This window comes from Humulus lupulus, chromosome 7, assembly GCF_963169125.1.
Source record: "Humulus lupulus chromosome 7, drHumLupu1.1, whole genome shotgun sequence".
NCBI lineage: Eukaryota > Viridiplantae > Streptophyta > Magnoliopsida > Rosales > Cannabaceae > Humulus > Humulus lupulus.
The window spans coordinates 135,065,670-135,137,758 of record NC_084799.1 but is presented as its reverse complement, the minus strand read 5'-3'; the positions used below and the strand labels follow the sequence as shown (position 1 = coordinate 135,137,758).

The window sequence follows — 72,089 nt, the reverse complement described above, 5'->3', positions numbered from 1 at the left end:
CGTTTTATGTTCAAATATACGTCATTTAATTAACTGTGTGATTCTTGGTTTGCAAAAATTAAGGATTCACTAGTAGACTTGAAGTGATTCTTTTAAGATTTTATGTGAAGTTATTCAATGTTTGTAGTATGGTGTAACTTGTGCCATGTGTGCATGGGCACACTACAAGAAAAAAGTTTTTAGCTACAAAGAAATTGGTAGCAAATGATATATATTTAGTAGCTAACACATTTTTAGCTACCAAATTTTCTTGGTAGCAACTTCATAGCTAAAACCCCGTCGCTAAAAGTATTTTGCTAATAACAATTTTTGTAGCTAATAGTTCTTATTTGCTACTAAATTTTTAGTAGCAAAATAAATTAAATTTAGTAACAAAATAATTACTTTTTGAGACTATTAAAATTGTTTTGCTACTATAATTTGGTAGCAAATTTCTCTTAAATTGGTAGCCAAAGCAATTGTCATTAAAATTTTAAAATCCAACAAAATGATTTTGCTACCAAATTTTGGTAGCAAGTAATTGTTAAACTAGTAGCAAAAAAATCTTAAATAATTTTAAAATATAGTAATTTTGCTACTAAAATTTGGCGGCAAAATTAATATACATTAAATTTATGATTTTTAATCTAATATATAATTATTTTTAATTTTTTTGTTATTTTATTATTATAGCATTTCTAATTATTTGTTTATTATATATAAAAAAACATTATTAAAATACCCAAACTAATTTTTATAAAATTAATGAGATATATTATATACAATTTAAGTGTTTACAATACAAAATCCAAAATATTATACAAACTAATCACATAAACAAGTATGCACACTACATCAAAACTTCATGTTACTACAGTGAAGGAACGTGCTTTTCTAGTAACCTGCAGTGAAGGAACGTAGAATGTAAGGGTTGGGACTGTTTTGTTTCTTTCATAATATATATATAAACATATATTTGCCATTTACAAAAAAAAAAAAAAAAAGCCTTTACAGCAATATCTGGTCGTTCATTCATATGCTCCACAATTTTATGGCTCTTGCTGTTTATGAATTACACAGTATGCTCCAGTTCTTCCTATACGTGCACTACAGTGAAAACAAAGTTGAAGTCAATTGGGAAGAAGAAGAATTGAAATTTAGAAACTATACTTGAAGTATCACTATGGATGAGAATGAGAGATACAATTAATCTTGCAAAGTGGGAAACGTGTGAAACAAAATTGATTAATATGTATTGGACAATAATACAAATATCTTTGACAAAAATTTTAAAAACTAACCTGCTATATATATGCATATTCTATATTTTTAATAACAAAAAACTACTAAACTTAACTATAACCACACATTAAGGAAATAACAACCATTAATTATAAAATAATAAATTTAGTTTTAATTTATCATAAAAGTGTAAAGAAGCAAATAATAAACATTAATTATTTAAATGCAATTTAATATTTTAAAATTTGTATTTCATAAAAAATACATATCTATATACATATAATTAAGCACAAATGTAGGAAATAAAAGTATTAATTAAAAAAATAGAAATAACTAATTTAAATTTCTGAAAATTAATATATATATATACAATATTTTTGTTTCAAATTGCTTTAAAATAATAAATAATATTCAATTACGGTAATTAAGGAATTGGAAATCTACAGGTTAATTTTTTTATTAAAACTTTCAAACTTACTTTAACCTTGATGTTGGAAATGAGGATAAATTTTCCAGTTCAAGAATCTCAGATGAATCTTGGTAAACCAGAGATGAATCTAAGAACACAAATCAGTAAGACTAATTATCAAACAATTAGAAAACAAAAAATATGAAAGCATAAGTTAACACAAGTATATATACTGGTTCAGAACAAGATCAATGTGATCTTGAACCTAATCCAGTTTTAGGAACCACTATCTCTTCTTTATTCAATCAACGAAATGAGTACAAGACTTCAATGGAGCTTCTTTGAACAATCTTGGATCAAACTCTCTAAACACTCAATCACACAGGTATTTTCCTCTCAATCCTTGAGCAAGCACTTTCCCAACAGTTGTGCTTCTCATTACAGTTCCCCAAACCAGCTCTCACAACCTTTCTCAATACTTAATCTTGATTTCCACACTTGAGCTCTCTCTTCTAATCTGGCTTTTCTGTTGTTTCATCTGAATTTTCTCTCGTTTCGTCTGTGTATTGCTCTTCACTGTATTCTTCTCTTTTCGTTTTTCTTTTCTCTATTTTGTGTCTTCTAACAAGTGAATCCAACAAGTCTTTTTATAGACCAAGGACTGAAAGTTAATGAGGTTGTTATAATAGTTGTGAACCAAACAACCCATTAACAGAATTAGTTGGGATTTGGAGAAACTACTCCCACAAATTCCACCTAGATTCTTGAAATCACAACCTAAATAGAATTCCACTTGTAGAGATAGTGATCCTAGAGTTCCAGCATTAGTTACCAAGGTTGAGCAAGTTTAAGCAATGCATAAACTTGTTCATAGGTAGCACCTTAGTTCCTATATCAGCTGAATTATCCTCAGTACCAATCTTGTCCAATGATATCACATCTTCCTCTATCTTTTCTCTTATCCAAAACAAATGAATGTCAATGTGTTTGCTCTTTTCGTGGTATACTGGATTTTTACAGAGGTGAATTGAAGATTGACTATCTGAGTATATCTTAGCTTTACCTTTCATCATCTTCAGCTCTTGTAGCACTCCTTGTAACTATATTGCCTCTTTGAATGCTTCGGTGGTGGCCATGAACTCAGCTTCAGTGGTTGATAGTGACACCACTGACTGTAGTTGGGACTTCCAACATATGCAATCTCCATTTGTTATGAATACATATGATGTAGTTGACCTCCTTGTATCCTTATTTTCTACATAGTCTGAATCTACAAAACCTTCAAGTGTAACTTTCTGATCCATCTGCTTGTATCTCAGTCCCATCTCAGTAGTTCCCTTTAGATATCTAAGTAGCCACTTAAGAGCATTCCAACGCTCTAATCCGAGGTTGGACATAAACCTGCTAAGAATGCTTAGAGCATGTGCTATGTCTGGTCTAGTGCTGACCATGATGTACATTAAACACCCTAGAGCCATAGCATAAGAGACTTTTGCCATTTCCTTTGTCTCCTCGATAGTCTTTGGACTTTGATCTTTTGAAAGTACAAATTGTCCTCCTAGAGGTACTGAAACACTCTTTGAATCCTGCATGTTGAATCTCTAAAGTACCCTCTGAATATAACTTGCTTGTTCAAGATTCAGAATCCCATCTTTTCTGTTCCTTGTCACTTCTATCCCAAGTATCTTTTGGACTCGACCGAGCTCCTTCATTTCAAATTCATCTTTCAACTTGTCTTTGATGCCTTTTATCACTGTCTTGTCCTTCCCCATAATAAGCATATCATCTACATATAGTAAGAGAAAAACTGATGTAGATTGCTCAAGATTTTTGTAGTATAAGCAATGATCAAACTTTGATCTAACAAATCCAATATCTTGAACATAGGTGTCAAATCTCTTATTCCATTGTGATGGTGACTGTTTAAGCCCATACAGTGACCTTCTAAGCTTGCACACCATCTCTTTGTTGCTTGATTCCACCTAAAAAACCAGGTGGTTGATGCATATAAATGTCCGCCTCTATAAAACCATTTAAGAAGGCAGTCTTGACATCAAGCTGTTCTACTTCTAAATTTTGTTGTGCTGTAAGAGATAGCATCAATCTTATAGTCTTATACTTTACTAGAGGTGAGAACACTTCATTGAAATCGATTCCTTCCACTTGTGTAAACCCCTTTGTGACAAGTCTTGCTTTGAACCTCAAAGGCTCATCTTTACTCAAACCTTCCTTCACCTTGAAAATCCATTTACATGAAATCACTTTCTGACCTTTTGGTTTGGCAACTAAATCCCATGTTCTGTTTTTGCTCAATGAATCCATTTCTTCTTTAATTGCTTGACTCCATTCAGCCTTGTTCTTCCCTGAAAGAGCCTCTTCAACACTGTTGGGTTCTAGTGTGTCAGTTTGTTGCACTGATGCAAGTGCATAAGCCACCAAGTCAGCTTCAGCATATCTTGCTAGAGGTTGTATAATTCTTCTCTCTCGATCTCTTGCCAGTTGATACCCAGATAGATCAGGTTGTTGTTCTGTTGCATCTAGCTCAGTTTCAGATTCACCTTGGTCATTCATATTAGTAGTAGCTTGAGTATTTCCTTCAAAGTTTCTCAGCTTAACTTCAAACTCAGCCATGTTCATTTTATTTGTTCCACCTGCATCATTTGAAACACTACCAATCTCGGCTTTCATGTGAGGAAAATCATGCTCATTAAAGATAACATTTCTTGAAATTATAATTTTAGGCTTACCATTTTGATTAACACAAAGTCTATATCCTTTAGTTCCTATAGGGTAACCAAGAAAAATTCCCTTGACAGATCTAGTGCCTAGTTTATCATTGGATTGGTGTGCATATGCTGCACAACCAAAAACTCTCAAATGTTTCAAGCTTAGGGCTTTTCTATACCACATTTCATATGGAGTTTTCAAATCTATAGATCTGTTAGGACTCCTGTTTATCAAATAGCAAGCAGTAGCAAGTGATTCTCCCCAATAGGATTTAGACAGCCCTGAACTTACTAGCATACACCTAACCTTATTCAGTAGAGTACGATTCATTCTCTCAGCAACTCCATTCTATTCTGGAGTACTAACTACTGTCCTATGTCTAGTGATACCATACTCATTGCATAACATGTCAAACTCATGGTTTATAAATTCTAAGCCATTATCGGTTCTAAGAGGCTTAATTCTAGAGTTTGTTTGATTTTCCACTTGATTTTTCCATACTTTAAATTTTTCTAGACATTCATCTTTAGTCCTAAGTAAATATACCCAAACACATCTAGAATAATCATCTACTATAGATAGAAAGTAATGCTTACCTGAGTGTGTTTGTATTTTGCTAGGCCCTCATAAATCCTAGTGAATGTACTCCAAGACTCTTTTGGTATTGTGCTTTGCTGCAGTGAATTTAATTTTACGCTGCTTTCCAAGTACACATGCTTCACAGAAAGGTAATGCACAGGTCTTCAACTTGTCTATGCTTCCTTGTTTATGAAGCTCTCTCAGCCCCTGCTCACTGATATCTCCCAGCCATTGGTGCCACAGATGCATCTCACTTTTCTGAGTCTTAACAACAGATATTTCAGCAATGGCTACAGTTTCTTCTTCTAGTACATACAGTCCATTGACTCTCTTTCCTTTCATGATCAGTAAAGATCCTTTTGTGATCTTTAGGTTCCCATTCAAAGATTTGTAGCCATATCCTTCTTCTTCAAGAGCTCCCAAGGATATTAAATTCCTTCTCAGTTCAGATATGTGTCTCACATTGTTGAGCACTTTCACCTCTCCATTGAACTATCGAATTGCCACCTTTCCTAGACCAATTACCCTGCACGAAACATCATTCCCCATTAGTACTCTACCACCATTAGTTTCTTTATAATCAAAAAATGAATCTAACTTTGGACACATACGGTAAGTGCATCCTGAATCAAGGATCCACTATTTGATATCTGATTTCTCAGATATTGAGAAAAGTTCTCCTTCTGATGACCAGACATCTTTGGTTTCTGCCACAGCTGCAGAATCATTCTGAGACTTCATTCCTTGCTGGTGTTTGTTCTCATTACGAAATTGATTGTAGACAAGTCTTCTTGTTAGAGAATATATTTTATTTCAATGGAAATGGTAAGAAATATTACAACTCTATGCAAAAAATACAATGGACAAGATGATTGATTAAAAACAGTGTTACAACTCTATAACTGAAAATACAAACAAACATAGAAAAGGAAGAATAAGATGGAGAAGAAGAGAATGATGAAAGATGAAAGATACAACTCTAAACAAAAGATTACAAGTAAAGGAAAGGTGTTTGAAACAAAAGAAAAAAAGATTACAACTCTAAACAAAAGTTTACAAGTAAATAGAAAATAAAAATAAGAAGAAAAGCAATAGAGAAAAAAATGTAAGAACAAAACAATAGTAAACTGTCACTTACACAACCTAAGTGAAGAGAGTTGGGGATCACCAACTTGAACTAGGTTTAGTACTTTTGTCCAAAAGATTATTTCCCCCTAACTCAAGCACTAAGGGATCTCTCACAAATTTTTTGGAAATGCTTTCTGGAATAATCAAGCCTCAAGGTGTATTTTCCAGCCAAGTGCTTTGTGGATAGAAAATGGTGTATCTTACAAGTGAGCATTAGGCTCCCATTTATAGAGTTTGAGATACCCCTTTGAATTTCAAATTCCACCAACCCGCATGGCTGTTACCAATGTTTAATTAGATATTTATGGAATTAAAATGGAGATTTGGGAGTTATTTGGGATTTTAGAAATGTTAAATTTGGAAAAAAAATGAAAAACCAAATAGGTTGTCAGCCTCACTGGTCGCGGCCAGGACTTTTTAGTGGCCGCAGCCACTGGCTTCTGTCCCCCAGGCCGCGGCCACAGGCTATTTTCAGCACAAAAAAGTTATTTTTCCAAAACGTCCCAAATCATTTCCCACATAATTTTGTAACCTCCAAACACCTATTTGGAAAAACATGTCTCCAATAGCTATATTTCATCATGGCTTTGTGAAATCCAATCTCAAATGTGTAACATATAATATACACATTATTGGGTAATATTTGGGAGTTACAAATTTGTAACTGATTTTGTAACTCCAAAATATGTCACATTTGGGCACACACGTGTCTAATTTTTGTGACTCTCAATAATATGTTACAAGGTGTGACAAATCACATTTTGTCACATTATTTAATCTAACATTATATTATATGAAATAATATAACATTCCCCCACTATATTAAATAATCACTTTTTGTAACACTTATTTAATCAATCAAACATTATATTAAATTATAATATTCCCCCACTTGATTAAATAATCACTCTATAGAAACATTTGCATTGGTGCATAAAGTAAAATGTCTTTCGACTTGAATTTTACCTTAGTGTAATTATCACAAAGTTTGTTGAAATTTTGGTTGTCGAAGCATTGAACCACTATCCCTTGATAACAAACTGGTGATAACACACACACTTTTTCTATGTTCACTTGAGACCTCAATGTCTCGCTTTTGAACCGTTAATGGTCATGTGCACATTCCATTCATAGACTTTTCTTGAGAATGACTCCTAATTCTCATGAGGGGCGGCACCACCCCTAGGTCTATATAGGTAGAACTCTTACTGTAACGACCCAAATTCGCTAATAGGGCTTAGGGCCTTGATTAGCGTGCCTGAAGGGCAATAAATGATTTAATATGTTAATATGTGAATTTATGTGAATATGTGATAGAAATGCATGTTTAGTTGAATTAAATATGCATGTGGGCCCTGTTTGGATATTAGGGGTAAGTTTATGATTTTAGCCCGCTGAGGGCATAAATGTGATAAATATGGTATGTATGTGATATATATTTGTGTAGCACGATCCGAGACAGTTCTAGAGAGCGGTTAGCCAGAAAGTCACAGCGGGGTTGAGAATCCGACTCAGGGCGAGTCGAGGGTTATTTTGGGTATTAGATGTATTATGGGGTTATCGGGTTATGGAAATAAATATTTGGAGATATATTTGAGGTTAAAATGTCTAGGAGGGAATATTGGGGAAATTTACCATTTTGCCCTCGGGGACGTTTTTGGCACCCCGAGCCTTGAGGTAACCTTAAAGCTTAAGTTAAATAAAACAAAGCCTAGGAAGTTTTTAGAAACTTAGAAACCGACATTCACTTTTCCTTCTCAGCTGAAGATAGCTTCTATTCTCTCTCACCTTTACTCTCTAAGACAACTCAAGGAAATAAGCTAGGAAAAGAAAACAGTCAAGAACTGAGAATTGGAGCAGAGCTTGGGAGACTCTAACCAGAAAACCAAGGCTTGGAGCTTGAGGAATTAAGTTGGGAATTTAGGGAATCAACTCTGAATCATAACTCAGCAAGGGTAAGCTCTAACTTTAAGAATTATGGTTGATTTCTACTGTTTTCTTAGGTAATGCATGTGAGTAGAATTTGATCTGTTTATGGGTGTTTAGCTGAGTTTTTGGAGCAGGTTTTTGATAGGTTTTGATGTTGAAACTGGGATAGAACCTTTGTGATGATTATCTGGAATTGTTAGCTTGATTTTGGGTATAATTGGATTGATTTTTGAGGTAAAAACAGGGTGTTTTCTGGGTTCGAGGGGTAGGGCCGCGACTCTATTCCTGCTGAGCCGCAGCCCCTTAGAACTTGGGGCGTCAGAAATTGAAGGCGCGCCGCGGCGCCCTTCAACAAGGGCCGCAGCGCGTTTGGGCTATCTTGAGGCACGGCCTCGGGTTGAGCTAGGGGCCGCCACATGGGTCCCTAGGGCCGCGGCGCTTAAGGTACTTTTGGGTTCTATAGGGGTTTTAGGCTCAGGAACTCAATTGTTTAGGCTCGGCATGGATTTTATCACCCGGACTGATAGAATTCAAATCCCCAGAAATTATAATTATGTTTTAAGACTAATTAGCGGATTAGAACTTGATGGATGAATATTGTTAATGCGTTGTGACTAGGGTTTCAGCGAGGCTCAAGTTAGGGGACTGTGCTTGGGATATCGGTGCTCGGAGTGCTCAGGACGCAGGTAAGAAAACCACTGTTCCCATAGAGCTTGTATGCAGGGAAGAGCCCCATATGTTTGAATTGTAGGGCGTAGCCCTTGGATTGAATTTATTAATGTTTAGTATATGTTTTATGATGCTATGAATGCAATTGTGTAAATGTTCGGCGAGAGCCGGGAACGACGCAAGCCGAGGTCGGCAGGGGCCGGGAACAGCGTTGGGCACATGGAGTGCTAGGCCGAGTGCGGTAAGGGCCGGGAGCAGCGTTGAGCACGTGGAGTGCGAGTTGCCAGGGAGAGACCCTATGGGATACCTAGGGTATCCTCACGATGAGGACCGTAAACCCAGGGCCTGGTAAAGCGCCTGGGACGGCGTGGTCGTATGTGCTTAGCCTATTGATGGCTTGTTTATATGCTAAGTGTTTGTTATGCATATGTTTTCTGCTTGTGAGGGCTTTCTTGCTGGGCTTCAGCTCACGGATGCTCTGTGGTGCAGGTAAGGGCAAGGGGAAAATCGACCAACCATGAGTACGGAGAGCGTGAAACGGCGCATACATGTTTGGCCTGCCTGGCTGCCACAGCCAGTAGTTTGAGAGATGATTGTATTAAAACCTAGATTTTGTCATCTAGTCGACTTAGTTTGTACTTATATGTTGTAAATATTTCTAAACAGTATTTTGGGATCCCAAGTGTCAAACACTTTATGATTTTCAGTAAATGGTATTATTTTCAAAGTTTATAACTCTGTTTATAGTTTAATTACACTTTTGGACCTAAAACCTCAATTAGCGAGTTGAATGCACATTTTAAACTCACTTAGTAACGGCTCTAAGGAAGTAGGGCATTACAACTTGTTATCTGAGCGAGCCATGGTTTATGGTTCTAGAGATTGACCGAACATGTACGCTCGCTGTCAGTGACAAGCTCGACTCAGGGTTGGTTGGTACGATTGACTAATATGCTTGAATATGTGCTTGAATGCCCTGTTTGCCTGCTTATTTCTTATAGGGCATGATGAATGAGTTAACTTATGCATGATGCCAGGGCATGGCCCGTTGTGTGTTATATGTTATCTTTACGTTATGTGAACTACTGTTTGTGGTTGGCTGATTTGTTTGGGAGGTGGTTTTGGATGTTGTTATCATGCCTGATGAGCGGCGTCGTTGGTTGCAGGCATATTTGTTGAGATGCCTCAACAATCATCTAGACTCCACGGCAGTAGGGCCGAGGATGACAACCAGGGTCAGGACCCTCCACCTGCCCCACATAATTGGCAAGAGATGTTTTCCGAGATGGAAGCAAGACTGCAGCGGACAGAGGAAGAGCTTCAATAGATGAGACAGCAGGCCCCACCTCAGGTCACTGGGCTGCCAGTTCAGCAGGGTGAGGCACCTGTGCCGGTTCAACCTGTTATGGAGAACAGGTGGGAACCTCTGTATGAGAGGTTCAGGAAACAGCATCCTCCAACCTTTGAAGGTGGATCAGACCCACTGCGTGCAGAGCAGTGGATAAATATGATTTCCTCGATTATGGATTTTATGAGGGTTCAGGGAAATGAGAGGGTAGCTTGTGCTAGCTACATGTTCAGAGAGGATGCCCTCATCTGGTGGGACGTGGTAGTTCAGAGAAGGAACGCAACAGTTATGACTTAGGAAGAGTTCAAAAATTTATTCAATGAGAAATATTACAGTGTGGCAGTTCGAGATGCGAAGGTTGACGAGTTCATCAACCTAACTCAGAATCGGTTGACCGTGACTGAGTATGCTTTGAGATTTGACAGATTGGCGAAGTTTGCACCAGACTTAGTGCCGACTGATGCGGCAAGAAGGGACAGGTTCATACAGGGTTTAAATGTTATGATTGCTCATGATGTGAAGATTACCTTGGATCCAGAGACAACTACTTATGCTCAGGTTGTGGACAAGGCCCTTACAGCTGAGGGGGCCGAGGATTAGATCTGGAAGGAAAGCGTTGTTAGGCGCAATGCCAGGAGGACAGTGCCTCCTTTTGTTGGATCCAGTCGGGGTGGTGGCTCTAGAGAGCAGAAGAGGAAGGCCCCAAATTCCTTTGTTCCTCCCAGTTCAGATAGGAGGGCACGGGGTGCTTCTACTGGTCGTCAAGGTGGGAGTGATAACTGGAGGAATTTTCCAATGTGTCCACGGTGCAGACGTCGACACCAGGTTGAGTGCAGGATCAGGGCCTGCTTTGTCTGTGGGAGTGCTAGTCATCTGAAGAGGGACTGCCCTCAAGTCAAGAAAGAGAAGCTGAAGCTGAGTGACAGTCTTGCTCCTGCCAGGGTATTTACTTTGACTCAGATTGAGGTGGAGGCTAGCCCCTCAGTTGTGAAAGGTCAGATCTCTAGTGCTGGTTCTTTGTATACTGCATTGTTTGATTCGGGGGCTACCCATTCATTTGTATCTGCTAGAGTGATAGACCAGCTTTGTAGACCTAGTGGTGTGTATGCTAGGGGGTTTCAGACTTTGTTTCCAACAAGAGAACTGGTAGTCTCTAGGAAATGGATTAGAGCATTGCTAGTAGAGATAGATGGTAGGGAATTGTCTGTTGATTTGATTGAGTTAGAGATGGACGACTTTGATACGATTCTAGGGATGGATTGGTTATCGAAGTATGGGGCAACGATTGACTACAAGCGCAAAATGGTGACTTTTGAACCAGAAGGGGAGGTACCCTTTGTGTTTGTGGGGACAGTCAGTGGACCGCGAGTACCAATGATTTCATCATTGAAGGCTAGAGACTTGATGTAGGAAGGTTGCATGGGATTCCTAGCGAGCGTTGTGGATACCTCTAGGGTGGTGTCAGTTGGACCGGGTGAGACTAGATTGGTGTGTGAGTTTTTGGATTTGTTTCCGGAAGATTTTCCAGGGTTGTCGTTGCAGCGCGAGATTGACTTTGTTATAGAGTTGGTGCCAGGAGCGGAGCCAGTATCTAGGACACCTTACAGAATGGCTCCAGCAGAGTTAGAGGAGTTGAAGATTCAGTTGCAAGAGTTACTTGATTTAGGGTTCATCAGACTGAATTTCTCGCCATGGGGTGCTCCAGTGTTATTCGTCAAGAAGAAGGATGGATCCCTTAGGATGTGTATTGATTACAGGGAACTGAATAAGTTAACCATTAAGAACAAGTATCCACTGCCTAGGATTTTCGATTTATTTGATCAATTACAGGGAAGAACAGTGTTTTCTAAGATAGACCTCCGATCAGGTTACCATCAGTTAAGGATTAAAGAGGATGACATACCAAAGACCGTTCCGAACGAGGTATGAACATTATGAATTTCTGGTTATGTCCTTTGGATTAACCAATGCCCCGACAGCTTTTATGGATATGATGAATAGGGTTTTCAAGGATTATTTGGATAAGTTTGTGATTGTGTTCATCGATGACATCTTGGTGTACTCTCAATCAGAGACAGAGCACGAGCAGCATCTGCGGTTGGTTTTACAGCGGTTGAGGGAGCATAAGTTATACGCTATGTTCAGTAAGTATGAGTTCTAGTTACCACAAGTTACATTTCTGGGCCATATCGTCAGTAAGGAGGGGATTCTGGTTAACCCAAGTAAGATTGAGGCAGTCAGAGATTGGCCTAGACCGAGCAATGTTCCTTAAGTGAGAAGCTTTTTGGATTTAGTGGGGTATTACCGGCAGTTCGTTAAGGGGTTCTCCAGAATAGCTACGCCTTTGATAGAACCGACAAAGAAGAAGACAAGGTATGTCTGGACAGGCAGATGTGAGAACAGTTTCAAGGAGTTGAAGCAGCGACTGATCACCGCGCCAGTGTTAAGTTTGCCAACAGATAATGAAAAGTTTGTGGTTTATTGTGATGCATCCAGACAGGGTTTGGGGTGTGTGCTGATGCAAGCTGGTAAGATGATAGCCTATGCATCGAGACAGTTAAAGGAGTATGAGCAGAGATATCACACGCATGTTCTGGAGTTGGCAGCGGTGGTATTCACACTTAAGATTTGGAGACATTATCTTTATGGTGAGAAGTACGAGATATACACCGACCATAAGAGCTTGAAGTACTTCTTTATTCATAAGGACCTAAATATGCGCCAAAGGCGGTCGCTGGAATTGGTTAAGGATTATGATTATGATATCCTATACTATCCTGGGAAGGCTAATGTAGTGGCTGATGCATTGAGTCAGAAAGGCCCAGGACAATTGTTTAGTTCGAGACAGATATCTGATAAGCTAGCCGAGGAGATGGCTAGAGCGGGCATAGAGTTGGTGGTTGGTCAGTTAGCCAACATCACTCTTCAGTCTACACTTCTTGAGAGGATTAAGGAGGCACAGGGGAAAGATTCCCAGTTGAGAGGACACAGAGAGAATGTCTTAGTCGGAGCGACTAAGGACTTTTCTATTTCAGAGATGGGATTACTGAAGTACAAGGGTCGGATCTGCATTCTGATGGATTTTGAAATCCAGCGGGAGATCTTAGATGAATCGCATACCACTCCCTATTCTTTGCACCCGAGTACAACAAAGATGTACTAGGATTTGAGAGTTTTGTATTGGTGTTCGGGCATGAAGAAGGATTTGGTGGATTATGTGACCAAGTGCTTAACTTGTCAGTAGGTCAAGGTTGAGCATCAGAGGCCAGCGGGGTTGCTGCAGCCTCTGGGGATTCCAGAATGGAAGTAGGAAGATATCACCATGGACTTCGTGCTTGGTTTGTCGAGAACTGTGGGACAGCATGACTCAGTGTGGGTGATTATGGATAGGTATACCAAGACCGCCCACTTTTTGCTTGTTAGGACGACTTATACTGTGGAGCAATATGCTGAGTTATATGTGAAGGAGATTGTTCGACTTCATGGGGCTCCGAGATCGATTGTATTCGACAGGGACCCCACCTTCACTTCCAAGTTTTGGGAGAGTCAACAAAAGGCTATGGGCACGCAGTTACAGTTTAGTATCGCTTATCATCCTCAGACAGATGGACAGTCTGAGAGGACGATTCAGATATTGGAGGACATGTTGCGAGCCTGTGTGCTAGATTTTGGGGGATCGTGGAGTAAGTATCTTCCTTTGATCGAGTTCTCATATAACAACATTTATCAGGCGACCATCAGAGTGGCTCCGTATGAAATGCTTTATGGAAGGAAGTGTAGATCACCTATCCATTGGGATGAGACAGGCCAGAGGAGATATTTGGGTCCAGAGATGGTTCAGAGGTCCAGCGAGGCAATTGAGAAGATTAGAGCGTGAATGCTCACCTCTCAGAGTTGACAGAAAAGTTATTCAGACTTGAAACGTAGGAGCGTGGAATTTCAAGTTGGTGATCATGTGTTTCTTAGGGTTTCACATTTCAGGGGAGTGAAACAGTTTGGTGTTCGGGGCAAGCTGAGCCCTACGTTTGTTGGCCCCTTCAAGATTCTGGAACGGGTTGGAGAGGTTGCTTACAGACTAGTGATGCCTCCGGCTTTATCAAGGGTTCATAATGTTTTTCATGTGTCCATGCTCCTAAAGTATGTATCAGATTTGATGCATGTCCTGAGTTATGAGAATCTGGAGCTAGATCAGGATTTGTCCTATGAGAAGAAGCCAGTTCAGGTTCTTGACTGGAAGGATAAAGTCTTGCAGAGCAAGACCATCACCTTGGTGAAAGTGCTGTGGAGGAACAGCAAGGTTGAGGAGGCGACGTGGGAACTTGAATCAGAGATGAGGGAGCGGTATCCCGAATTGTTCAGGTAATTTCGAGGACGAAATTTCTGTAAGGAGGGGATAGTTGTAACGACCTAAATTTGCTAATAGGGCTTAGGGCCTTTATTAGCGTGCCTGGAGGGCAATAATTGATTTAATATGTTAATATGTGAATTTATGTGGATATGTGATAGAAATGCATGTTTAGTTGAACTAAAATGCATGTGGGTCCCGTTTGGATATTACTGGTATGTTTGTGATTTTAGCCCGCTGAGGGCATAAATGTGATAAATATGGTATGTATGTGATATATATCTATGTAGCATGATCCGAGACAGTTCTAGAGAGCGGTTAGCCAGAAAGTCACAGCGGGGTTGAGAATCTGACTCAGGGCGAGTCGAGGGGTATTTTGGGTATTAGATGTATTATGGGGTTATCGGGTTATGGAAATAAATATTTGGAGATATATTTGAGGTTAGAATGTTTAGGAGGGACTATTAGGGAAATTTCCATTTTACCCTCGGGGACGTTTTTGGCACACCTAGCCTTGAGGTAACCTTAAAGCTTAAGTTAAATAAAACAAAGCCTAGATATTTTTTAGAAACTTACAAACCGACATTCACTTTTCCTTCTCAGCTGAAGATAGCTTCTATTCTCTCTCACCTTTACTCTCTAAGACAACTCAAGGAAATAAGCTAGGAAAAGAAAACAGTCAAGAATTGAGAATTGGAGCAGAGCTTAGGAGACTCTAACCAGAAAACCAGGGCTTGGAGCTTGAGGAATTAAGTTGGGAAATTAGGGGATCAACTCTGAATCATAACTCAGCAAGGGTAAGCTCTAACTTTGAGAATTATGGTTGATTTCTACTGTTTTCTTGGGTAATGCATGTGAGTAGAATTTGATCTGTTCATGGGTGTTTAGCTGAGTTTTTGGAGAAGGTTTTTGATAGGTTTTGATGTTGAAACTGGGATAGAACCTTTGTGATGATTACCTGGAATTGTTAGCTTGATTTTGGGTATAATTGGATTGATTTTTGAGGTAAAAACAGGGTGTTTTTCTGGGTTCGAGGGGTAGGGTCGCGGCTCTGTTCTTGCTAAGCTGCAACCCCTTAGAACTTGGGGCGTCAGAAATTGGAGGCGCACCGCGGCGCCCTTCAACAAGGGCCCCGACGCGTGTGGGCTATCTTGAGGCTAGGCCTCGGGTTGAGCTAGGGGCCGCGGCATGAGTCCCTAGGGTCGCGGCGTTTAAGGTACTTTTGGGTTATAAAGGGGTTTTAGGCTCGGGATGGATTTTATCACCTAGATTGATAGAATTCAAAGCCCCAGAGATTATAATTATGGTTTGAGACTAATTAGTGGATTAGAACTTGATGGATGAATATTGTTAATGCGTTGTGACTAGGGTTTCAGCGAGGCTCAAGCTAGAGGATTGTGCTTGGGATATCGGTGCTCGGAGAGCTCAGGACTCAAGTAAGAAAACCACTGTTCCCATAGAACTTGTATGCAGGGCAGAGCCCCATATGTTTGAATTGTAGGGCGTAGCCCTTGGATTGAATTTATTAATGTTTAGTATATGGTTTATGATGCTATGAATGCAATTGTGTAAATGTTAGACGAGAGCCGGGAACGGCGTAGGCCAAGGTCGGCAGGGGCCGAGAACGACGTTGGGCACGTGGAGTGCTAGGCCGAGTGCGGCAAGGGCCGGGAGCAGCGTTGACCACGTGGAGTGCGAGTTGTCAGGGAGAGACCCTATGGGATACCTAGGGTATCCTCACGGGGAGGACTGTAAACCCAGGGCCTGGTAAAGCGCCTGTGACGGCGTGGCCGTATGTGTTTTTCCTATTGATGGCTTGTTTATATGCTAAGTGTTTGTTATGCATATGTTTTCTGCTTGTGAGGGTTTTCTTGCTGGGCTTCGGCTCACAGATGCTCTGTGGTGCATGTAAGGGCAAGGAGAAAATCGACCAACCATGAGTACGGAGAGCGTGAAGCAGCGTGTACATGTTTGGCCTGCCTGGCTGCCACAGCCAGTGGTTTGAGAGATGATTGTATTAAAACCTAGATTTTGTCATCTAATCGACTTGGTTTGTACCTATATGTTGTAAATATTTCTAAACAGTATTTTCGGATCCCAAGTGTCAAACACTTTATGATTTTCCGTAAATGGAATTATTTTCAAAGTTTATAACATTTTATAGTTTAATTAAACTTTTTGGCCTAAAACCTCAATTAGCAGTTGAATACACATTTTAAACTCACTTAATAATGGTTCTAAGGAAGTAGGGCGTTACACTTAAAGTATTTTGTTACACTTAGGAAAACCTTTCATTTTTAACCCTCATTTTGGTAACACACTAGTACTCATATCTCAGATGAGACAAAATTTGAGTACTACTACTATTCACTTGATTGACTTGTTATTACCTATTGAACCTAATACTAGTTTGGTAACTAGTATTAAGATAGGTTACCATCAACCGTAAATCTCCTTAAGGAGTCTAAGTCCCACCCCTTGAGATGTAGAAATGATTCCATTTGAATCATTTCTTTTCTCTTGTATGCATACATAGACACTCTCATTATTTTATTCAAATTTTGTTGCTAGCCATAGTTTGATTAAAATAGTTACCCCTTTAAAATAGTGATTTTGACCATAGTCAACACCCCACTATTTTATAGTTTTATATCCAAGATAAACATTTGCCTTGAATATTAATTCAAGAAACCTCTTTGTTTTTAAAATTCTCCTTTATGTTTTAAATTGATGCCTTCTTGAATCAAAATATTACAAACAATGACTTTAGACACCAAACATGTCTAGATTTGTTCATTTTATACATATATAGCCAATGTGATTTAGAATGTAGAATTCCAAATCACCAATTTGATAGAATGACCAAATTAATCTATTAATTAACAACAAAATAAATTGATTAACTTTGAAGCATTACCCCCACATTTCTCACATAGTGACAATAAAATATCACTTTAAAATAGAAATCTCTTCATTTCTAATAAGTCATTTATCCTCAAAGATAAATCTAGCCCTATGATTCTCAAAGCTCATCATGAGTTCTTAAGCTACATGATAAACACTCAATAGATCAAGATAAAATACCTCATTGTTTATCTTGATTCATTTACTTGCTAAAGCAAGACACACTTCTTTCAAAGCAACTTTTACTTAGTCTCTTTCTTTTATGTATTTCAGAAAATAAAAATGTGAACACAAATATAATGTGAGAATTTCTCAAACAAATAATCACATTATGAAATAATAGGTCTACACTCTTACCTATTATTTTAACACGTTCATTTTGAAACTTTGTTAATGTCTCTCACAAATGTCTCATAGCAAAATAAAGAATTATCATAGAATAATACTTTAATTTTATTGATAGCTTTCAAGAGTACAAACTTTATTAAAAAATAAAAATTTTCCCAACAAGGCACATGAACATGATAATCATGCTAGGATCTCTTCTTCCTTTTCTATAGCATTTACCTCATTCTAATGTAGGTCCTTTCAGTACCTACATACTCTAGCATTGTGCCCGGGTTTTCCACAAACAAAACAATGACCTCTCACGTCTTTGAATTGTCCATGATCTTTCTTTGGACCTAAAGGGTTCCCACTACCCTTTTTGTGGTTGTTGTTGCACTTTGGATGCTTGCGTGAAACCGCATTGGCCTTGGAAGTCTCATCCTTAGACTCATCCACACCATTGTCAGTTATTCTCGATTCCTCTTCATTTCTAATGTGTTTTTGGGTCTCTTCCAAAATGTAATTCTCATTCTTATGGAGAATTCTTTTCTTATAGCTCCTCCAAGTTGGTGGTAATTTTGCCACTATTGCACCAATTTGAAAGGTCTCGGGAAGCTCAATCTTGAGAACTTTCAACTAGTTTACAATCACTTGTAACTCATGAATTTGAGGTAAGAGAGTTTTCCCATCAATGAAAGAAAATTCAAACTATTGAGAAATTAAGAATTTTCTTGTACCTTCTTCCTCAGCCTTGTACTTACTCTCCAAGGCATCCCAAATCTCCTTTGTGGATTTGGTATTGGTATAGAGGTCATATAGCCGATCAGATAGGGAATTAAGGATATGACCCCTACAAAGAAGGTTTTCCTCTTCTCTCTTTCTTTTTTTCTCCGCCTCCTCGGGAGTGTCTTTGTTGGATGGCTCGGCTAGAGGTGCCAAGGATGACTCAAGGATGTAGGCCATCTTGAGTGTTGTCAAAAGGAATTTCACCTTGTCTTGCCACCTATTGAAATTGGATCCATCAAACCTATCCAACTTCAATAGGTCTTGGTTCATGATCTTGATGGTCTCACCTTCCATTGAAAAAAGGAAATTAAGCTTTTGATTGTTCGAGAATATATTTTATTTCAATGGAAATGGTAAGAAATATGAAAAATCTACTGCAAAATATACAGTGGACAAGTTGATTGATTAAAAAGAGTGTTACGACTCTATAACTGAAAATACAAACAAACAAAGAAAAGGAAGAAAAAGAAGGAGAAGAAGAGAATGGTAAAAGATACAACTCTAAACAAAAGATTACAAGTAAAGGAAAGGTGTTTGGAACAAAAAAAATAAAGATTACAACTCTAAACAAAAGTGTACAAGTAAATAGAAAATGAAAATAAGAAGAAAAGCAATAAAGAAAAAAAAATGTAAGAACAAAACAATAGTAAACTCTCACTTACACAACCTAAGTAAAGAGGGTTGGGGATCACCAACTTGAACAAGCTTTAGCACCTTTGTCGAAAAGCTTATTTCCTCCTAACTCAAACACTAAGGGATCTCTCACATATTTTTTGAAAATGCTTTCTGGAATAATCAAGCCTCAAGGTGTATTTTCCAGCCAAGTGCTTTGTGGATGGAAAATGGTGTATCTTACAAGTGAGCATTAGGCTCCCATTTATAGAGTTTGAGATACCCCTGTGAATTTCAAATTCCACCAACCCCCATGGCTGTTACCAATGTTTAATTGGATGTTTATGGAATTAAAATGGAGATTTGTGAGTTATTTTGGATTTTAGAACCGTTCAATTTGGAAAAAACTGAAAACCAAATAGGTTGTCAGCCTCACTGGCTACGGCCAGGACTTTTCAGTGCCTGCAGCCACTAGCTTCTATCCCTAGGCCGCGGCCATTGAAAGTCAGTGGCCGCGGCCATAGGCCATTTCAGCACAAAAAAGTCATTTTTCCAAAACGTTCCAAAACGTCCCAAATCATTTCCCACATGATTTTGTAACCTCCAAACACCTATTGGGATTTAAAAACATGTCTCCAACAGCCATATTTCATCATGGCTTTGTGAAATCCAATCTCAAATGTATAACATATAATATACACATTATTGGGTAATATTTGGGAGTTACAAATTTGTATCTGATTTTGTAACTCCAAAATATGTCACATTTGGGCACACACATGTGTCTAATTTTTGTAACTCTCAATAATATGTTACAAGGTGTGACAAATCAAATTTTGTCACATTATTTAATCTAACATTATATTATATGAAATAATATAACATTCCCCCACTAGATTAAATAATCACTTTTTGTAACACTTATTTGATCAATCAAACATTATATTAAATTATAATATTCCCCCACTTGATTAAATAATCACTCTCTATAGAAACCTTTGCATTGGTGCATAAAGTAAAAAAAATTTCAACTTGAATTTTACCTTAATGTAATTATCACAAAGTTTGTTGAAATTTTGGTTGTCGAAGCATTGAACCACTATCCCTTGATAGCAAACCGGTGATAACACACACCTTTGCTATGTTCACTTGAGACCTCATTGTCTCGCTTTTGCACCGTTAATGGCCATGTCCACATTCCATTCATAGAATTTTCTTGAGAATGACTCCCAATTCTCAGGATGGGCGGCACCACCCCTAGGTCTATATAGGTAGATCTCTTACAGTATTTTGTTACCCTAAAATACTTGTCTTCTCAATACTAAGTTCCATTAAAAAAAAAACCTTTCGGTTTTAACCCTCATTTTGGTAACACACTAGTACTCATATCTCAGATTGGACAAAATTTGAGTACTACTACTATTCACTTGATTGACTTGCTATTACCATTTGAACCTAATACTAGTTTGGTGATTAGTATTAAGATAGGTTACCCATCAACCGTGAATCTCTTTAGGGAGTCTAAGTCCCACCCCTTGAGATGTAGAAATGATTCCATTTGAATCATTTCTTTTCTCATGTATGCATACATAGACACTCTCATTATTTTATTCAAATTTTGTTGCTAGCCATAGTTTGATTAAAATAGTTACCCCTTTAAAATAGTGATTTTGACCATAGTCAACACCCCACTATTTTATAGTTTTATATCCAAGATAAATATTTTCCTTGAATATTAATTCTAGAACCCTCTTTGTTTCTAAAATTCTCCTTTATGTTTTAAATTGATGCCTTCTTGAATCAAAATATTACAAACAATGACTTTAGACACCAAACATGTCTAGATTTGTTCATTCTATACATATCTAGCCAATGTGATTTAGAATGTGGAATTCCAAATCACCTATTTGATAGAATGACCAAATTAATCTATTAATTAACAACAAAATAAATTGATTAACTTTGGAGCATCATCCCCACATTTCTCACATAGTGACAATAAAATATCACTTTAAAATATAAATCTCTTCATTTCTAATAAGTCATTTATCCTCCAAGATAAATCTAGCCCTATGATTCTCAAATTTCATCATGAGTCCTTAAGCTACATGATAAACACTCAATAGATCAAGATAAAAAACCTCGATGTTTATCTAGATTCATTTGCTTGCTAAAGCAAGACACACTTCTTTCAAAGCAACTTTTACTTATTCTCTTTCTTTTATGTATTTCATAAAATAAAAATGTGAACACAAATATAATGTGAGAATTTCTCAAACAAATAATCACATTATGAAATAATAGGTGTACACTCTTACCTATTATTTTAACACGTTCATTTTGAAACTTTGTTAATGTCTCTCACAAATGTCTCATAGCAAAATAAAGAATTATCATAGAATAATACTTTAATTTTATTGATAGCTTTCAAGAGTACAAACTTTATTAAAAAATAAAAATTTTCCCAACAAGGAACATGAACATGGTAATCATGCTAGGATCTCTTCTTCCTTTTCTATAGCATTTACCTCATTCTAATGTGGGTCATTTCGGTACCTACATACTCTAGCATTGGGCCCGGGTTTTCCACAAACAAAACAATGACGTCTCACATCTTTGAATTGTCCATGATCTTTCTTTGGACCTAAAGGGTTCCCACTACCCTTTTTGTTGTTGTTGTTGCCCTTTGGATGCTTGCGTGAAACCGCATTGGCCTTGGAAGTCTCATCTTTAGACTCATTCACACCCTTGTCACTTATTCTCGATTCCTCTTCATTTCTAATGTGTTTTTGGATCTCTTCCAAAGTGTAATTCTCATTCTTATGGAGAACTCTTTTCCTATAGCTCCTCCAAGTTAGTGGTAATTTTGCCATTATTGCACCAACTTGAAAGGCCTCGGGAAGCTCAATCTTAAGAACTTTCAACTTGTTTACAATCACTTGTAACTCAATAATTTGAGGTAAAAGAGTATTCCCATCAATGAAAGAAAATTCAAAATATTGAGAAATTAGGAACTTTCTTGTACCTTCTTCCTCAGCCTTGTACTTACTCTCCAAAGCATCCCAAATCTCATTCGCGGGTTTGGTATTGGTATAGAGGTCATATAGCCTATCGGATAGGGAATTAAGGATATAACTCCTACAAAGAAGGTTGTCCTCTTCTCTCTTTCTTCTTTTCTCCACCTCCTTGGGAGTGTCTTTGTTGGATGGCTTGGCTAGAGGTGCCAAGGATGACTCAAGGATGTAGGCTATCTTGAGTGTTGTCAAAAGGAATTTCACCTTGTCTTGCCGCCTAGTGAAATTAGATCCATCAAACCTGACTAGGTCTTGGTTCATGATCTTGATGGTCTCACCTTCCATTGAAAAAAGGAAATTAAACTTTTGATTGTTAGAGAATATATTTTATTTCAATGGAAATGGTAAGAAATGTTACAACTCTATGCAAAAAATACAATGGACAAGATGATGGTTAAAAAGAGTGTTACAACTCTATAACTGAAAATACAAACAAACAAGGAAAAGGAAGAAGAAGGAGGAGAAGAAGAGAATGGTGAAAGATACAACTCTAAACAAAAGATTACAAGTAAAGGAAAGGTGTTTGAAACAAAAGAAAAGAAGATTACAACTCTAAACAAAAGTTTACAAGTAAATAGAAAATGAAAATAAGAAAAAAAGCAATAGAGAAAAAAAATGTAAGAACAAAATAATAGTGAACTCTCACTTACACAACCTAAGTGAAAAGGGTTGGGGATCACCAACTTGAACAATGTTTAGAACCTTTGTCGAAAAGCTTATTTCCCCCTAACTCAAGCACTAAGGGATCTCTCATAGATTTTTTAGAAATGCTTTCTGGAATAATCAAGCCTCAAGGTGTATTTTCCAGCCAAGTGCTTTGTGGATGGAAAATGGTGTATCTTACAAGTGAGCATTAGGCTCCCATTTATAGAGTTTGAGATACCCCTGTGAATTTCAAATTCCACCAACCCCATGGTTGTTACCAATGTTTAATTGGATGTTTATGGAATTAAAATGGAGATTTGTGAGTTATTTGGGATTTTAGAACCGTTCAATTTGGAAAAAACTGAAAAACCAAATAGGCTGTCAGTCTCACTGGCCACGGCTAGGACTTTTCAGTGGCCGCGGCCACAGGCCTTTTTCAGCACAAAAAAGTCATTTTTCCAAAATGTCCCAAATCCTTTCCCACATGATTTTGTAACCTCCAAACACCTATTGGGATTTAAAAACATGTCTCCAACAGCCATATTTCATCATAGCTTTGTGAAATCCAATCTCAAATGTGTAACATATAATATACACACTATTGGGTAATATTTGGGAGTTACAAATTCGTAACTGATTTTGTAACTCCAAAATATGTCATATTTGAGCACACACATGTGTTTAATTTTTGTGACTCTCAATAATATGTTACTAGGTGTGACAAATCACATTTTGTCACATTATTTAATCTAACATTATATTATATGAAATAATATAACACTTTTTTGGTCCTGGTTTGATCTGGACCCTTGTTGATTTCTTAACAAATTGCAAAATCTCTTGATATGTCCAATTTTCCCACAATGATAACATGTTCTTGAATCTTTTCCTCTTTATTTAGAACGTGAGTGAAATGGTGTATGGCTTCTTGAAGAGCTTCTCTTTGTTGATCTTCCACGAACAAAGTAAGCGTCATCCTTCTTGGATTCTTTCTCCAACTGAAGTTCAAAGTCTTTGGACTTCAATGCTCCAAGAACTCCATCTAGTGAAATGATATCTCTTCCATACTTTATTGTAGCTTTCACTTCTTGGTATGCCATTGGTAATGAGTGCAACAAGATTATTGCTTGGCTTTTCTCATCCACCTTGTGCTCGATATTTGCCAAACCTACAATGATTTCATTGAATTTGTCAATGTTTTCATCTAAAGACATAACATGATTTATTCTAAAACCATAAAGCCTTTCAAGTAAATTAATTTTGTTAGAAACAGAAGGCTTCAAATATAATTTTTCCATCTTATCCCATAACCCCTTTGTCGTAGTCTCTGATGTCAATTTCCTTCATACTCCATTTGATATGTACATGATTATGGTGTAATAGGTCATTTCTTCCATCTCAGCTATTTCTTCAGGTTTCTTATCAGCCAGCAACTTCTGATCTCCAAGAATCTTGGCTACTTTCTAGTGTACCAAAATTCATTTAAGACTTTCTCTCCACAATGAGAAATCCTTTGTACCATCAAATTTCTCAAGCTCGAACTTGCCCATGGTTGACATAGTCTTCTAGCTTGTGTTCTGTATTAGTTGTAATGCGGAAGCTCTAGGATCTTGAACTTTCTTCTCCTGTTTTGATCTGAAACCGAGCTTTGATAATGTTGGAAATGAATTTCCCAGTTCAAGAACCTCAGATGAACCTCGGTAAACCAGAGATGAATCTAAGAACACAAATCAGTAAGACTAATTATCAAAAAATTAGAAAACAAAAAATATGAAAGCATAAATCAACACAAGTATATATACTGGTTCAGAACAAGATCAATGTGATCTTGAACCTAATCCAGTTTTAGGAACCACTATCTCTTCTTTATTCAATCAATGATATGAGTACAAGACTTCAATGGAGCTTCTCGGAACAATCTTGGATCAAACTCCTTAAACACTCAATCACATAGGTGTTTTCCTCTCAATCCTTGAGCAAGCACTTTCCCAACAGTTGTGCTTCTCAATATAGTTTTCCAAACCCAGCTCGCACAACCTTTCTGTAACATCTCAAATTTCCTAATAGGGCTTAGTGCCTGGATTAGGGAGCCGGGAGGCAATAATTGAGTTAATATGTGAATTATATTATAATATAATCATGCTTGTATATTAAAGATATTAAATATGTGTATGTGAGGCCGTTTCTTATAAGAAGGGTATGTTGGTAATTTGACCCGTTAGGGGCGTAAACGTGAATATGTGTTTGTGTGATTGAGACCACATTATTATGTGGATATATTTGGGTTACTCAACAGGAGGCGGTCCCGATGAGCGAGTTAGCGAAAAAGTCACAACGAGGTCTAAATACCCGATTTGGGGTGTGTTCTAGTAATTTAGTACATTACCAGGAATTAGTGGGTAATGGAAAATTATTGGTAATTGTGTGAGAATAATGGAAGTAGCGGGAATTATAGGATGTAAATCGTGGTTAGCGGGATTTAAAGCAAAGGACAAAAATGCCCTTATTAATATTTGAGGTATAAGCTAAGAGTAAGGGGTAACTTGGTATTTTCCACTTAGGTTTGGAATTTAGCTGGTTGGGATATACATTAAAAGTTTAAGGAATTTCAGGGAAAAAAGGAAACACAGCAGCTCTTCCTTTCTCTTTCTCGTACTACACTTCTTCCCTTGGGTTTTTTGTGAATTTGATTATCTTGAAGGGTCTTTCTTGGAGGGAAGGCTTGACACCAGGGGGTTTGCTAGGAGGTTTGCTACTGGAGTCATATAGCTTAGGTAAGGATCTTTAGTTGAGGGATATTAAGTTAATTCAGTTGGTGTATCTAGAATTATAGAGTTTATGCATGTTTGTTAATTGGGAAATTGGGTTTTGAGATTTTGATGAGTTTAGTTTAGTATTTAGTTGAGTTTGATTGCTGGTAAAAGGTATATTGGTTGTGGGGATTTAATTGGAAGGTTGGGATGGAATTTAGTGAGTTTTGGTTAGGTTCGGTTGCAGAAAAACCCAGAAAATTCTGGCTTCGTGGTGATGAGCCACGGCCTGCGAAGGGGATTTTAGGCTCGCAGGGCTCGGATGCAGGGGCGGGCCGCAGCGCCTCAGGGGCACGCCGCGGCGCGCGTTGGTTTCCAGGAAGGCCGCCTCTAGTTTTAGAGGCGGGTCGCGGCTCGGCTGGGAGGGGCCACGGCTCTTAAGGGGAAAATTGACCATAATGGGATTTTTAGATTGGAAACTTAGCCGTTTGGGCTCAGGATCGATCCTACTTCCTTGTTAAGTGGAATTCGATGTCCCGGAGGCTAAGAGTTGGTCTGGAAGTTGTTATTCACCGGTTATTGATGGGAATTTCTTTATCGCGGTTGTGATTAGGTTTTCGCTAAGGGCTTGAATCGGGGATCGTGCTCGAAGGGTTGTCGTTAGTAACCCGCATACGGACCAAAGGTAAGAAAACTGCACCTGTTATGTGAATGCAGTTAAGGTGATGAACATGATTATGATTATGTTGTGAATGTCTGATTAGGTATGCTGTAACGTGCATAATTATGATTATGCTTATAACTGTTGAGTGGATGTATTATAATGCATTGTGTGATTATCTGTTAGGTGGGCTATATGGAACATGAGACTGTTTGTATGAATGTGAGGCTTAGTTTATAAACTAGGGTATCACTAGGGTGTTAAATGGAGATCAACTTATTAGTTGAGAATTTGATGGGTTCTGGGAGATTCTTATTAGTTAAGAATCTCAAAGCTTCAACTTATAAGTTGGAGGCACGTGATGGCTTGACTTATAAGTCAAGGGTATAAGGGACTTAGTTTATAAGCTAAGATTGGCATAATGTACGTGGAGTGCAGGCCACCATGGCTGGGCCACACCGGGAGTGCAACATGCACTTGATTGGCTCGGATGCCAACAACTTGAAAGGAAGTGCGACATGCACTTGTGTGACTCTATGGTCTCCAATTGGGTTTAATGAGTGCACTGGATTCAGTTATTACCGTTTAATGGTTGTTTTATTCACTGAACTGTTGATTAAGTTTTCTTGCTGAGTCTTCTGGCTCACAGGTGCTTTGTGGTGCAGGTAAAGGTAAAGAGAAGCTCAACCAACCATGAGTCAGAGGGTATTAGCAGTGGTATGTACATATGCAGTCCACTCGACCACCATGGCCGAGATGCTCAGAGGAACTAGGGTTTAGCCCAGCTTTTTCCGCTTAGGACGACTTAATGTGTATCTGAGTTTTGTAACAGACTTTTAAACTAATGTTTTTGGGATCCCATGTAAAGAACTTATCTTTAACTTAATGGAAGTGTTATTGAAATGATCAAAAGTTTTTAGTACCCAAACCTTAGTGGTTAATCACGTGTTTAGTCCAAATGACTTGTTAGTAAGTCCAGCACTGGTTTCAAAACACACCTGGTAATGGACCCTAATTAGCAAGGCGTTACACTTTCTCAATACTAAATCTTGATTTCCACACTTAAGCTCTCTCTTCTAATCCGACTTTTCTGTTGTTTCATCTGAATTTTCTCTCGTTCGTCTGTGTATTGCTCTTCACTGTATTCTTCTCTTCTCTGTTTTGTGCCTTCTAACAAGTGAATCCAACAAGTCCTTTTATAGACCAATGAGTGAAAGTTAATGAGATTGTTATGATAGTTGTGAACCAAACAACCCATTAACAGAAATAGTTGGGATTTGGAGAAACTACTCCCACACTTGATTTTTTTATTTAAACTTTCAAACTTACTTCAATATTTTTAAATAAATTCAATAAAAAAAAATTGATCAATGCCTTTACGTGGTTTTTTGTTAACGTGGATGATAAAAATATCAAACTTGATATTTATGTTTCAAATTTCTATGCATTAATAAATAATATTCAATTACTCTGATTGAAAATTTTGAAATCTAAGCCTTTATTTTGGTATTTAAAATTTTTTTTATTTGAAAAAACTGTGACTTAATAAATAATCAAATCATTCAGAATAAATAATCTCTAAATTTAATCCATTATGTTAAGATCTTTTTAAACAATATTAAGTTTAAATTAATTTTAAAATAATATCTATAATTTAACATCACAATCACATTCTTATATAAGATTTATCATATCAATTATTTTTATCAACATAGAATTTTTCTCTCCTACCAATATCAAGTAGGAGAGTACATCATAATTACATCTAACTCAATTTCTTTATAATCATAAATCATTGATTGCTGTATTATTTAAATTGATTTACAACTCTTTTTTTTTTCTCTCAAACCAGTCGTTTAATCTATGCAAAGTTCCAAGATAAATCTTTATTGTCACATAAAAATATTGCAAATTAATTTTTTTTTAAAGAAATTATACTGTTCATCTTATACAGAATCAGTTTTTATCTCAAATCAAGTAGTGAGTCACAAGAATCACAAGGTAAAATTTATACAAATTCAGTTGTAAATAAACATATTCATCTTTTACAAATCAAATTATAAATTAATATATTCATCTTATAGAAATTCGATTTTTATCTCTAAACAAGTAGTGAATCACAAATAAGTGAAGTCGGTTCATATAAGATAAAGTTTAACGAAACACGAATCACAAGGTACATCTTATACAAATTGAGTTATGATTTTCTCTATTCATCTTATACAAATTCTTGAAAAAACCATGAATAGAGTTTATCAAAATTAATTCTAACTCAATTTCTTTATAATCATACATCATTGATTGTTGTATTATTTAAATTAATTTAGCACCCTTTTTTTTTTCCTCAAATGAGGTGGTCAATCTACGCAAAGTTCCAAGATTAATCATTATTGCCACACAAAAATATTGCAAAATTACCTTATCCAAAATCAGATAGTGAGTAAATCAGCACGAATCACAAGGTACCATCTCATTTCCCATACAAATTCAATTATAAATTACCATATTTATCTTATAGAAATTCATTTTTATCTCAAATCAGATAGTGTTTAGGTACCATCATATACAAATTCATTTATAACCTACAAACCTACACTCGCCTCTGAAAAGTATATTTAATAAATCCTAAATAATATATTTAATATAGTAACATATAAAAAAAATGTTAACATATAAATATAGCAACAACCACATAAATAAATAGTTAATAAATATAGTAACCAAATAACATATTAAAAAACATACAATATTCAAACAAATTTCAGGATATAGTAACGAAATAACATATTAAAAACACATGCAATATTAAAAAAAATTAAGAAAGAATAGCTTTATAGTAAGAAAATTACCTAAAATTTAAAAGATTGATGCCTCAGAATGCTATCAACAAAGGCCAATCTTTTACCCAAACCAAGCTACTACCATTTTAGAATATGAGTAGAAGACTTTTCCTGTTTTTCAGCCTCCCTAGGTCTTGTCTCTACCACAACAAAACAATAAGTTTACAACCAGAGAACAAAAACAACAAAGTATAAAAAAAAATTATAAACGAACAGAACCAAAACTACCATACGTTTTGAAATTCAACGCCAAATATTACACAAACCTGCAACCCCAAAAAAGCTAATATTAGAAACTATTTACTACCTAATAATATGTTTGGAGGAAACTTTGTTAAAGACAAACCATAATAGAAGTACTAACATCAACAAAAGCGACTACATAGTAGAAAACACAGTAAAAGAAGTTGATTTATTCTTAAAGGTCTTGTGATTATTTAAGAAAAGCATAAATACAAAACACATCACCCATAACAAAATGAAAAGATAAAACAAAAAGCAGTAAACTTCATGCAAAAGTCCTGCAATATGTTTCATAAATAAACCTTAAACTTGCTTTTGTCAGATGACTGCATTCGGCAAACAATTCCAACTTGTGCTTCCTCTTCAGTTACAATGACTCCACTATAGTTCAAGAAAAACGATAACTCCCATTAGAGAACTTGCATAAAACCCACAATAGGAGCTTCAAATTTACCATTATTTTCTCCATTGAAAAAACCACTAGAAATTTTGGAACTAAAACCCATAAAAGAAGCAAAGACAAAGCAAAATAAAATCAATACATTTCTGGGTGGCTTGCCATAAAAAAAATATGTAATTAAACTTAACTAATATAAACATAATTAGTGAGCCTCCTAAATATCACTATAAAACCATTGTTATACCCTAAAACATATAAAAAAAAACCATTAATTCACCAATACATATTGGTGGATAAAAGTCTTGATATGGGACATCAGTTCCTGAGTTCGAAGTTGAGAAAAATTAGAGTTATGCAGGATTGGAAATGCATGACCAACCCTTTTATTCATAACCATTTCCACCTTCCCTGAGCTAGCCAAAGCATTACACAATTCCAAGTTTCTGTCTCTCAATATATCCATCTCCGAAACACACATCATTACAGCCACATTAGACCACAACTTGGCCAACAAATACACAACAGAGTTAAACAGAATAAAAATATACTAAAAAAATGCTTACATTAGAGGAAAAAAAACATAATTAAATTATAAAAATATTTCAACAGTACACAAACAAAAAATTAATCACACACAAAAAAAGAAAAATTAATGAGAATAGACACTTAATTTGATAAATAAGATGGTGAAGAAAGTGGCCCAAGCCCAACACTCGATCACAATGACGAAATCAATATTGTGGTTGAAATTAAATTTGCAGTGAGGATATAGAACATATCTGAATATATACACACACATACACAAGCCGAATAACCAAAACTTACAGGCGTGAAAGCAAGAAAGTAGCTTAAACATAAAAAATTTATATGTTTGTTCTTACTAATACATACATAAGTTTGAATAGTCAACATCCCAATACAATAAATACAAATTAAACTTAGAGACTACACTCCTTATTACTCCTTAATGTAACCTCAATTTGATATGATGATTATTCATTTCTTCCACAAAATTCCCAAGAAGACAAAATCTGTATCCTAATTTCTTGGTCTCTAATAATGGAAATGCATTATTACCTCCTGTTTGAGCTCTTTGTTGTCCTTTCCTAGTCATTCCAAGACAAACCTATGTATATACATAAACATGAAAATTGATTTTCCAGTAATTGAAAAATACATATATATATATATATAAAGAGAGAGAGGAAACTAACCATAGCTCGTGGAAGACATGGCCGCAAATGGATATAGCTTGAAGATCTTCAACAATGGCCTTGAGATCTTCGTAGCAAATTGAGCAAATGGTTTTCCCAAAGGCATTGTTGCCATTAACCATCTCTATTAGGGTAAAATATATATACATGTGAAAAGAAGAGAAGAGAGGCAGAAATCACTCCTGGTCTGGTCGTGGTTTGGTGTGAAAACAGGCGAGGTGAGGTGGCGCAAGGGTGGTCAGATGGTGGTGAGGGCTAAGTTGGGGTCGCGTCTGGGTTCGAGTCACCTGGATTTGGGGTCACGCACGAAGGAGGCCGAGATGGGCCTGGGTGATTCGGACACTTGCACGTGGGTCCTCACGACCCGGGTAGGATCGTTGAGGTCGGAGATGGTGAGGGAAGGACAATGGGTTCTAGCTATTTTTGGGTGAGGGGAGATGGAGTTGGCGAAGATAATGGTGGTATGAAGGAAAGAAACATAGGGTATGAGGAGAGGAAAGAAGAGATCAGAGAAAGAAAGAAAGAGGGGCGGCTGATGAGTTTGGCTAGCTAAGAATGTGGAGAGAGAATAGGGTTTCAACTTTTAAAATAATAATAATAATAATAATAATATACTATAATTATATTTAGGGGAAAGAAACATAGGTCTAAATTATGGTTTCTTTTTATTATTATATTCAACGTCTCTGTTTTTTTTATTATTATACATTACATATAAGTCCAAAATGCCACCTAGTCTACTTGCAAATACTCCATTAATTTTTAATCACCTACAATTCTAATCATTAAAAAAACTTTTAATGTACTTAGTGTAAGACATACTAGGGAGTCAATAAATGTAAAAATTATTGTATTGAATTAAACACATTAGAATTAACACACCAACAATTTAGAGCAAAAAAAAATACACAAAGCAAGTAATTTAAAAATAATATTATTTATATCTATTTTTTACTTCTTTTGGTTGAAAATAAAAATTATATATTTAAAAATAATATTGAGCTCCATCATTATCTTTGTCAAAATATAGGGTGTTTGGATTTACATTTCAATTTTATTCATAATCATTTACTCTCTCAAATAATTATTTTCTCTATTTTTGAGGTAAGTCTTTAATTATAGCTTTCATTTTTTATTTTGGCTTGTCGATTGTTGTAATTTATTAATATATTTTTAAAGAGTAATTTGTAGAAAAAACATTATTTTTTTTGTAGCACTTAAATACCCCAATTTTTATTTTCTTGATAGTTGTAGGTTCAGCTGTTTTTTTTTTTTTTTTTGGTTTGACCCAATAATATATAAATTTTACCCCAATAATCTTAAAATCTATCCAAAATTTATACGACAAAATATTAATAACTAAAAATTTATGCCTAAAACTTATAACTTAGGTAAAAAAAATTATTTATATATTTAAATTAATAAAAATTAAATAAGCTAGGTAGACAAAATTTGAAAGATATTATTATCATCATATAATATTAATAATTAGGTTATTTTGGATAACAAATTGGATATATATTAATAATAATATTTATAATATATAAATTGTATATATTAATAAATATATAAATATTATTGTTATTAATTTCTATATATATAATATAGTTTGGTGGATTAACATATTTTTATATAAAAAAAAATATAACTACATTAAAAATTTAACTTTATTATTATGACTTTATTTTCAGGATTACACACATCTCTATTCACCTTCAATACTTTGAGTGCTACCAGGTTAGTAGTAAAATATTAATTATTTATTATTACATAAATAATTGGAAGTTGCTTGGAATATAAAAATTTAGTTAATTAGTATATTTAAAACATATTTTATCATTTAATTATTTAAATACAAAATCAATGTGCAAATAGGTTGATTTAGTATATATGTCATATTTTATGCATTGTAATTTTATTTTTAATAAGTAATGTGCAATTTTATTAATAATAGTAGTGTTTAAATGTTTATAATAATAGTAGGGTTTTGGGTTTTGAGTTTAATATTAATGTGATATTTTAATTTATCAAAAATTTATACTACAAAATATTAATAACTAAAAATTTATACCCAAAATTTTTAACTTAGATAAACAAATTTTTTATTTATATATATTTAATTTAATTAAAATTAAATAAATTAGGTGGACAAAATTTGAAAGATATTATTATCATCATATAATATTAATAATTAAGTTATTTTGGATAACAAATTGGATATATATTAATAATAATTTTTATTTTCTTGATAGTTGTAGGTTCTTGTTTGTTAAGTGTGAAATAGACATATATGTGGCCGTCTTTGATTGGTCCATGTCATTATTTTTATTTTTTATTTAAAAGTTCATTTTAATATTAAAAATTATTTTAGAAATAGAAAATGAAGATTTGATTTAAATGTATGTTCAGTTTATTATTTAGGTTTTATTTTCATTTAACTTTATAATTTTATATTTTAAATTAGAACTTAAGCTAAGATTTTCTAAAGTTTTTTTTCATTTTTTTTATTTTAATTAAATTTATAAATGAATAATATTTTTAGTGTGTAAAATAATTTCTCCTTCAAAAAGAATATTTAAAGTATTTTTTAAATGTTTTTGAATTTTTTTTTTAGATTTTAAATAATATTTTAAAATTTGAATGAAATTTTTAAATAAAACATTAAAAATAATGGCATGTACAAATCAAAGACTTCCACATATGTGTCTATCTGACACTGAAATTAAATGTATTTATAAATATATATATATATGTAAAATAATTATAAAAAAATATGCATGCAATCGAGTAGGATAGGAAACACTTATACTCGTATTGTAATGACCCAACTACTCTAGACTTTGGACCACTATCAACAACTATACATAGACACTAATCTTTAATAAAACTTACAAGTGAAATAATTATTACTTCATTAAAAACTTGTAAAAACAAATGTTAAACTACATAAATTTAAAGTAGGATATGAGATCCCATTGTTTTAAAAGAAAAACATAACATAATTGTAAATAAATGAATTACATAATAAAGTGCGGAAAATACATATAAAACCATTATTAAAGAGACTTCATCCTCGAATCGAACACTCGGTCCTTTGACTCTATTCCGCCTCAATACACATCCCCAAGCTTCCAAGAACCTTTCCCGCCATCAAAACTATTTTCCTGCACATAAAAACATAAAGGAGTGAGCCTAATGCACAGCAAGGAAAATCTAACACAAAAATCATATACATAAAATTCATAATGCAACATAAAACATATCATAAACATATGTCACACATACTATAATGACCATTATTACTTGGGGTCCCATAACTAAACAAGTCATATGCCCATTAGATTTGGGGGCTTGCTAGCTAAGCAAGTCATATGCCCATAAATTTATTGGGGCTTGTTAGTGTACAGGTCATATGTCCAAGTCTACAAACATACACAAATCATAAGTTAACATAACACTTAAATCATAAGATAACACATAACATAACATATAAAATCCTATCCTATTTTCCTTACCAAAAGTACCGAGATATGAAAACAGATTTGGGACTTTGGAACACTCCTAAAAACCATAAATGGAAGGGTGAGTATACTAAAGAGAATGAGATGAAAAGAATGGACGAACTAAACCATTAAGAATATACTTACCAAAATCCTTATGTTCAAGATCTTAGATTTCCTATCCAAGAATAAAAAATAAAGTTAGGGTGCTGAGAAGAAAACTATAAGAACTTAAAGAAAAATAATACCGAATGAACTAAAGTTTGGAATACCTTGAATGCTTCTATGACCAATCTAAACCTTGAACTGAAATGTGCTATAAACCTTACTTCCCAAGTGTTTGGTAAGCTTATAATGATCAAGCTTATAATCCCCAACCCAAGTGTTTACACTCTCAAAATAACCTAACAACTTGCAGCCTCTGAACTTAGCTTGATGAATGAATAAATGGCGGGGTACTAGGTCCTATTTATAGAGTTCAAGAATGAAAAGATCTTCATTTAACTTGAATAAAATAATGGCTTTTTAAGTGAAAAATATTTGAATTATCGTTCAGCAGAGGCTGAAGACTCGATCAGAAAGATGCTGGACTTATCAAGAGGTTAAAGATTAAAATGGGAACGTTTTCAAAAACATTCAAAATTATGCTAAGGGAGCCGATATATCGCCCCTTGTAGGCGACATATCGCCTGGGCCAGCATGCCCGAGGCTCATTGAGGTGCTCGTGCGAAGTTACGTGTTTTTCGTATCCCCGTACTGCGATATATCGCCCCCTATAGCTGTGATATATTGGCATACACTGAATATTTAAACATGAAATTGCACATTTTAAGCTTAATTTGAATTGAGTAAACAGCCTTGACTAAGTCCTCTAACGTTTTCAAAGCTGCTGACATACCCTAGGATATTCAAATATTACTCTTAATAAACTTATTCCTCAAAAATACTTAATTATCATTAAACATACACATGACAAGTGTTACTTTCTTATTGGGTCTATCTAAACCTTATAATATAATAAATATCATCATCCATATCAGTCATATTAATCAAACCTTAGGTTAAAATTAATATTCTTAAACTATAGGTTAAACTTAGAAAATCTACAAGTGTTACTATGAGTGTCCAATTAAATCCCGGTCTGAACCAAAATCCACAGTTATAAAAATACTACTTGTTACACCCAGATTTCGAGCCATGAGAATTGTGACCTTGAAAGCTGGATTCGTAATGAATGGACTCGTAATATCTGGAACACATCCAAAGTCTAGGCATCGAGCCTGCAAACCAGAGACGACTTCGAAGATGGTAGCCTCGAGATCCTCACAAGCTCGAAAGACAGACCCCAAAGTACGTCTGTTCTTGGGATGGCCTCGGATTAGGGCTCCGAGCCTGACACCCGTATGAGCTCGAAGTCATGTGGTCTCGGGAAGATGCTATAGCTCGAAAGTCAACAAGAGACCTGGATGAATAGGCTCTTGGCGATATAAGATAACAATTTGGAATATCTTTGTGAATCATCAATGAGAGACGCGGTCTACATTGATTGTTATAAATCCCCTATAATCAAGGGATATTAATTGCTTAGTTATACGCCCCCTGATCTTCAAGGGACGTTTCCTTGTATATAGGATTACAGGCTTTAAATGCCATTAAATTTATTTGCATATAAAGAATAACTTCCCAAAATATGTGGGATAGTATTCTGAAACCTTCTCTATAAATAGAGAGGTCATGTATCATTGTAAAGGACCGAACTTTTGTAATCTTGAGAGAAAACTCTGGGGAATTCATCCTTGAATTTTCAGAGATCATCTTAAGTTTAATAACAAGGACTCATGGACTAGGCAGAGTTAACTGCTGAACCACGTAAAAAATCTCATTTGTCTTATCATATTTTTATTGGCCATAACTGATTATTGTTTTCGTGCTCTTATATCACTGTTGACGAAAAACGGCGTCAACAGTTTGGTGCTTTCATTGAGAGCCTTAAGCATTCAGTCCCTGAACAAGTTATGGCCGCTAATAATAAGAACATTCCTGAAGAAGATTATCCAAGACGTCCTGGGAAACAGCCGATGGAAAACCTAGATGTTGAAGAAAGAAGTGGATCCTCCGATTCTCGCGGACCACCTGCTCCACCAAGAGATGAGGATATGTATTACAATCCTGAGCGATATGTTCCCATTATGGAACTTGAGAACCGGCAGCTGAAATAGCAGTTGGCAGAAGCCAACAAGCGGAATGAGGAGTTAGCGAGGATAGCCGCAGAGGCGCAGGTGGCTCAGCCCCCGCCTCCGCGTGAAAACCAAGCTCCTCCTCCTAGGGATGTGCATGTTCCTCCCCGCAGGCCCCGTGGGCGTCCACGAAAGAATGCTGCCACAAGAAGGCCGGCACAACCTCCGGCACCAGCAGAGCCATCCGCTCCCCCTAGGCCCCAGAGAAGTACCCGAGCTAGGGCCCTGGTTAATCCACCTGTGGAAGTACCTGCGGGAACTGAGAACAACCGAGCCCCTACAGAGGCCCTGGGAATGCACCAAATGAAACCAACCCATCTCGGGCAAACTCTGGACCGTCTAGGCCGCGAAATGGGTGGCAGCCACCGTCACCCATACAGTTTCCTCCATCACCTATAAGATATCCTTCACCTCCTCGCAGGAATGCTCAACCAGTTCGAGATCAGGACGAAAGGCGTGCGGAGAGGAGACAAGGAAACAAGGAAACTTTTCAGGAGCGGAGAGGTGCCCTATCTGAAAGGAGTCAAACATCTCGGTCTCGCACGGCAGAAACGAGGCGGCACGGAAAAGACCCATCTTGAAATAACCATGCGACAAGTTTTACTAGTGACGAATCTGGAGATACCAGATCGGTCAGCATGCATGATCGAGGTCGTAAGAATACTGGGGGCCGCAGGAATCGCTCCGACCTACGAGAACATTTGAATCAAAGTCGGGGTAATGTTAACCTGATAAACCCGGACCTGAGGGATCTCTTAAATAGGCGTAAAGATCCCCTACTGTAACGACCCGAATTTGCTAATCAGGCTTAGGGCCTTGATTAGTGTGCCTGGAGGGAAATAAGTGGTTTAATTTGCTTATATGTGAATTTATGTGTATATATGATTATGATGCATGTTTAATTGAGTTAAATGTGCATGTGGGCCCCGTCTGGATATTGGGGGCATAAATGTGATAAATGAAATATATGTTGGATATGTGTGGTATGTGTGATATGTCTGTACAGCACGATCCGAGACAGTCTTGGGGAGCAGTTAGCCAGAGAGTCACAACGGGGTTGAGATTCGGACTCGGGGTGAGTCGAGGGGTAATTCGGGTATTAGTTGAGTTATGGGATTATCGGGACATAGAAATAAATATTTTGGAGATATATTTGAGGATAGAATGCCTAGGTGGGAATATTTGGGGAATTTACCATTTTTGCCCTCGGGGACGTTTTGACACCCCGAGCCTTGAGATAACCTTTAGACTTAAGCTATATAAAACAAATAAATGAAAGGAACTGTTGAGAAACCTTGAGAAACTGACCCATACTTTCTTAGAACTGAAGATAGCTTTAGCTTTCCTCTCTCTTTCACTTTCTAAGGTAAAACTCAAAGGAAATTCTTGGTGCAGGCTAGCATAAGCAAGGGGATTCAGTTGTGTTAACTCAAAAGCTTAAGGCTTGTGGATTAAGGTTCAACATCAGGGGTTTGAACTCAGCAAGAGGTAAGTTTTCCATGGAAGTTATGTTCAAGTTTCAACTAAGTTTTCAAGCTTTGCATGTGGGTAGAATCTAGGCTGTTTTTGGGTGTTTTAGTTGTATTTTGGAGTAGATTTCTGTTGAGTTTTGGTGTTAATATTGATCTGGAATGAAAGTGTTATTATCTGGGGTTATTAGCTTAGCTTTGGTGGAAATTGGCTTGAAGAAAGGATGGAAAACTGGTGTAGAAATCTGGGTTTGCTGTTAGCGCCGCGGCCCTAGGAGGGGTGCGCCGCGGCCCGCGTGCGTGCGCAACCATGGGAGGCTGGGAGAATTCAAGGCGCGCCGCGGCCCGCGTAGGGGTCAGTGGAGAGCTAGCCTCTGTTTTGAGGCTAGCCGCGGCTCTAGAGGGTGGGGCCGCGGCCCTTAGTGTCAGTGAGGATTTTTTAATGATATTTTTGACTTGGGAACTTAAAGGGTAAGACTCGGGATGGATTTTATCATTTGGATTGATAGAATTTAAGGTCCCGGAGGTTAGGATTATGGTTTGAGGTTATTTGTTGGGTTAGAATTTGATGGTCGGATATTGTTATGTGTTGTGACTAGGATTTCGGCGAGGCTCACATTAGTGGACTGTGCTCGGGGCATCGGTGCTCAGGAATCACGGAACTCAGGTAAGAAAACCCCTGTTTCCATAGAGCCTGTGTGCAGGGCTGAGCTCATTATATTGAATGGAAATGACATGCAGGGCTGAGCCCTATATACTAGAATTGTATAGCGTGGCTCCTTATCTGTTTATGCTTGAATTCCGTGCTTGTTGGTATATCATGTCTGATATTATATGTGTGATCGGCAAGAGCCGGGAACGGTGTAGACCGAGAACGGCGTGGGGCCGGGAATGGTGTTAAGCACATTGAGTGCTAGGCCGAGAACGGCAAGAGGCCAGAAGCAGCGTTGAGCACATTGGGTGCGAGTTGCAAGGGCGAGTCCCTAATAGGATACCTGGGATATCCTTACGGCGTGGTCCGAGAACCAGGGCTTGGTAAACGCCTGGGTCGGCTAGGCCGTATGTGTTTAGCCATTGGTGGCCTGTTTATATGTTTGATTCGTGTATTGCATATGTTATCTGTTATGGGTTTTCTTGCTGGGCTTCGGCTCACAGATGCTCTGTGGTGCAGGTAAGGGTAAAGAGAAGATCAACCAACCATGAGCACAACTGGCGTGAGGTGGCGTGTACATGTCCGGCCAGCCTGGCTGCCACAGCTAGGGAATTTTTGGGAGATGTTTGTAAATGAACTTAGATTTTGTCGTTTAGTCGACTCTGATCAGTTTTATGTTGTAAATATTTTCTAAACTATGTTTTGGGATCCCAAGTGTAAACTTTTATGATTAGCTATGAAAAACTACTTTCTCTAATGTTTTCTTTTTAATTATGGCTTAGTTACATGTTTTGAATTAAAACCTCGATTAGCGAGTTGAAAGCACGATTTTAAACACACTTGGTAACGACTCTAAGGAAGTAGGGCGTTACACCTACAGAGGCGCGAGCCTGGAATTGTGATCGACGACAACCGATTCCAGATAGTACCCCTCGCGGACCCAGTCCAGGAAAGAATTGATCAGTTGGAAAAGGCCTTTAGGCTCTTGAAAAACAAGCAAGGTCAGGATCGATATGAAGATTCTGATGAGGAGCTTGAACCGTTTGCTCCCCATATTTCCAACACTCCATTTCCCCAAGGTTTTTGGATCCCTCACGTCCCAATGTTTGAGGGAAAGACCGACCCGTACAGCCATTTGAGTACGTTCAACACCATAATGAGAGCCAGTAACGTGGGTTACGAGCTCAGATGCATGTTATTTCCAACATCATTGACAGGACCCGCCAAAAGCTGGTTTGAAAAATATAAGAGACACTCAATAAATTCTTGGGAGCAGCTGTTTAAAGACTTCAAGAAGCAGTTCAGAGCCATGATGGGGGTTAGACCTGAGGCGTCAACCCTAACTAACGTTCGGCAACAGCCAGGTGAGACATGAAAAAGTTACCTTACAAGGTTTAATCTGGAAGTTGCCCGAGCTTGGAATGTGGATGACAGTGGACACCTAATGGCTGTCCAAGCCAGAGTAATGCCAGGAAGTGCTCTTTGGGATGACATGCAGAGAAAACCGGTGAGGTCTCTAACCGAGTTTAATAGATGAGCGCAGAGGTTTGTCAATGTAGAGGAAGTGAGGTAGACACTTAATGTGACTTCCCAGACCAAAACTACAACGATAAACGTAAACTCTGCCTCAACCTCGGCGAACCCAGTAGCTTCAAAGCCTACTGTGGAAAACCCTTCCAAGAGAAAAAAGAATGAAGGAAGTAACCCCAAGGCCGAAGGAGGAAAGAAAAAGAAGGGGGAGAGATATTTCTCCGTGTACAGAGTGTACACCGAGCTCAACGAGTCTCGGGAGAACATATACCTGGCTAATGAAAACCAGGTCCCCTTCAGGCGTCCGGACCCAATGAGAAATCAGAAGTCCAAGAGGGATTCCAGCAAGTATTGCCGATTTCACAGAGACACCGGGCATACTACTGATGAATGTCGAGAGCTGAAAGACGAGATCGAAGGATTGATCTCGAGGGGTTACTTCAGACAATATGTCAAGAACCAGAGTACTAATCAAGCGACCGCGAGCTAGAGAGCAGCCGCGTCGCATCCCATGCAAAACAATAATTCCCGAGCTAGGGAAGACGATAGGCCGCCGCCGATAGATGGAGAAGACGTGATAACCATCTCGGGAGGGCCTCATCCCACGGGCATGGGCAGAAATGCCCAAAAAAGATACGTTAACGAGCTGAAAACTGAGGACGGGTCTCCCTATGAACCCGAACCTAGAGCTCCAAAAAGTCAGAGAATTGAATCCCAACCAATAACCTTCACTGACGAAGACACGTCCCATGTTCCGTTTCCTCACCATGATCTGTTGGTCATCACTCTCCAGTTGGCTAATAAAAGGGTCCACCGAGTTCTCATAGACAATGGAAGCTCAGTTAACATTCTCTATAGAGCAACCCTCGAAAAGATGGGACTCTCCCTTCGTGACCTGAAAGCATGTGTGACTACTTTATACGGCTTTTTAGGAGAAGGGATCGCCTGCATGGGATCCATCGAGCTCCCCGTAACCTTGGGAGACTACCCGGTCTCGGCAACCAAGATGATGGAGTTCGTGGTAGTGGATCTACCTTCAGCCTACAATGTGTTGCTCGGGAGACCTGCCCTGGTCGGGCTGGGGGTAGTCTCATCAGTAAGGCATCTGGCCATTAAGTTCCCGACCCCAAGCGGCGTCGAGACATTGAAGGGAGATCAGTTAGCTGGGAGAGAATGCTACAGCATTTCCTTAAGAGGAAAGAAACAGACGAGCGCACAAGCACTCGTCATTATTCAAAGTAAAGATGGGACAGTCTTAGAGGTTGATGAAGAGATCGATCCAAGGGTTGAGGAGAAGGCTGACCTCGAACCCTTAGAAGAGCTCGAAGAAATTTAGCTCGAGGAAACCGATCCCTCGAAGAAGGTAAAGGTTGGAAAGCACCTCTAGGAAGAGACAAAATAGCAACTAATTTGCTTTTTAAAGAGAAACCAGGATGTCTTCACATGGTCACATTCGGACATGGTGGGGATAAGTCCGAATATAGCAAGCCACGCATTAAATATAGACAAAATATTCCCTCCGAAGCAACAAAAGTGAAGACAGCTGGATGATGACAGAAAGAAGGCGCTGAAGGAGGAGGTCGACAGGTTAAAAGCAAACCGATTCATTAGGGATGCTTTTTACCCTGACTGGGTAGCCAATCCGGTGTTGGTCCCAAAACCTAATGGGACGTGGCGGACCTGTATTGACTATTCAGACCTCAACAAAGCTTGCCCGAAGGACTGTTTTCCACTACCAAGGATCGACCAGCTCGTGGATGCCACGGCGGGGCATGGACTGATGTCGTTCATGGATGCCTATTCTGGATATAACCATATTCCCATGCATGCCCCCGACCAAGAACATACGAGCTTCATAACGGATAAGGGGCTATACTGCTATAATGTCATGCCATTCGGGCTCAAGAATGCTGGGGCCACATACCAGCGGCTCGTGAACATGATGTTTTCAGAACAAATAGGGAACAACATGGAAGTTTATGTTGACGACATGCTTGTCAAATCTCAACTTAACAATAACCATGTTGATGACCTCGAAGAGTGCTTTGGCGTGCTCCGAAAGTATAACATGAAACTAAATCCCCAGAAGTGTACTTTCGGAGTATCTTCAGGAAAATTCCTGGGCTTTATCGTGAACGCTCGGGGAATAGAAGCCAACCCCGACAAGATCCAAGCCCTGATTGACATGCCCTCACCTCAAAGACATAAGGATGTCCAAAGTTTGACCGGCAGGATGGCGGACCTAAGTAGGTTCATCTCAAAATCTACGGACCGTTGTCTTCCGTTTTTCAATCTTTTGAGGGGAGGTAAGAAATTTGAATGGACGGAGGAGTGCGAGCTGGCTTTCCAGGAGCTTAAAAAGCACCTCGCAGAGCCCCCCATCTTATCAAAACCTGTTATGGGAGAAGTACTGTACCTGTACCTTTCTACCACCAAACACACGATAAATGCAGTGGCCGTTCGAGAAGAAGAAAAGGTACAGAGACCCGTTTATTACATCAGCAAAAGGTTACTGGGGGCAGAGTCGAGATACCCACTGATGGAAAAGCTGGCTCTCAGCTTAATACATTCATCTCGTAAACTTCGACCTTACTTTTAAGCGCACCCCGTCCATGTGTTGACTGATCAACCACTTAGGCAAGTCCTGTCTAAACCAGAGGCTTCAGGTCGACTTCTTAAATGGGCGGTTGAACTCGGACAGTTCGAGATCACCTACCACCCGAGGATGACCATTAAGGCACAGGCATTGGCAGACTTTATAGTGGAATGTACTGGCATGGCCAACGACGAGGTTATAACCCCGGCCCACGAGCTGTGGAAACTTTACGTCGACGGCTCATCTAATGAAAATGGATCGGGGGCAGGGGTCATTTTGATTACCCCCGTAGGGAGCAGATTTCATTATGCCTTAAGATTTGGCTTCAAAGCGTCGAATAATGAGGCCGAATACAAGGCTTTACTGGCGGGACTTCGTCTAGCCCAAGAGCTCAAAGCTAAAGCTATACATTGCTATAGCGACTCCCAGCTCGTGGTTAATCAAATCTTGGGAGAATACCAGGCTCGTGGCACGAGGATGGCAGCTTATTTAGAGAAGTCAAAATCTGCATTAGAGCGTTTCGAGTTTTATGCAATCGAACAGGTTCCCCGAGAGCGGAACTCAAATGCAGATGCTTTAGCTCGGCTCGCCACCTCCGCTGAGAATGATGAACTAAATGTTGTGCCCATAGAACACCTCTCGGCACCTAGCATTAACGAGCCAGAGGAGGAAGATGTGTGTATGATTGAATCCAAGCCTACCTGGATGGCCCCGATAGTGGAATATCTCAAGACCGATGTCCTTCCAAAAGACCGGAACCAGGCTTGAAAGTTAATGTATCAGATTCCCTGTTACACCATGATGGACGAAAATCTATATAGAAGGGGGTATTCCATGCCATTACTACGGTGCGTAACCCCACCCGAAGCCAAGAAAATCATCGAAGAAATTCATGAAGGGTTCTGTGGAGACCATACCGGGGGGCATAGCCTGTCCAAGAAAATCATACTCCAAGGATATTTCTGGCCTACCATTAAATCAGATTCTTTCGAGTACGTGAAGAAATGCGACAAATGTCAGAGATTCACTATGATTCCTCGAGCTCCACCATCCGAGCTAACCATGTTGACATCCCCATGGCCATTCGCGGCATGGGGAATCGATCTCATAGGCTCTCTCCCAACTGGCAAGGGCGGTGTGAAATATGTTGTAGTCGCTGTGGATTACTTCACGAAGTGGATAGAGGCTGAACCGCTAGCAACAATAACTTCCAAAAAGGTCCTCGACTTCGTGGTAAAAAACATCGTATGCCGATATGGGATACCGAGGAAAATTGTATCCGACAACGGAACCCAGTTCGATAGCGACTTGTTTACCAACTTTTGTGAAAAAAAATGGAATAATAAAGAGTTTTTCATCAGTAACTCATCCTCAGGTGAATGGCCAGGTCGAAGCTGTAAACAAAACTCTCAAGAGTTCACTTAAGAAAAAGTTGGAGGAAGCAAAAGGACGATGGCCCGAAGAGTTGCCCCAAGTCCTATGGGGATATAGGACCACAGCTCGAACATCAACAGGACATACCCCATTCTCTCTAGCATACGTATGTGAGGCTATGTTGCCTATCGAGGTCGAAATCCCTACAATTCGAACTCACATTTATAACCAAAGCTCGAACCATACTCAACTCGAAGAAACCTTAGACTTGATTGAAGAAAAAAGAAACGAATCTCAGTTGAGGAACGCTGCCTACCAGCAACGAGCTACTAGGTACTTCAACAAGAGGGTTCGAGATCGAAAGTTCAGTGTGGGAGACTTGGTGTTAAGACGCGTATTTTTAGCAACCCGAGATCCAGTAGCTGGTTTGCTCAGGCCAAATTGGGAAGGACCATATCAGATAGAGTCCGTCATCCGGCCCAGTGTTTACAAACTAGCAAGGTTGGATGGGAGCCTAGTACCGCGAGCATGGAATGGCGAACACCTAAGACCTTACTATCAATAGTATAGGAAGAGTGTTGCCTGTAACCATGATTGTTTATCTATACTAATTTGTCTACTTTTGAATTCTATCAAATAAAGATCTATTTCGTTCAATATGTTAAATCTCTTTTTATTTTTGCAATCTCTCTTAATTTAATAACCTATGGTCACACTCATGGGATATTAAGGGGGCATCATTGGTATATATACCATCAGTTTGAAAAATAAAATAACATGCACGAAATACATGCAAGTGTTTGGATGTAACCAGATGCGCGAGCTTGGATAGTTTGGACGTAACCAAACTATAAAAAATATACAAGTATTTGGATGTAACCAGATGTGCGAGCTTGGATAGTTTGGACGTAACCAAACTATAAAAAATATACAAGTATTTGGATGTAACCAGATGCGCGAGCTTGGATAGTTTGAACGTAACCAAACTATAAAAAATATACAAGTATTTGGATGTAACCAGATGCGCGAGCTTAGATAGTTTGGACGTAACCAAATTATCAAAAGATAAAAACGTTTGGATATAACCAAATATGTGAACTAGATTAAAAATATAAGTGTATGGATTACAAACCAAGCACGACCTTAATAGGTTTGGAACAAACCAGCTAAAACTAATCGACAAGTTGGAATCTAAACCTACTTCGAGATAAGTCGAGATCGAGGCTGGAATATCTTATGGGAAAATAGTTTCGAACTCATAACCGCGGAGAAGTAACCGAGGACGAGAAAAAGTAACTAAGCAATAAGATATAACTAAACCGCTTGCATTACACACCATATAAGTACTTTCGGGTTCTTGGTTAAAGTAATATCCGACCTTGATAAAAAACGAGATCGGAAACAGATAATTTGAGTAAACGATGCATGAGTGCATTAAGTCTCGAGCCTAAATCCAAACTATGTTTGTACGATTAAATAAACATAAAAGATTCTTTAATATAAAATGTGCAAAATATTTCAAACCAAGAAATGTTAAGCATATGTATTAAAATAAAAAAAAATTGTATCAGCCCTACGGGCATAAATTAAAGTAATTACAAAAATAAGGGGACGCAGCCCCAAGATGAGATTTCCCCCGAAATCATATTCAAGAAGAAGCACCCTCCTTGGCCTTCTCAGCGTCAACAGCATCGGACCCCTCAGGACGAATAGCATGACTATCCTTCTGAGCACCCTCGGAGGCGGCCTCCCGAGCAGCCTCTTCCGCCTCAAGCCGAGCATTCCACTTATCTAGAAGCTTCACCTCATGAGGACCTAGGAAGCTGGTATCAAGGTCTTCGTTGTTGGCCCACATTCTGTACATGGCCGAATCAACCGCCTGGTCCTTCTTCTCTTTATACTCAGCAAGGAGGCGAGCCTTTTCACCCTCAATTATATCAAAAGTGGCAGCCCGTTCTTCTTCGAGCTTTTTGTTAGCCTCTTGGAGCCGAGTGTTCTCCTTCTCAAGCTCTGCGAGCCTGGAATTCTCCTTCTCAAGCTCCGCGAGCCTAGCATTCAGCTTCTCAAGCTCGGATTCCTTGGCCTTAAGCTCCTCGGCTCCTGCCTCAAGCTTTAAACTTGCTGCCTTTAGGTCATCACTTGCTTTGAGTTGAAGGCCCTTCGCCTCCTGAGCATGAGACTTGCTCAAATGGATCTCATTGTCCAACTTATAGTTGAGCTGGGCAGTAACAGCAAGAATCTAACAAAAGATAAAATCGTCATTAACACCATAACTATCTATAAATATAACTAAGAAGTAGAAGAAAAGTTACCGCGGCAGCAAGCTCGACACTCTTCTCGTAGAGGGCAGTGCAATCTTGGGCGTTGTTCAAAAATTTCCAGTGAGGAGCGTCGAAGCTGCTAAAACTCTGGCCAATTCGGAACATAACATCCGAGCCCAGCATGGACCCATGGGATCTAGTCGCATTGTCAATTACATACTCCTCAACGTGAGTAGAAACTGACAGCTTGTGAGTTCGAGAAGCATAAGGCTTTCTGGGAGGTGGACCAAATGTCGGCTGGACCACTACAGGAATTTAGGGCTCGGTCATAATAGAGGCATCGACCTGCGAAGTCGGCGCCACGGTGGAGGCACCGACCTGCGAAGCCGGCGTCGCAATGGAGCTCGTAACAGGTGGAGTCAGGGGAGGATGTGTTTTCTCGGTCCTCTTGGGGACTTTGGCAGGCCGGTCAACCTTTCGCGACCCCGCCCTGGGACGCTTGCTCCTCTTGGCACCGCCACTCTCGAGGATGTTGTCAAGGTCGGTATCCATCTTGCCTACACAATCACGCCACAATGTGAATCATAACAAAAAGAAAAAGTATATAAAGTGATTCAGCATCGCATAGATATACAAAGTAATGATAGAAGAAACCTAACTGGAACTCTCCCCCCAGCTCGAGCTCGGAGACCATGAAATTCCCCCATCTTCAGAAGAGGCGGGGGGAGTACCTTCCCTATAGGTGGACGTCAACCTCGAAAGTTCCCTATAGTCATTGGTCCCATATTGGATGGCTATCCCGTCCTAAACCTCGTTTAGACTGTACATGGTGACATACTTCCCGAGCCAACTATCAAACCTATGAACTTGGTCATCTACCCAAGTCCATATATAGAAGTGGTCCCTATCATCCGGGCACAAGACTAACCTATCGGATTTGTGCTTTAATAAGGTGGGGGACCACATTTTCGAGCTAAGGATGACTTTACCTTGATCATCCGAGTCTGAGCTCGAGGCTTCGTCGTTAGCCTCGTTCCCTGATGGCGGGCTTCTTCGGTGAGCTGGAGGCGGGGGCCTCACCTCTCTCCTTGGAGGAAGGATGCCTGTGGGCAAAGGCACAAGCTCCCAATGGTCGTACTTCTTATTGGACCAGTCCGAGGTGGACTGGCCATCTCCCAAAAGGTATGAGAGAGACCTCCTGCCGTAAGGGAGTTGGAGCAGAGTCTCTCTACGCTCCGTCATTGCGTCGTCGGGAGTAGGACGATGAAAATTGGCTGGAAAATAAGACACATTTCAACTAAGTACAAACCAACGAACAAAAGCCCGAGCACAGAGATAAAGAAGGTTGGAGTACTTACGAATCCGTCTGAATGAGTAGCATCGAGACGGGGACAAGCCATCTGTCCAGAAGAAGGCTTTCTTAAAGTCAGGTGGATGGTTAGGAAGATCCTCAAACACCTTTTTCTCTTTGGGGTAGCTCGAGAGATAGTAGAAGCCGTCTCCTCCCCGAGCTCGGGAGGGGTTGCTTTTCAGACAGAAGAGATACAAAATCTCATGTGGTGAGGGTCCTTTCCACTTCAATTCGTGGTACAATGACCTCAGGGCAGACAGAAACCTGTAAGAATTAGTGTTGAGCTGGAACGGGGCCAACCCAACAATGTCCGTGAAGTCCTTGAAGAAAGACTTCAAAGGTAGTAGCGCTCCTGCCTTCATATGCTCCTGGCTCCATGACGCATACCTCAGCCTGTTGTCAGGGTTTCCATTCCCTGGAGCATGGCAGCTTCGTTCACTAGGGGTTGGAGCTCGACACCTTAAGGAGCTTGACAACCTGAGACCATGAAAGGCCAGGATATCAGTTACCTGATTTATCGAGGTGACCGAGCTCCAGTAGTGCTCGGCCTCAAAGAATTCCCTCCTCGGCTGTGAGGTAGAAGGCTCCCCCATCAGTGAAAATTGGAGCTCTCCCGGACTGTATGCAACGGTCACTTTTGACCCAGGGTCGAGGGGGATCGGCCTGGGCCCTGAATTAGATTCTGGATAAAGAGCCTCTCGAAGGGTTCTCCTCTTCTTTTCTATGACCTCGATGATTTGGCGGCGATAGTGAGCTCGGGTTTCCTCCTGTTCGCGCGCGAGATCGTATTCACGAATCAGACGTTGATTCCGAGCAAACAGCGACTCTGGGCTCGGGGTTTTTGGTGAGTAAGGGATTGCCAGCAACGACCCCCACCGTCTTTCCAGATTCTGTGACATCTAGCGAGAAAGAAAAAATGGTGAGGGCCATGCATGCAAGGGCTCAAGAAATGCGAGCTTGACAAGACAAGCTCGAAGAATGCTTGAATACGAAATGAGCTCGATACTAAAAGCTCGATTAAAGAGTCGGAAAGTGTACTCTACGAGAAAAAGGAGGAGAGTGGATAATTTTTTTTTAAAATCCCGAAATATCACGGAAAAAGGGTGGCAGTTATTCAGAAATGGTAATCTTGGGTATCGTGCGTTCTTTAAAACCAAGATTTTATACCCGATATCTTGGTGTGCAAGATATGTCTTTTAAAATTTTGAAACCCAGAAAAAAGAGAACTTGTTCTACACCAAAACTGGATTTGGAACCAGTGATTTAAACCTAGTATGGAGACTTAAACGTGAAAGCCTATCGGTCAAAAATTTCCTAGCGTATCATACTAAGAAAATAAACTAGCGCATTCCCAGAAATAACAAGAACAACATGGACAGAAACTGGCATAATGGAAAATAAAAAGACAATCAGATACTTACACAATGATGGTGATTGTAGAGAAATCGTTGATTGAAGGAGAGGCTACAGGTATGAGCTCACGGTCTCGAACAAACTGGCGGTCCTCTGTTTCTTCGGCTAAGAAAACATGCACAAGCAAGAAGTTCTCAAGAATAGTTTCTGGTTTTGCTTCTTTTCTTTCTTCTGATGAGTGCAAAATAAAAGGAAGACGATGACTGGGGTCTTACATATAGATGGTAAAAGGGGATTAATCTGAGCCATTGAACAAAACCCTTGCAAAATCCAACGGATAGGGATTAATGATATGATGGTGCCAGAAAGGTGGCAGACGAACGATCGTGAGCAGATTTCCAAGGTACTCGAGTACCCTGAATGAGCAATACCCAACTGACACGTGTCCATTTTCAAGTATGTGACGGTGCGGTTCCCGAAGAAAGAAGTTCAAAAGTTTCCTTCTCATAGGATTCGAACAAATACTTTTGAGGGGGAAAAATGTTACACCCAGATTTCGAGCCATGAGAATTGTGACCTCGAAAGCTGGATTCGTAATGAATGGACTCGTAATATCTAGAACACGTCTGAAGTCTAGGCATCGAGCCTGCAAAGCAAAGACGACTTTGAAGATGGTAGCCTCGAGATCCTCACAAGCTCGAAAGACAGACCCCGAAGTACGTCTGTTCTCGGGATGGCCTCGGATTAGGGCTCCGAGCCTGACACCCGTATGAGCTCGAAGTCATGTGGTCTCGGGAAGATGCTATAGCTCGAAAGTCAACAAGAGACCTGGATGAATAGGGCCTTGGCGATATAAGATAACAATTTTGAATATCTTTGTGAATCATCAATGAGAGACGCGGTCTACATTGATTGCTATAAATCCCCTATAATCAAGGGATATTAATTGCTCAGTTATACACCCCCTGATCTTCAGGGGACGTTTCCTTGTATATAGGATTACAGGCTTTGAATGCCATTAAATTTATTTGCATATAAAGAATAACTTCCCAAAATATGTGGGATAGTATTCTGAAACCTCCTCTATAAATAGAGAGGTCATGTATCATTGTAAAGGATCGAACTTTTGTAATCTTGAGAGAAAACTCTGGGGAATTCATCCTTGAATTTTCAGAGATCATCTTAAGTTTAATAACAAGGACTCGTGGACTAGGTAGAGTTAACTGCTGAACCACGTAAAAAATCTCATTTGTCTTATCATATTTTTATTGGCCATAACTGATTATTGTTTTTGTGCTCTTATTTCACTGTTGACGAAAAATGGCGTCAACACTACTACTATTACTATTATCTAACTAACTAAGTAAAGTTCTTGGACTCTACAATTCTCCCCTACTAAAAAGAATTTCTTCCTCGAAATTTACTTACCAAATAACTCTGGATACCGGCCTTGCATGTCCTCCTCCAATTCCCACGTTGCCTCTCGTTCAGAACTATTACTCCATAGGACTTTGACTATAGGAATTCTCTTGGACCGTAAGTGCTTCACCCCCTATCTAGGATGCTAACCAGTTGTTCCTCGTAACTTAAGTATTTCTAGAGTGCTATCGTATCGTACTTGAGGACGTGAGATGGGTCTGACACATACTTGCATAGCATCGAGATGTGGAACACGTTGTGACTATCTGCTAATGCTGGCAGTACGGCTAGTCTATACGCAACTGCTCCCACTTTGTCCAATATCTCAAAAGGACCTATAAACCGGGGACTAAGCTTGCCTTTCTTCCCAAACCGCTTTACACCTTTCATAGGAGATATCTTCAAGAAGACTTGATCTCCGACTTTGAATTCCACATCGCGTCGCTTGGCATCCACATAGCTTTTCTGACGGCTTTGAGCAGCAAGCATGCGCTGTCTAATAAGCGCTACTGCTTCTTGAGCTTGTCTAACAGCTTCGGGACCTAGAAGCTGCCTTTCTCCTACCTCGTCCCAGTGTAATGGTGATCGAGACCTTCTTCCATAAAGCAATTCATAAGGTTCCATCCCAAGCGTTGACTGGTAGCTATTGTTGTAGGAGAACTCTATCAAAGGCAAGTACTTATTCCATGTTCCTCCGAAATCAAGTACACATGCGCGTAGCATATCTTCTAAAATCTGAATCGTACGCTCGGACTGCCCGTCTATCTGAGGATGAAAAGCTGTACATGAAATCTTAACATACTTGGTTAGTCTATCTATTACTATCCAAGCAGAATCATGCTGCTTATTTTTCCTTGGCAAACCTGTCACGAAGTCCATAGCTATATCATCCCACTTCCATTCTAGTACGCTAAGCGGTTGCAATAAGCCTGCAGCCCGCTGATGCTCTGCTTTCACTTGCTGGCATACAAGACACTTAGACATAAACTCGGCTATGTCCTTCTTCATCCCTGGCCACCAATAGATTGCCTATTCATGAGTCATCTTGGTAGACCCTGGGTGAACTGAGTATGGGGTACTGTGCGCTTCTTCTAGAATCGTCTTCTTAATCCTTTGATCATTTGGCACGCATACCCGATCCTTATATTTCAATAAACCTTGACTAGATATTGAGAAATCTGTGGTCTTGCCTGCTCTGACTGCATCCATATGTGCTGCTAGTGTGTCATCATGTCTCTGACCAATCCGTATATCTTCTAGTAGATTCGACTGGATAGACAAGTTAGCCAGCTTGCCTACAACTACTTCTATTCTGGCACTGATCAGCTCCTGCTGTAGCGGCTTTTCTATTCCGGCTAAAGCTGCTAAATTTCCATAACTTTTCCTACTAAGCGCATCGGCAACTACGTTCGCCTTCCCCGGGTGGTATAAGATTTCACAGTCGTAATCTTTTACTAACTTTAACCACCTGCGCTGCCTCATATTCAGCTCCTTCTGAGTAAAGAAGTACTTTAAACTCTTGTGTTCCGTATAAATCTCGCACCGTTCTCCGTAAAGATAATGGCGCCAGATTTTCAATGCAAAGACCACCGCTGCCAACTCCATATCGTGAGTTGGATAGCGCTGCTCGTAATCCTTCAACTGTCGTGAGGCGTAGGCTATCACCTTGTCATTTTGCATTAGCATGCAACCCAATCCTTGCTTCGATGCATCGCAGTAGACTACGAACTTATCGTTGGGTGTCAGTAGACAGAGTACTAGTGCTAAGCAAAGCTTTTCCTTAAGCAAATGGAAGCTTTCTTCACACTTATCATTCCAGTTGAATCTTTGTTGTTTCCAGGCCAGGTTGGTGAGCGGAGTGGCTATCTTAGAAAAGCCCTCTACAAACCTCCTATAATAACCTGCTAACCCTAGAAAGCTTCTTACTTCAGATGCGTTCTTTGGTCTTGGCCAATCCTTCACGGCCTCTACCTTTGATGGGCTACTGCAACTCCGTCTTTTGATATAATGTGTCCAAGGAACGCCACTTGAGAAATCCAAAACTCGCATTTCTTGAACTTGGCGTAGAGTTGATGCTCCTTCAGTCGTGACAAAATCAACCTCAAATGTTCCTCGTGCTCTACTTCATCCTTAGAGTATACTAAGATATCGTCGATGAACACAACGACGAATTTATCTAATTAGTCTTTGAAGACCCTATTCATCAAGTCCATAAACGCGGCTGGTGCGTTGGTAAGACCAAAGGACATAACCAAGAACTCGTAATGTCCATAACAAGTTCTAAAGGCTGTCTTAGGAATATCTTCTCCCTTTACCTTGAGCTGATGATACCCAGACCGTAAATCGATCTTTGAAAATACAGTCGTGCCTCGGAGTTGATCAAATAAGTCGTCGATCCGGAGTAGCGGGTACTTGTTCTTAATCGTTACCTTGTTCAGCTCGCGATAGTATATACACATCCACATACTTCCATCCTTCTTCTTCACGAATAGCACCGGAGCTCCCCATGGCGAATGGCTCCGCCTAATAAAACCCAAGTCTAGGAGTTCTTGTAGCTGTGTCTTTAACTCCTTGAGTTCCGTAGGTGCCATTCGGTATGGTGCCTTAGAGATAGGCTCGGTGCCAGGTACTAATTCTATTGTGAAGTCAATCTTCTGAGTTGGCGGAAATCCTGGCAAGTCATCGGGAAATATCTCTGGAAATTCTCGTATAATACTGATGTCTCCAACCTTAAGTGGTGTCTCCTTTTCCACATTTGTGATGCTGGCTAAGAACGCTTGACATCCTCTCTCCATCATTCTCTGAGCTTTGAGAGATGATACTAACGGGGTGCGAAATCCTGAAGCTTGTCCCATGAAGCATAGTTTCTGGCCGTCAGGAGTCTCGAACATCACCTTTTTGCGTTTGCAGTCGATGGTTGTGCCATGCCGTGCTAGCCAGTCCATGCCTAGTATCACGTCAAATTCCTTGATCACCAGTTCTATCAGATCTCCTTCTAGTTCTATGTCCTCAATCTTGATTGGTACGCCTCGTACTATCCGTGATGATAGAATTACTTTGCCTGAAGGCAACTTAGTTACAAACCTAGTTCTAAATCTTTCACAAGGTTTGTCTAGATTTTCTATCATTCCTAACGAGATATATGAATGAGTGGCTCCCGAATCAAATAATACAGAGCATATGTTATTGAGGATATAAACCTGACCTGTGACCACCTTATTGCTAGCATCAGCCTCTCCTTGGGTTAAGGCAAAAACCCTAGCAGGAACCATCTTGTCGCTTTCTTTCCTTCTGGCTTACGTTGAGGGCAATCTCTTTTCCGGTGTCCTTCCTGACCACAGTTAAAACATTCCTTGGTGTTTGCGCGACATTCTCCAGGATGTTTCTTTTGACACTTAGCACATGGCGGGTATTCCACGTAACCCGACCTATTTCCCCCATTATTTGTCTGTGCCGTCTTATCACTGTCAGATTGCTTGTTATCTGGATGCCTTCTCTTCTGACCGTTACTGTTGTTGCTGGACTTATTGTTGCTATTATGATTCCGACTGATCTGAGGTTGACCCTGCCATCTAGGCTCAGGCTTACTGGCTTCCTCCTTACTTACATTAGCCTGCAACCTCTCTACTTCTATTGCTGTCTCAAGAACATCGGCATATGTAGTATTCCCTGAGTTTGCTAGCTTAACCCCCATCTCGATCTTTGGTCGAAGTCCTCTAACGAACTTGTTCACCCTCAGAAAATCAATTGGAACCATCTTAGATGCGAACTTTGCTAGGCGGTCGAGCTGACGATCATACTCTGCTACTGATAAACTACCTTGCTTCAAGTTGGCGAACTCCTCAACTCTCGAAGCGAGTACAACCAAATTATAATATTTCTTGTGGAACAGCTCCACAAATTGAGTCCATGTCATGGTGGCAACATCATGCGATTGCTGGACCAAGTCCCACCATATCCTGGCATCCTTCTTGAGCAATGACGAGATGCAGGATATACGGTCCACATTATTGAGATTCATGTGCGTCAGTATTGGCTCCACATTCCTTAGCCACTCTTCTGCCTCAAAGGGGTCTGTAGTCCCTTCGAAGTTTGGAGCATGCTGTTTGCGGAACCTCTCCTACACTGGCTCCATATTCTATACTGGATACGGCGCGTAGTTCGCCACTGGCCATCCCCCATATGGACCAACTTGTTGGGGTGCTAAGGCCATTTGCTGTGGCTGCGGCTGCGGCTGAGGCGGAGGCTGAGCCTGTTGTCGTTGTTGTTGCAAAATTTCCTTGACTTGTTGTCGCAGTCTGGCGATCTCCATAGTGTTGGCAGCTGGCGGTGCCGGCGCGTTGCAGCTAGCAGTAGCACGCACTCCGCTTATGCGAACTGGAGGGGCTTCATTGTTCACTGGAACAGCGTTAGAGGCGTTTCCATTGGTGCATGCAGATCTTCGGAGCGACATCGTAGCAGAGTTCTAACAGTTGAAAGAAACATGTTAGAACTTTACCTAATAGGCTCTAAGGCAAAACTTATTCTAAAACAAACATATCTTAGACCTTATTGATTATGACTTCTTATGAAAATGTTATAAGTCTTCTTTATTTTTTATTTTTTTTAGAATGGGTTTCTATACTTATAAAAACAAGCCATCTTTATTATTTCTAAGTCTGTTTCTAATCATCCTATATGACTTAATTCTCAGGCTCGAAACTCATCTTTGTTCCAAAGTTAACCATATTGAGGGAGGGAGGGATGGGATCAGTAAAATCGTTCCCACTACTATGGCCCCCTAACTCTCAAAATAGAAACTTGGTTCATTGATTTGTATCCACCCTCACTGAACTTAGTCATTATTTATTTTATTTATTATTTATTATGATTGCGAAAATAAAAAATCAAACCCATACATGATAACAAAATAACATGATATTAATTTGGAAATAGTTTTTCACTTATTACAACCATAAAACAAAAATAAATAAAACAAACAATGAAAACTAACTATTCTAAAAATCAGGATCTTTTACATCCGATCCTTCATCTAGCATATCATCATCTAGTTCTTCATAATCTTCATTATCATGTGCATCAAAATGTCCTCTAGGAAGGTTTGTAAAAATCCTATGTTTTTGCTCATTTGTAAACTGAAATTCTAATTTTGCAATGAAACTAAGAGAAAGTAATATCGCATTGCTGCTGGCAGTTCATCTTCATCATCCATTGTTTCCCATATTTCCTCTAAGGCTGCTATTACAGGATGAAAATCTCTAAACAGTCTAATTACCAATACATATTGTTCTGTTGCTCTCATCATAATTTGCTTAGACTCTTGAAGGTGACCTATTTCTTTGTGGAACAAAAGCAGTCTTCAAGTGATTCTCTCTAGTGCTCCTACGGTTTTTCTTGGTTCTCTTATTCTTTTTAAAGCCTTAATGGCTCAGATATCCTCATTGGTTAATGCTCCGTTCATACTTACTGAAAACATAAATGCTAAAATCGTTAGCTATACACATAAGCAAAATAACTATAACTTAAATACTTGCTTGGCGGTCATATTCGGAGCTTTGAGCGTGTGTATCGAGAAGAACTTCATGCGAAGGAACCGTTGCTCTGATACCAACTGTAATGACCCAACTACTCTAGACTTTGGACCATTAACAACAACTATACATAAACACTAATCTTTAATAAAACTTACAAGTGAAATAATCATTACTTCATTAAAAACTTGTAAAAACAAATGTTAAACTACATAAAATTTAAAGTAGGATATGGGATCCCATTGTTTTAAAAGAAAAACATAACATAATTGTAAATAAATGAATTACATAATAAAGTGCGGAAAATACATATAAAACAATTATTAAAGAGACTTCATCCTCGAATCGAACACTCGGTCCTTTGACTCCATTCCGCCTCAATACACATCCCCAAGCTTCCAAGAACCTTTCCCGCCATCAAACTATTTTCCTGCACATAAAAACATAAAGGAGTGAGCCTAATGCCCAACAAGGAAAATCTAACACAAAAATCATATACATAAAATTCATAATGCAACATAAAACATATCATAAATATATGTCACACATACTATAATGACCATTATTACTTGGGGTCCCATAACTAAACAAGTCATATGCCCATTAGATTTATGGGGCTTGCTAGCTAAGCAAGTCATATGCCCCTAAATTTATTGGGGCTTGTTAGTGTACAGGTCATATGCCCAAGTCTACAAACATACACAAATCATAAGTTAACATAACACTTAAATCATAAGATAACACATAACATAACATATAAAATCCTATCCTATTTTCCTTACCAAAAGTACCGGGATATGAGAACAGATTTGAGACTTATGAACACTCCTAAAAACCATAAATGGAAGGGTAAGTATACTAAAGAGAATGAGATGAAAAGAATGGAGGAACTATACCATTAAGAATATACTTACCAAAAACCTTATGTTCAAGATCATAGATTTCCTATCCAAGAATAAAGAATAAAGTTAGGGTGCCGAGTAGAAAACTATAAGAACTTAAAGAAAAATAATACCAAATGAACTAGAGTTTGGAATACCTTGAATGCTTCTATGACCAACCTAAACCTTGAAATGAAATGTGCTATAAACCTTACTTCCCAAGTGTTTGGTAAGCTTATAATGATCAAGCTTATAATCCCCAACCCAAGTGTTTACACTCTCAAAATAACTTAGCAACTTGCAGCCTCTGAACTTAGCTTGATGAATGAGTAAATGGCTGGGTACTAGGTCCTATTTATAGAGTTCAAGAATGAAAAGATCTTCATTTAACTTGAATAAAATAATGGCTTTTTAAGTGAAAAATATTTGAATTATCGTTCAGCAGAGGCTGAAGACTCGGTCAGAAAGATGTTGGACTTATCAAGAGGTTAAAGATTAAAATGGGAATGTTTTCAAAAACATTTAAAATTATGCTAAGGGAGCCAATATATCTCCCTTTGTAGGCGATATATCGCCTGGGCCAGCATGCCCCAGGCTCGTCGAGGTGCTCGTGCGAAGTTACGTGTTTTTTGTATCCCCGTACTGCGATATATCGCCCCCTATAGCTGCGATATATCGGCATACGCTGAATATTTAAACACGAAATTGCACATTTTAAGCTTAATTTGAATTGAGTAAACAGCCTTGACTAAGTCCTCTAACGTTTTTCAAAGCTGCTGGCAGACCCTAGGATATTCAAATATTACTCTTAATAAACTTATTCCTCAAAAATACTTAATTATCATTAAACATACACATGACAAGTGTTACTTTCTTATTGGGTCTATCTAAACCTTATAATATAATAAATATCATCATCCATATCAGTCATATTAATCAAACCTTAGGTTAAAATTAATATATTTAAACTATAGGTTAAACTTAGAAAATCTACAAGTGTTACTATGAGTGTCCAATTAAATCCCGATCTGAACCAAAATCCACAGTTATAAAAATACTACTACTATTACTATTATCTAACTAGCTAAGTAAAGTTCTTGGACTCTACACGTATCCTACCCTATACCCACATCGGATACATGTTTTTTTTGTACCATAACCATATCATACCCTATAACTATAATTCAATGGCTAATTAAGTGTTTTATTTTTGTCAATGTAATATAATTCATCATCTACTTGTTCGAAAGATAATAGAGAAATGATGGATAAAAATTGGATTTTCCAAAAGAATAGATTATCTGTAGAATATTTTGATGGACTTAAGAGTTTTATTAAATTATCAACGCTTCACTTAAATGGTGAAAATAAAATTCGATGTCCATGTGTTTCATGTATGAACTTATATTACCATGACTTGGAGACAATTGAGCATCATATATTCGTAAAGGGATTTTATAGTAAATATGTTACGTGGGAGTATCATGTGGAAGATATCACAGAAGTAAACGAAGACCTAGAGGAACTAGAAACAAATAGTGAAGAAGAAGAAATATCATGTGATAGTTATAATGAAGACGATGATGATATGATACCAGCATTAGAAGATTTAGCTAATCAATATCATCAGAATAGTGATTTTGTGAACCTTGGAGATTCAAATGACCACAACAATGAAAGGAATATATTGCCTGAATTATTTGTTGAAGCATAAAAAGAGTTGTATTTTCGATGCACAACATTCTCACCCTTAACATTTATTGTTAATTTAATGCACATTAAAGTTATGTGTGGTTATTCTTCAAAAAGCTATGTGCGAGGACATTATATGTGAAAGACTTAGATGAATTGGAAGAGGGCATTGTGTTCACGCTATGTAAATTAGAAAGTATTTTTCCTCCTGCTTTCATCGATGTGATGATACATCTTGCGGTGCACCTGCCATTAGAAGCTAAGTTAGGCGGTCCAGTACAAATGAGATAGATGTATTCGATCGAAAGGTAATATAAATTACAACTTAAATTATTTTATAATCATTAAAGACAATATTTTTATTACTATTTATTAAGAACATAATAATTTTTAGGGAATTAGGTCATTTGAAAAAATATGTAAAGAACAAAGCCCGACCTGAAGGTTCCATTGCCAAAGGAGACGTTATTACTGAGGCATTAAATTTTTGTTCAATGTATCTTCATGGAATAGAAACACACTTTAATCTTCTGGATCATAATCCTGAACACCTTGGAATTAGAAAACAATCTACCCTATCTATATTCAACGAACCTACGAGACCATTTGGAAGACAATCATCTATCACATTGACTCAAGATCAAAGAAACCAAGTACAATGGTACATTTTAAATAATTGTCCTGAGTTAGAACCATACTTAACGTAAGTTTATTGCTTTTTATTTTCCTAATTCTAACACAATAATGTTTTAGCATAAAATTAATCTTTCAAGTGCTTATTATGAAAACAGTGAACATAGATTATTCTTACAATCAAAATGAATTTTGGATATTGATCAAGTGCAAAAGAATGAATTTTCAACTTGGTTTGAAAATAAAGTAAGTTTAAAATATCTCTGTTTGATATTTTAAATTTATTATGCGCCTTCATTTTACATTTACAATATGTTATTGTGATCATAGATAAAAAAAAAATGAATGAAACATCATCCGGTGAAGCACAAGAAGATTTGCATGCAATTGTAATGCAACTAGATTATTTTGTTTGTACATATGTTGGTTGTATTGTTAATGGAGTTCGATACCATACAAAAAGTCGAAATGAAAAATGTTTAACTCAAAACTATGGTATTAAGGTTGAAGCTGAATATGATGGAAAAATATGTGATTTTTACGGTGTCATCGATGAAATTTGGGAAGTGCATTACCTATATTGGAACAAAGTTATATTGTTCAAATGTTCTTGGTACAATATCAACGAAAGTGAAAATAGAATGTACACTGAATATCATTTTACTAGTATAAACACCAGCTCAAAATGGTTTGAAGATGAACCATTTGTTATTGCCAATCAAGTAAGTTCAGTTTCTTATTTGGACGACCTTAAAAAAATAAAGATTGGAAAGTGGTGCAGAAAGTAAATCATCGGCACATTTGGGACATACCATCAAAGCCAGAGGATGGTGAAGTTGATGATGAAGATCCCACTATCATCAATTTTGAAGCATATCAAGAAGAATCGTCGAATGACATTGACGTAAATTTTGATTCAACGACAAGTGATACTAACCTTATTCGAGGTGATATTGCAGATATAGAATGTGATGGTGGATTGTTCAATGATCTTCTAATAGATCATAATGATCAAGTCCAAAACAAAATAAACAATAAAGAAGCTTTAATTAATGATTCCGAAGAAACAATTTTGAGTGATGAAAGTGATTAATCATAAAGTTTGTGATTATTATTATTTTGTAAATTTTTTATTATGTAAAATTATTATGTGCTAATACTAATTACATATTCTCAGCTCTTTAATCATGTCAAATAAGAAGTCTCTCGATCCACCATTAACAAGTAGAAGGTTGTTTGGTCGTAAGAGGACGCATATTAACTCTTCATCATCTACACAGTCTCCTTCTCCTTTGTCATGTTCTCCAAATGATGAATCAGCAATACCACTAAATGATGAAACACATGAATCCTTAGAAGGTACAAAGTGTTCATGTATGACTTATGATAATATATACATTAAAAATTTATGAAAATAGTTTTGATTATAAGTGATATTATAATTATTGTACATAATCAAAGAAGAGAACTCGTCGCCCTACTCGTGGGGATAGTGTTAGACGTTTATTAAAGGATGATACAAGTAAGTTAAGGATTTCCTATAAAAAAAAGGTGAACTTTGAGTTCATGGGACACATGCCAGTACATTTGCGAACACTGTTGGTGTAAAAGTACGCCATCATGCTCCACTTCAGTATAGTGGCTGGGCCAAAATTCCCCCAGAAGATAAGAAAGCTGTATATGCTCGTATCATGGTATGTTTATGTTTGTACATGTATTTTATAATATTATTTTTACATAAAAACAATTTATTTTATAATTTTTAATAATTTATTTATTTTCTTAAATTCGTTTTGTAGGACGTATTCGAAATGGATTTTAGAAAAGATCCATATCTAGAAACTATATGCAATCACTATTGTTCAGAGCGCTATAAAGACTATCATAACAATTCTCATACACAATACAAAAATATCATCAAAGAAGGTAAAAATCCTTTAGAAAATCGTCCTGTGAAGTTAGTGCTAAGAGACGAAGATTGGAAATGGATGTGCAATGCATGCTTCTCTAATGAAGAATGGAATGTATTATATCTTTCTTGAATTTGTACACATTTCATAATTTTTAATTCTTAAAACTCACATGAAAAGTATTTTATAGAAAAAGTCAAATGTAGGGTAAAAAAATAGATCAAGTGTTTCTTCAGTATTTACTTGAGGAGGTAAACATATTTTTGACACAATATCATTGTAATTTTATTATATTTAATGTTATTAATTATTTAAATGCATTACAGAAATCAAAACAACACAATGGATGACAAAGTACAACAAGAAACAATGAAGTTTGGAGAGACTGAAATGTTTCGAAAAACTCATTTTACAATTAAGAATGAGTGGACCCACATAATAGCCGAGGACAAATATGTCTGTTCGACTTTTAAAAATTATGAATTTTTACCTTCTAACTTTTGTAAAACTATTACGCTATTATTTTGTTGTTATTGTAGAAGGAAATGGTAGAGTTACGAAAAGAGAAACTCATTCAATTTGAAGATGGATTGTTACTAGTAGTGGATGAGATTGCTATATACAAGCAAGTTTTAGGCGAAGAAAAATATGGTTGGTTACGAGGTTTTGGTCCTATACCCGGAAAGAAGATTTCAACCCAGTTATCATCCAAACGTGAAGAGATTGAAGATGAACATTTGAAGAAATTAGAGAAAATCGTTGAAGATCTTAAAAACGAACAAAATAACAACATTGCAAGAATTGTTCAAGAGAATATGGAGAAGTTCTACGAATCACAACAAAGTCGATTATTAGAACAAAGAGCATTAGAGTCACAAATCACACCTCCTCCATCAATGGTTTCATTAAATTTTAAATTTTAAATCCAATATTAAATATAATTTATGATGTTTTTTTCTAATCAATTATTAATTTTATCTTTTGTTTCAGAATAAATAACAAAGCCTTTCACCGCGACTGGAGCCATGTAAAAGAGAATATCAACCTTCTTCTTCACAAATTCTCAATACATCCTCCACAAGTTTAAAGGAAGTGCAAAATCTCCAATTCAATTTGAGATGCCCAAGGATGCTCCAAAGAGTGTAAAAGTTGTATTACTAGCTGTTCGACTTTATGAACCTTCACACACATTTCGTATTGCCATGGGCCCATAAATTTTGGATAGTGGTCAATACTTATTTATTTCACCTGAAGATGTGATTCACCTTGGCACCATGACAGAGATTGGAGCTCCTTGTATAGCATTTTGGATCAGGTAAAAAAGAAATACCTTTCACATAATTCTCTTGCACAAAATAACATTATTTGTCTTACAAATTCAATTGTAATATTTAGGATCTTACATCGAAAGTTGGAAAAAGCAAATTGAGCACAATATTTTCGTTTCTTTCATCCAACTTTGGCTTTGGATTCGTGTCAAACAAAAAATGCAATATCAATGGAAAATCGCTTGGAAGACACAGAAACAAGACAATTTTGGTTGTTTCCTATTCATATTGGGTAAGATTTATTTATTTAACTAATTACATTATCAATATATTAATTTATATACAATATCGTATTTTATGGTCAGCAGATATCATTGGATGCTAGTAATAATTGATCCATTGCGTGATACATATTATTGGCTTGATCCAATTAGACTACCCCACGTAACTAAATTAAAAGTCTAATGGCAATGTAAGTTAAATAGTGCTACGGATTAGTCTTATTTAATTTTTACTTTAAATTAATTATTAAATATTTTATTTGTTTATTAGGGTTTTTGATTACTATAGTACCTCCAAAAATAGGCAACCAAAAGAGTCTGGTATTACATGGAAATCTATAAAAGTAAGTTATAAAATAATATCACATAATATATATTACATTTGATAATTACTTTAAAATATTACAATATAATATTGTATTGAAAATTTAAATTATCAAAGTCTTTTTATCTTGTTATTTATATTTTATGAATTTGTGCAGTGTCCTCAACAACCATCGAATATTGAGTGTGGATATTATGTAGTGAGATATATGTGTGACTTTTGCATGGATTCTAGACCTATCAATTGGTTAACTACTCATGTAAGATGTATATATATACTATTGAAATAGAATATTTTGTTATTAAATTATACAATTGACTAATGTACGCCCTAATTCTCCACGGGCTATTAGCGAGCTGAGGTATGGCATAATTATATCAGCCACGTGGATGCCACGTGCCCGGAGCTGCTGTCGCCAGCTCTTACCTCTTTAGCTCGAGGTAAGCAAAGGCTTACTAAGGGTACTAAGGAGTCGGGTCAGAGGTATAGACACCGCGGGTTAAGAAGCCATCCAGCTCGAGGTACAAGCTTGAGTTGGAAGCTATGACCCTTTATAAAGTCAACCACGCAATGTAAACGTGCATATATCAGACATCACGTGTCTGATATATCCCTGAATTCTCAGATATGCAGCATAAACGTGCGTGTTCAGGCACCCACGACTGGGTTGGGTCGTGCGGCCCATTATCCCCCTTACCTATTGATTAGACCACACTTCATTTGTCAGGTTTTAGGAATTAATAATGAATGTCACAGAAGTGACATGATGGGTAAGACGGTCACGGGATGACCCCCCTTGCCAACCCCCAAGTGCCCTCTCCTATAAATATGGAGACCCTGGGAGTTGCAAAGGGTTGGATTCTATTGTGTAAAGAAATACCATGTAAAGAATACCAGAAAACTCTCAATAATATTGGCTGGTGGAGTAGAAGGATTTTAACCTTTGAACCACCTAAAAAAGTATTCGTATCACCATTTTATTTTAAGATCATTCATCTGTTACGGTTCGTTACTTAGCACTAATCCCATTCTCTTATTCTATTAATTACCTGTTGGCGAAGAACCGCGTCAACAGTTTGGTGCTTTCATTGAGAGCTTGTTAGATTGGTGCTATCGCAAATACCCAACCATGGTGGTCACTCGCTCAAGGCATGATAACGAGGCGAACCAACGTGATGGGCAGGAGGCCCATCATGCCGCCATCTCCGATGATCAGAACCCTGAGGTTCACAGCGGCCGGGCAAGCAGCCAATAGGCCAAGATGACACTGGAAGTTCAGCTCCCCGGCCACCTAATCCGAACCCAGATTTCTACACGGCAGTGGAGATGGAGAATGCACAACTGAGGAGTCAACTAGAAAAAGCTAACCAGCAGATTCGAGAGGTGTTGGCCCGACTACCCCCTCTTACAACCGACGCTAACGTCGGAAAGAGGCAAGGCGAGACTCATAAGTCCCGCCGGGGTAATTGGTCCAGGCCTAGCCGGTCGACCATGTAATGACCCAACTACTCTAGACCTTGGACCATTAACGAAAACTATACATAGACACTAATTTTTAACAAAACTTACAAGTGAAAAGATCATAACTTTATTAAAACTTAAAATACCAAAGGTCAAACTTACATGAAATTTAAGTTAGGATATGGGATCCCATTGTTTTAAAATCAAAACATGACATAATGATAATTAAAAAGAGATTACATAATAAAATGCGGAAAAATACATATAAAAACCATAAGAAACAAAAACTACATCCTCGAATCGAAACTCTTGGCTCTTTGAATCCATTCCGCCTCAATACACATTCCCCAAGCTTCCAAGAACCTTATCTGCCACTAAAACTATTTTCCTGCACATATAAACAAAAAGGAGTGAGCCTAATGCCCAGCAAGGAAAATCTAACATATAGCCATATACATAAAAATTCATAATGCAACATAAAAACATACCATAACACTTATGTCACATACATACTATAATGGCCATTATTACTTGGGGTCCCATAAACTAAGCAAGTCATATGCCCATTAGATTAGTGGGGTCTTGCTAGCTAAGCAAGTCATATGCCCATAAGCTATTTGGGGTATGCCCAAGTCTACAATCATACTTAACATAACATATTACATAACATAAAATCATAAGATAACATATAAAAGCATATAACACATAAATCCTATCCTATTTTCCTTACCAAAATAATCGGGATATGAGAACTGATTTGGGACCTTGGAACACTCCTAAAAACCATTTATAATATGGTGAGTATATTGAAGAAAAGGGATGAAAGTGATGAAGGAACTAAAAATATACTTACCAAAAACCTTGTGCTCAAGAACCTAGATTTCCTAACCAAGAATAGGAATAAGGTTAGAATATGAGTAGAAGACTATGAGAACTTTAAAGAAAATAATACAGAAATGGACTAGAGTTTGGAAATACCTTGAAGACTTAAATGACCAATCTAAACCTTGAACCGAAATGTGAATAAACCTTACTTCCCCAAGTGTTTGATAAGCTTATAATGATCAAGCTTATGATTCCCAACCCAAGTGTTTACACTCTCACAATATCCTAGCAATTTGCAGCCTCTGAACTTAGAGTAATAGATGAATAAATGGCTGGGTACTAGGTCCTATTTATAGAGTTTAGGAATGAAGAGATCTTCATTTAACATGAATAAAAATAATGGCTTTTTAAGTGAAAAACATTTGAAGTATCATTCAGCAGAGGCTGAAGACTCGTTCAAAAAGATGTTGGACTTATCAAGAGGTTGAAGGTTTGAATGGAGAACGTTTTTTAAAACTTTCAAAATATGCTGAGAGAGGCGATATATCGCCTGGGCCAGTATGCCCGAGGCAATCGTGCAACGTTTCGTGTTTTTCGTATCTTCGTGCTGCGATATATCGGCATACGCTGAATATTTAAACATGAAATTACACATTTTTAGCTTAATTTGAATTGAGTAAACAGCCTTGACTAAGCCCTCTAACGTTTTCAAAGCTGCTGACTGACCTTAGAGTATTCAAATTTTAACCTTAATAGATTTAATCCTCAAAATACTTAATCATTAATAAACCTATACATAACATGTGCTATTATCTTATTGGTTCTTATCTAAACCTTATAGTATAATAAATATTATCCTCAATATCAGTCATATTAATCAAACCTTAGGTTAAAATTAATATTCCTAAACTATAGGTTAAACTTAGAAAATCTACAAGTACTACTATGAGTGTCCAAATAAATCCCGGTCTGAACCAAAAATCCACAGTCATAAAGATAACACTATTATTACTATTATAATACTATCTAACTTAGCTAAGTAAAGTTCTTTGGACTCTACAGGCCAGACCCCCGACATCAAACTCTACTCCCTCATCGCACCACCGAGAGACCGCTTTTGAAGAACTACCCAGGGCCGAGCAGCAGTACCGCCGATCGGTCCGAACTTCAACTCCCAGCTCACTTCCACCCTCGAGTGTGCCCAGGAGGTCTAGAGGGAATTCTCGAAGGAGATCCGGGGAGGGCTCACAGCGACAGCCCGCTCCGATCATCCATCCTGCACCTCGCTCAGACCGCCGAGCGCAGGACCCATAGATTGGCAGAGCCAAGCGGCCCCGACCTAACCTAATCCGCCCTGACGGGACCAGGATTGCCCGGGCAGGCATCCTCCTCCACCGATAAGATATCCGTCTCCTCCTCAGCCAGTCCGAGATATTCCTGTTCATGGGAGCAGTAGGAGAAATCCACCTTCCGCAGGGCCTTCCCATCGTAGCAGGGCGCCCAGAGAAGTCCCGGATCCTCACCCCCAGAGGCGGGCTCCAAGCTTCTCAAACAGGAGCTATTGGACCAGAAGCCGCCGAAGTGACCTTTCTGGCGGAGACCTGCGCCAACGCCTGAGCTCGGCGTTAAGTCCTCAAGCTACCCCGAGGGGCGACCTCCGAGATCGTCTTAACTCTCAGAGGGGAGACCCAGTGGGAAACGGCAGCCGTGCTCGCCCAAGGGAAGACCTGTCTGAGGTACGCAATAGCGGGAATGTCCCATATAACCTATCTCAAGATAGGAGGGACAATAACCCGCCAAACGTGTACAATGGATCCGGAGTTGTTGAACAGCCCCAGAACAACCAAGGAAATCAGGACAAAACCCTTGAGCGCCTGGCTCAGATGGAGGAGCTAATGAGGAAGCTCCTATTTGAAAAAGAAAAGGACGAATATGATTCTGGGGACGAACTCGAGCTCTTCGCCCCCGGCATAGCAACAACGGCATATCCGCCCGGTTTCCATATGTCGCACTTGTCCAAATTCAACGTAGACGGAGATCTGTCAGATCACCTGGGTATGTTCAATACCCTGATGATGGCCCACAACATTGGGCCCGAGCTAAGGTGTTTAATATTTTCCTCCACCTTGACTGGGCCAGCCAGACAGTGGTTCAAACAAAGTAAGCAACAGTCAATAAGCTCATGGAAAACTTTCTCTACGGACTTCAAGAGAGCATTCCGAGCTTCCCAGGCTGCCCGCGTCAAGGCCGACACCCTGGCCAATGTAAGGCAACAACCCGACGAGCCTCTGAAGGCTTACCTGAGTAGATTCGCGAACGTCACTGCTCGGGCCAAAGAGGCAGATGACAGCTCTAAGCTCATGGCTTTGAGGACTGGAATCCTCGTCGGAGGGGGACTCTGGAATGAGATACAAAGGAAGGGAGTCAGCTCCGTAAACGAATTCCTAAATAGGGCCCAGGGGTGGATCAACCTAGAGGAGGCGCAAGCCTCAGCTTCAGGAACCAACCAGGTCCCTGAGCAGCCCGTTGGAGTGGGAACGGAGGTCGTGACAATGACCCAAACCATTATACAGAATAACCAGTTTGGTGGAGGCAAGAGAAAGGGGAGCAGCGAGGGCAACCAGCACAGCCCAAAGAAGAATAAATATGTAGAAAAATTTAAGTCGGTCTATGCGACTTATACGGAGCTCACCCACTCTAGGGAGAACATCTTCCTAGCAAACTCTACTCGGCTCCCCTGGAAGAAGCCGGAGCCATTACAGCACCAGAAGGGAAAGCGAGACCCTTCCAAATTTTGTCGGTTCAACAACGACATTGGCCACAATACCGATGACTGTAGACACCTGAAGGATGAGATTGAGACTCTCATCAGAGCCGGACCCTTGGCTCAGTATGCCCGGAATAGGGTTCCCGCAAGCCGTCCAACCCCGGAAGTCCCGGTCAGTCAGCCTGGGTCTCGGATAGATCAGGACATCCCTCCTTCAGTGATAAGAGGAGAGATCTCCACAATCTCAGGAGGTCCTCATTTGGCTGGCACGAGCAGAGGTGCCCAAAAGAGGTACGTCAACGAACTTAAGGCTCATAATGGAGTGGAGTTCGTCCCCAAGCAGCATCTGCCAAAGCAACAACGATTGGAAAGGCAACCAATAATTTTTACTGAAGAAGATGCCAGCCACGTCCAGTTCCCTCATAACGATCCTCTGGTCGTAGCAGTGCAGCTCGCTAATCGGAGGGTTAGGAGAGTGCTGGTCAATAATGGGAGCTCGGTAAACCTTATATTCCGGTCCACGCTGGAGAAGATGGGTTTATTTGTCACCGAGCTAAAGGCAACCTCCATGATTCTTTATGGATTCTCTGGAGAAGGATCAGCGGCAATAGGATCGATCGATCTGGTGATCACCTTGGGAGAGGGACCTCGGACAGTCTCGAAACTCCTTGAGTTCGTGGTCATCGACTGTCCCACCGCGTACAATGCCATTTTGGGTCGACCTACACTTATAGCGTTCGAAGCTGTTACCTCCATCCGCCACCTCGCGCTGAAATTCCCCTCTTCCACGGGGATATGCACAGTCCGTGGCGATCAACTTGCTGCCAGGGAATGCTACAACATTTCCATGGAGGGAAAATTAAAACCCGGGCAGTTAACGATGACTGTCAAGGATAGAAATGAGGAATCTCAGGAACCTTTGCCTAATCCTGAGATTGAAAAACCTCAAAGCACCGAAGGGGAAAATATCGTCCCAAGTGATGATATAGACCCAAGAGTAGGCAAGGATAAGTCCGAGCTCCAAGCTATCGAAGAGCTCGAGGAGGGAAAAATCGATCCACAGAATCCCTCACGGATGGTTAAGCTCGGGAAAAACCTCTGTGGCAAGAGGAAGGCGGAGCTGATTAAGTTCCTACAGGAGAACCTGGATGTGTTCGCATGGTCACATGAGGACATGGTGGGGATCAATCCAAGCGTCATCATGCACACCCTCCATTTGGATAAGAGCGTGCCCGCGAAGTCCCAAAAATAGAGGTGCCTGGGAACAACTCGAGCTTAAGCTCTCGAAGAAGAAGTAGCCCGACTCAAAAAGTGCAGCTTTATCCGTGAAGCTAAGTTCCCGGTCTGGGTCGCCAATCCTGTGTTGGTCCCGAAGCCCAATGGGAAATGGCAGACCTGCATCGACTTCTCCGATCTGAACAAAGCTTGCCCTAAAGACTGTTTTCCCTAACCAAGGATCGACCAATTGGTAGATGCAACCGCGGGGAATGAGCTCATGTCCTTTATGGATGCGTACTCGAGCTATAATCAGATCGCCATGAATCCAGCAGACCAGGAGCACACTAGCTTCATGACCCCAACTAACGTCTATTGTTACAAGGTCAAGCCGTTTGGGCTGAAAAATGCTGGTGCTACATACCAGAGATTGGTGAACAGGATGTTTGCCAACCAGATCGGGAAGAACATGGAAGTGTACGTTGACGACGTGCTGGTCAAGTCTAAAACTACCGATAACCATGTTTCCGACCTAGAGGAATGCTTCAAGATACTAAGAGAATATGGCATGAGGCTTAACCCGCAGAAGTGCACTTTCGAGGTCGCATCTGGAAAATTCCTAGGTTTCATTGTCAACACTAGAGGAATCGAGGCAAACCCCGATAAGATCAGGTCGTTGCTCGAGCTTCCCTCACCCCAGTCACGAAAGGACGTTCAAGGCCTGACAGGAAGGGTTGCAGCCCTCAATCAGTTTATTTCTAAATCCACCGACAAGTGTCTGCCATTCTACAACCTGCTCCTGGGGAATAAGAAATTCGAATGGACAGAGGAGTGTGAACGTGCCTTCCTCGACCTGAAAGTGCATCTAGCTGAGCCGCCCGTATTTTCCAAACCAACGGCAGGAGAGCCTCTTTTCCTTTACCTAGCTGTTACAGAAGATGCAGCTAGTGCCGTATTGGTCCGAGAAGAAGACTGGGTTGAAAAACCAGTCTATTACATCAGCAAGAGGCTTCTCAGAGCTGAGTCCCGATATCCGTTGATGGAAAAGATGGCATTCTGTCTCATCACGGCCTCCCGAAAGCACAGGTCGTATTTCCAATCCTACTCAATACATGTCATAACCGATCAACCTTTAAGGCAGGTTTTGCAAACACCTGAAGCATCGGGATGCCTGTTGAAGTGGGCTATTGAGCTCAGCCAGTTCGAGATTTTATACACTCCGCGAACTGCAATAAAAAGCCAGGCCCTCGCTGATTTTGTGGCAGAATGCACAGGATTCCGAGAAGATCCTATGGAAGATTCGCCCCAAGCCACCTCGGTCCAGGCATCATGGAAGGTCTTCGTAGATGGCTCATCTAACGAGAATGGCTCTGGGGCTGGAATCATTTTGATATCCCCAGAAGGACATAGATTCCACTCAGCATTGAGATTCGGATTCAAGGCATCCAACAACGAGGCCGAATATGAAGCTTTACTGGCTGGGCTAAGGGTGGCCCAGAAGCTGAAGGCCAGCTCCATTTAGTGCTTCAGTGATTCCCAGCTCGTGGTAAACCAGGTGCTAGGTGAATATCAAGCACGAGAACCAAGATGGCTGCTTACCTGGCCAAGGTAAAAGTCGAGTTGTCCGCATTTGAACGGGGCTCAATTGAGCAGATACCTCGGGAGCAGAACGCCAACGCAAATGCCCTCACCAGGCTTGCTACCTCTGGGGAGACGGAGACTTTGGGATTAGTACCGGTAGATTTCTTGGAGAAACCAAGCATAGAAGAAGTTGGGGCGGAGGTCGAGATGATCGACGCCAGACCGACCTGGATGACCCCCATCCTCGAATATCTCACCGAAGGAAAGTTACCGGAAGAGCGTAATGACGCAAGGCGGATACTTTACCAGGCTCCAAGGTATACGGTGGTAGATGGTCTATTGTACTGACGTGGGCATTCTCTACCTCTCCTACGATGTGTTCTGCCAAGCGAAGAAAAGACCATTTTGCAAGAAGTGCATGAGGGTTTTTGTGGGGACCACATTGGGGGGCAAAGCTTGGCCCCGAAGGTCTTAAGACAAGGATATTACTGGCCCACTCTGTTAAAGGACTCGATCTCTTACGTCAAGAAATGTGACAAGTTCCAACGATTCGCCACAGTTGCCCGAGCTCCCCCAGTCGAGCTGAAGATGATCTCATCCTCGTGGCCATTCACGGTCTGGGGAATCGACTTGGTTGGCGCCCTCCCTACTGGAAAGGGAGGGGTCCGTTACGCGGTGGTGGCTATCGACTACTTCACCAAGTGGGCTGAGGCAGAACCCTTGGCAACAATCACTTCCAAGAGAGTCCTCGAATTCGTGGTCAAAAGCATTATCTGCCGGTTCGGGCTGCCAAAGAAAATCGTATCAGACAATGGGACGCAGTTCGACAGCGACCTCTTCACCGAATTCTGTGAAAGGTACGGCATTGTGAAAAGCTTCTCCTCCGTGGCCTATCCCTAGGAAAATGGGCAGGTCGAGGCCGTCAATAAGACACTAAAGGCAAGCCTTAAGAAGAGACTGGACAAAGCCAAGGGAGTCTGGCTGGAACAACTCCACCAGGTACTGTGGTCATACCGGACCTCGCATCGAACTCCTACGGGTCATACTCCTTTCTCCCTAGCTTTTGGGAGTGAGGCAGTCCTTCCTGTCGAGATAAAGGTGTCTTCGTATAGAGTCCAGACATATGACCAGGACTGCAATCATGAACTGCTTTGCGCATCCCTCGA

At 39.1% G+C, this 72,089-nt stretch overlaps 1 long non-coding RNA gene across 5 annotated transcripts; it reads right to left on the bottom strand.

The window, feature by feature from the left end:
* Positions 1–21,380: 21,380 nt before the first annotated feature.
* LOC133788652 (uncharacterized) lies at positions 21,381–31,384 on the bottom strand. 5 transcript variants are annotated; one of them, XR_009873308.1, is made up of 7 exons: positions 30,812–31,384; positions 30,675–30,723; positions 29,500–29,578; positions 29,188–29,220; positions 28,964–29,094; positions 27,113–27,307; positions 21,381–24,420 (listed from the first exon to the last, which is right to left on the bottom strand). It is a non-coding gene; the product is annotated as an uncharacterized LOC133788652 (long non-coding RNA). The 5 variants fall into 5 exon arrangements; XR_009873306.1 differs by having other exon boundaries at positions 21,381–27,307; XR_009873307.1 differs by lacking the exon at positions 27,113–27,307.
* Positions 31,385–72,089: the final 40,705 nt, after the last annotated feature.